This window comes from Sceloporus undulatus, chromosome 1, assembly GCF_019175285.1.
Source record: "Sceloporus undulatus isolate JIND9_A2432 ecotype Alabama chromosome 1, SceUnd_v1.1, whole genome shotgun sequence".
Taxonomy (NCBI): Eukaryota; Metazoa; Chordata; class Lepidosauria; order Squamata; family Phrynosomatidae; genus Sceloporus; species Sceloporus undulatus.
This window is the reverse complement of record NC_056522.1, coordinates 182,977,916-183,050,004: the sequence shown is the minus strand read 5'-3', so window position 1 is coordinate 183,050,004 and position 72,089 is coordinate 182,977,916. Positions and strand designations below refer to the sequence as shown.

The 72,089-nt window shown below is 39.9% G+C and overlaps 2 protein-coding genes across 3 annotated transcripts; one reads left to right on the top strand and one right to left on the bottom strand.

The window, feature by feature from the left end:
* Positions 1 to 40,868: 40,868 nt before the first annotated feature.
* Positions 40,869 to 51,894, bottom strand: DNAJB9 (DnaJ heat shock protein family (Hsp40) member B9). 2 transcript variants are annotated; one of them, XM_042445124.1, is made up of 3 exons: positions 51,774 to 51,894; positions 42,883 to 43,109; positions 40,869 to 41,676 (listed from the first exon to the last, which is right to left on the bottom strand). In XM_042445124.1, exons 2-3 carry the CDS (start codon positions 43,097 to 43,099, stop codon positions 41,243 to 41,245), a joined length of 651 nt encoding a protein of 216 aa, XP_042301058.1. In that variant the 5' UTR covers positions 43,100 to 43,109; positions 51,774 to 51,894; the 3' UTR covers positions 40,869 to 41,242. The 2 variants fall into 2 exon arrangements, with proteins under 2 accessions (XP_042301058.1, XP_042301057.1); XM_042445123.1 differs by lacking the exon at positions 51,774 to 51,894 and adding an exon at positions 49,732 to 49,885.
* THAP5 (THAP domain containing 5) lies at positions 49,958 to 59,640 on the top strand. Its single transcript, XM_042445122.1, has 3 exons — positions 49,958 to 50,149; positions 53,246 to 53,435; positions 58,641 to 59,640. The coding sequence occupies exons 1-3, from the start codon at positions 50,067 to 50,069 to the stop codon at positions 59,625 to 59,627; spliced, it is 1,260 nt and encodes a 419-aa protein (XP_042301056.1). The 5' UTR covers positions 49,958 to 50,066; the 3' UTR covers positions 59,628 to 59,640.
* Positions 59,641 to 72,089: the final 12,449 nt, after the last annotated feature.

Genomic DNA, 72,089 nt, shown 5'->3' with positions numbered 1-72,089 from the left:
ATTGTAACGGTTCATTGAATAAATTTCAACTTCTCCTAGGACAGAATTTTGATTCTCAGAAGAGAAATTGTTAAACCAAATTCTATCAGATTAGCAATACCTTTATATCTTGCTTCTTTATTGTAACCATTTGTTGGATGGTTTGGTATGGGCACTCTGTGTTTTAAATTAATAGAATGAGACTATAACTGGCAGAAGTATTAGACAGAACTTCTGGGAGCCCATTCACACTACGAATTATAGCACTATTATTCCACTTTAACTATTGTGGCTCCATCCTGTGGAATCCAGTAATTGGCAGTGGAAGGAGGAGCCATTTAGCATCTGTAGCCAGAAAATTTTCCTCTGGTACCTCTGACCAAACTACAAACCCCAGGATTCCATAGGATGGAACCATGCAATTTAAAGTGGAACTATAATGCTAGTATTGTGTAGTGTGAGAAGGCCCCTGGTTGCCAGGTTCCACTGATTCAGCCCCTTCAGGGAAAGCTAGTAGCTTCCATCCCAGAAGTGTGGTGAACCCACTTTGGAAATTGATACAAATGCCCCCTTGTTTCCCTCCACAAAATTGGTAATACAGTCACCCCTCCATAGCCACAGATTCTTTACCCATGGATTTAACCATCCATGGCTTGAAAATATTCCAAAAAGATATAACTTTTCAAAAGCAAACCTTTTATATATAGAACACCATCTCACTACACCATAATATATTTAGTGAGACTTGAGCATCCAAGGTTTTTGGTATCCACAGAGCATCCTGGAAACATACCCCAGTGGATATAAAAGGTCCCATTATATTGGAGAGATGCTTGTGAGTTCTTTGAGCCTTAAAATGGCCTTGAGATCCATATGTGGCCTTTAAAGGAACTGTCCAAAGTTCTGATCCTATTCTGGGTAATGTGTTCAGTGTCTTGGATAGTTCCTTCAACCCTGGAATAAAGCCCAGAGTGGAATCAATGTACTCTCTACATGGAAAGTACCTTCACATTAGTACTAGCACTTGCATTAGCTCAGTAGGACCTTCTCCTTCTCTTCTTCCCCCATGCTTACTTGAACATCTGCTCTGGAGGGTTTCACAGCATTCAGAAGCATATTTTGAGGTAATGATGTGGTCTGAAGGAGAAGAGTGAATCACATGCAGAGAAACACCAGTTCTGCAGCTGAAATTGCTTCCTTTAGCAGAACAACTCTGTTAAATCACATTGAGAAGAATTTGGAGATACAAACATCTTCTCTCTCTCTCTCTCTCTCTCTCTCTCTCCCTTTTAGATGTGTGTTGATTTTACTCTTGCTTTTCCACAGAGTCTTTGTTGTTCAATAAATTCACCTCCTAATCCCTTGGTGAGAGTATGGCCTTTTTGAAGCCTGCCACTTCAAGGTGCTATTGCTAAATATATGCTTCTAATTTAACTTCCCATGCCATGTTATGGTACCCTAAGGCAAGTGCTGGTGTTGGGTTTGTGAGAAAAGCCCAGTGCTAGTGATTATCTGATGACCTTTTTGAAAAGCGTAGTGTGGGAGGTTATACACACTCACAGAAAAGATTGAGACCACATGTATGCCCAGCTTCCTAATTCTTCCACACAGCTGAAGGGCCCAAAGACTTGCTTTCATTCAAATACTTGAGCCAACCAAGGCTGATCAAAAGTGGATTTTGCTCTGGAACCTGTAACACAAGGAAAGAATTCTGCTGTTTATTAATGGCATTCTAGAATTCTGGACTAAGTGAAATGGCTGAAAGCAAAGAAACATTGTTTTCTGACCTGATGAAGACCCAAATTAGACAAGTTAAATATGTATTTGCATTGGATGGTTGATTTATTTGTTACATTCATATCCCTCATTTCATTCAACATAGTGTACATGGCTCTTTACCTCCTACTCTTATGTATATCAAGCTGAGAATGAGTGACTGGCCCAAATTTATCCAGTAAATTCCATATTTTAGACTACAATCTGAATTTTCTCATCCCAAGCCCAACATTTTTAACAGAAATAGCACCAATGGGAGATGGGGGGGGGCATAGTAATTCTTTTCCTTTTTCTACATTGCTGCAATCTCAGGGAATGACAATTTTTTGCAAGCGATTTGCATTTGTGTTGGTTTTGTACTGTGGGTTTTCCAGGCTATGTGGCTATTGTCTTCTGGAAGAATTTATTTCTGACATTTCACCTGCATCTGTGGCTGGCATCCTCAGAGGGGTGGCATGGAAGCATGTGGGATACACACACACACATACACACACACACACACACACACACACACACACACAGTAGCAACCTAGGCATAGAATGCTATTTCAAAACAATGAAATTCTGGATCATGGCAACAACTACCAAATCAGAATGCACAGGGAGGCCATTTGAATCCACAGACACCTGGACCACTTCAACAGGAAAGAAGAAACACTGAAAGTGAACAAAGTTTGGCTACCGATCCTGAAGAACACCAAAATTAAGACTCAACACATGCAAACGAACACCACCCATGGGGTTTCCCAACAGACAATGGATTGCTAGTTAAATAAACACACATATTCTCCCACACATCCTCCCACCCTGAAGCCTTGCCATTCAACAACAGAACAACACACAGATTAACATGTAAATCACTTTGTCCAACCAAGGGTCACACAAGTATATATACCCCACATACTTCCATGCCAACACCCTCTGTGGATGCCAGTCACAGAGGCAGGCAAAACGTCAGGAATAAATTGTTCCAGAACATGGCCACATAGCCTGGAAAACCCACAAAAATCTATGGATGCTGGCCGTGAAAGCCTTTGACTTCACATGTTTGTTTGTTTTTTGCTAGGGCAGTTGCTTGAATAAGAAATTGAGGTGAATGATACAGCTCAATCAAGCCATAACCAGAAGTATGTCATTTCAGAAAGAGGAATAAGATGATGCTCTAATTTCATTGCAGCACCAAAGAATACAAGCTTCAAAGAGACTCAAGTGTGGACCCTAAGGATAGCATGAATGTTTGGTGATATTGCGCTTGTTTCCAGTGAACTGCGTGCAGGAGTGTTGTATGGGTAAAAAGGGAAGAGGTTTGTGGCATCTTTAAGACTAACCAGTTTGTCTTAGCATAGCCCACTTTTTCAAATGCATTTGAAAGAGTAGTTGTAGAAAGATGATACTGAAATAATTGTTTGGATTTAAAGGTGCCAGATCATTTCTTTTCCCCTTCCCATTTTATATTGAAACAGATAAACACTGCTACCTCTTTGAAAATTGCTACACTGGGAATATATCAGGGAAGGCAGCTCCTTGAAAAACAGTTATAAACATTTTTCCTTGACATATCACCTTCCAATATTACATATCTCATCAAGTAAATTTATCAAATGCACTAATATATTGATCTGTTTCTCACAGTTTCTTTTCTCTTAAGTAATTTTTTTCTGCAAAAACTCCTGAGATTTTACTTTTTCTTTTGCCACCTAGAATAAGAAAAATACAATTTTTCTATAGCAAACATCTTCCTCACCCGCCATACCCTGGAACAACACTTAGATTAAGGACGTTGTCTGGTTCTGATCAGAATGCAATGGCCTATTCACATCCTTTCAATTTCTCTTCCCTGTAACTGAACAAAGTTGAAGAAACCATTTGCATACAAGTCGAGACAGGCCACCCTTCTATGAAATGTTTCTCCTTTAAAATACACAGTTTTAAACAGAAATGAGCTCAAAGAATAACAGTAACCAATCTGATGTGAGAAAGAAGCTGATACTTGGAGGGAGGAGGAATCTCCACTGTGCAAGTTCCTTTCTTAGATGTCATTGCTTCATGGAAGGGACTATACCACAAAACCTTGTTTGAAAAAAGGGGTCATCATTATAAATGACAGTCCTCTTCCTTGGAAGGCTAGGAGGCCCATAAGAACTTATCCTACAGCCATAGCTGACCATGCATACTCCACATGCTTAACCCAATAAGATTGACCAAGAACTAGATGTTCAGGGTCCCTCTGCATCTACAAGGTTATTATCTGGCACAAAAAATACTGGCGGGGGACGAACAGTATCTGGGACTCAGCATGGAGATGCATAGTCAGTTGAACATTATTCCATGTGGCAGCCTAGTTTAACTTCAACAATGCCTCTTGATGTAAGAACAACATTTTGATTATATACATGAAGGAAGTCAACAGTGAAATCACAGAACTTCAAAACATTCTAAATTTATCCCAAGCATTCAGTCTTGATGTGCTAAGAGGATTATCCCGTAAGATTGCCACAATTTATTTTCAACATGCCTGGTAATACCAGGACAAATGTTCAAAGGGAGGAACTAATGGCAAATCGTGTTCTATGAGGCTGCCTTGCCTGCTGCTTTTCTGCTTTTATCCATTGAGAAATGACTTTCAAACACCATAATATGAGATGATATGGGGAATATTCAGAGTAACTCAGTGTGTACTTTGATAAGTTCCCCTGACCCGTTTTAAAAAGAGGGTCTGTCTCTAAAACTGTAATATCCTTGAAGAGTCTCTTTTTCCCTACCAAAGCATTTTATGCTTAGTTTAATCTAATCACTCCTGGTTGCTTTCCCATTATGTTATGCTGATGTGCTTCAGGGATGGGGGAGATCAAACCATGGTCTAAGCTCAAGAGGAAATAGGGATATGTCAAGGCAAGCTCTCACTAGAAGTGGAAGCAAAAAATGCTTGTGCACTAAAAATGTTCAAAGTAGTTCAAAGACACCGTGTGTAATTAGATAGGTTACAAAACAAATTCCCAAGTAGTTAATTAAAGAATCGCTACCTAGTGTTGTGGCTTGGCAAATATTAACACCTTGCAAAGTGTTCAAAAATACAAAACACATTTTTGGTTTGGCAGTTTCTGAAATGGCTGCTAAAGATTTTTGTTTATTTGTGTGGTTTTTTAATGAACAGTCTGGCACCAAAAAATACAGCTTCATACAGTAGTGCAATTACATATTACATATCAAATTAATACTATATACACACACAAGAAAACTGAGGATATAGCATGTTAAACATTCTATTATATCATTTCCTAAGCATGTGACACCACATACACATACACACACCCCACTACAGAGCTTTTTACTAAAACTGGAACAACCCCACAGCCAACATGACGGCTGACCAAGACATTCTGGGAGTTGTATTACAAAAAATCAACTTGTCCAAGCGCTGCCTTTTTCAAGGTTTCCATACCTATCTGAATTGCTGGGGAAATGTCCGTGAAACATCCCTGAAACATGGAGGAAACGCACGTGTCTGGAAGCCATGCTCACTTCCTCAGTCGTCATGCAATTGTAGCTCCCTCTTACCATCCCTGAATCATTCCAGGGGAGCGGATTTCCTATGAATGCAAACTTTGCGTTCATAGTAAATCCATTCCCCTTAAGATGAATTAGGTATGCTAGAGGGAGTGACAATTGCAAGATGATTGAGGAAGTGAGCATGGCTTCCAGACATGAATCCACTTTGACATGGATACTATAATCGATATAGATCCAGTGGATTTAACTCTGGCCCTTCTGTGTCCAGTGAAAATAGATACTTTTCCATTTGTACAACACAAGGATGTGGACAGGATTCTTGAGGAAGCATCTGCCATAGAATACGGTGCTGCTTTCTGGAAAAGGCCTTCTCAGAGAAGATCAGAAAGCAACTGGTCAGTGATAAGTTATGGCTGGTCTTTGTTAGTCCACATATTTTGGGAGGACAGGAGGATTCAAGGAATCATAATGAGGTACTAAATAGGCCTTATACCATGTGTACTATGAATACAAAGAACCCAATATAAATTTGACAATTGATGTTGTGTCTGCATAATTCAGGCACAGGGCAGCCATTTTGTGGCAGTTGACATCCACTCACCAAATGGGATGTGGGTTGGCTGAAACCACTACCACCAACTCAGGTACTGGGGCAGGGGAACGGTGGCTGAGTTTGGTCACTATCCAGTCTCAGTAAGTATATTTTGCCCCTTACTATCCCAATATTCTAATAGGGGACTTTTTGAAGGACTTCTGGATCTCTTTTATGGGCCCCAGGGTCCGTATGGATCCAAAAAATCTGAAATTTTCATGAGACAAGCCCAAGGTTGGCATGACTAAAATAGCCAAAGAATGACAAGCAGGCTTAGTGACTGGTCTATTTAGTATTCTTTCCCTCCCAAATCTCTGTGTCACCCCAGAAGTAGTGGCTAGGAGGTTGGGTTGATTGAATGCTGTTGGATTATTTGATCAAGGGATTGGTCACTGGATCTATGCCTCATGCAACACCAATCTCCTCAGCTGCAACTTGCTTAAAATTGTGGCCTTATTTATTTCCAAACAATGGCTACTGTGTGTTTTATTAGCTTCTCCTCCTTGAGCTATCTCCTCAATGCTAGTTTAGCAAGTGCCATTTTCTGTGCAAAAAAAAAAATCCACATGTGGAATCTGTCACAAACTGCAAGAGTTCTGTAAAGGATTAACTTCATCAGAGTTTCCTAACACTTTGTTTCTAATATTTTCAAATAGTCTATCACTGCTCCTTAGACAAGTCAAAATAGGGATGGATATTTTTTCTAGTTTCTCATTTTTCTGATCTTCAGTTCATTCTGTCTGGTTTCTGCCACAGTTTGCTTCTTGAAAAATGGGGTCTGAATAAAAACATTTTCATGTAGATTTTTCTAATAGACATTTTTTGTATGCAGTTTCTTTGACACTGTGCTATTTGTATATTTCTTTCCTCGATAAATGCATACCATGCACATTTTTCCCTATCATACATATTTTGTATATGTTTGTTGTTCAATGATTTCCTTCACAATATTCTGAATAATGCAAATAAGGTACCAAAGTATAACAGCATTCTGGTTCACATACTGATTCAGGAAACAGGAATTGGGGAATTTCTTATTGAAAAATAAACCCAACCAAACAGAAACGTTCACATTAGATTTGCCAACACTAATATTATAGAAGGTTCACTGTTCAAAATTTATATTCAAAACAATGAATGGGTCTACACTAACCAGAATGTTCTGGGAGAAGCCTAAAGTATTCTGTACCCAAAGTTGCCCTGAATTCCCTGTTACTTGGGCACTCCGGAGTGACGTCGGGTGACTGTGCACATATTCATCCCACTATGCTGCCCATAGGGACTGCCATCAGCATGAATTACTCCATCTAGGGTAAAAAATGAGGCACCCAGCATTGATCACATGGCTGGGCACCACATTGTGACTGCAGAGGAAGTGACCTGTGCTACAGTGGCAGTGGCAGTGGCAGTGACAATGGCAGGTAGCACAGCAGGACACATTGTAAAAAGACACTCAGCGTCACTCCGGAGTGCTTCAGGTTTTCTGAGAAGATCCAGAGCAAATGGTGAGGTTTTGTAAAACAGATTAAAGAAGGGATGCTTTGGATTCACCATCAAAGTGCCCTTCTCATGTGAAGACAGTCCACAGTCAAATTGGGCCTTTGGTCCTGTTTCATGAAGTCAAGCTGATGGAAGAACAGAGGTAAACCAGACCAGATCAGGTAGCAGAAGCAATAAAACTGCTAATGAGATATATCTTGTTATTACTAGCATCACAATGAGTGATGGATTCCCTGAAGTACATCCATGTGTCCTCTCAAATAAGAAGGCTCAGTAGTTGAATTGTATTGGGGAGAACCTATGCACTGTTTTCAACCTCTGAGATGGGAAGGAAACTCTAATATCCTCAGATAAACCCGTTCAGGGATTTCATAAAATCCTGGGATTTGAAGTTTGGTGAGTTATTAAGAATTCACTGGTGCATCTCCCCCTACTGAATCACAGCACTAGAGCTTTCTAGCAAAGAGTTCTAAGTACTTCATGAAACTACAAATCTGAGAATCCCATAGAAGGGCTTCAATATATTTAAAGTGGTATGGTGCAGATATAACTGAGTAGCATGCATACATCTCAGATTTCAACCTATTTTGGTTCTTTAAAAATATATATACAATATATAAGATGCTATCTTTTTAATGGAAAGGAAGTCTGGAGGATGCTGGAATTTCATATCTATTCAAAGAGTTTGGAAGCAATGTTTAGGCCCTCCAAACTGAAATTCAACTTTTGAGCCATCTTATATGAGACAGTGGAGTGACTGTAGCTGCTGATAACTTGAAGTACGTGCCAAAATGGAAAGAGACTAAAGGCATTCTGTTTTGATCTGTTAAAACAGCTTTTCACAAGTTCTTAAGAGCTTTTAAAATGAAACAGAACTGAAATTCTGGATTGTGGCAATCATTCTGCCTGTCCTGTGAAGTGATGGCTTTTTTCATCTTTATGGTTTTTCTGGGAGGCACTAATTTGACATGTAAATGAATGGGAAAAATGGTCTAGAAAGGGTGTTCAAGCCACAGAACAGGGGAATATAGGAGCTAATCTGCTAGGAGTCTCATAGAAAATTGATCTGCTGTTGCCCTCTACTGGATACCTCAATTTACTTTGAAACGACCTACAAATAGACCATTTTCCAGCTTCCATTAATACCTTACCATAAAACAGGATATTTTCAATTCTGCTGTATAGGGGGCACACTACATGCAGCTGAATCCAACTGCAGGGCATAGGCCAATTATATGAAATTCAATAATTCACTGAGGCTAGCAATATTTCAGCTTCTGGCAAAACACCATTAAAGGAATCATGGAATTAGTCTCTGCCCTATTCCATGCTCCAAGAAAAGTATGGCTAAAGCACATCTGGATAATACATGCAAACAGTGCTTGAAATAAGTCTGTTTTATTTGTTGTTTAGACACAGTTTTTAGTTGTTCATTAGTAGTGTTTGTACTTTTTCACTGTTATTATAAGCTGCCCCAACAACAGATTTGGTTGAAAGGTTGTCTAGACATTCAATTGATAAATATTCCAGAAGACATCTTCTGAGTTCTTCTGAGTTCTTAGCCCAGCCATCTTACAAAAATTTTAGACAAAACGTTCAAGTAACTAGTTACAAGTAATGTTATCATTTTTAGTAACAAGGGCATAATAAAGTTATATTGCTAGTAAGAGTGAGGTTCATGTGGCTTTCATGAATGGTCTTGTGTTCTTTCAGCACAAATGGAAAGAACCTTTCTCGTTTTTAGGTCTCCACATAACTGAACACCATAACCATCATTGTAATTTCTCTTCAACCCTCTACCATTGTGGTTTTACCATTCAATTTTTTCCTCCACATTTACCTTCTGGGAAAGGAGCTGGTTTGGGGACATCTACAGAGTTCTTTCCTTACAGAGGTCTATGAACAACTCCACCTGTCTGTACTCCATAAAATACCAGTGGTTTATGGTATGTGCTGATTGTGACAATAAGCAAGTCAAACATTTTCACAGATGCCTCTGTTTACAATGTCTGGATTATGACCACGTTTTCCTGGTTGCTTTGGTCTAGCTGACATTGGGGGCACCGGGAATCTATTGTATCCCTTTTTTTTTTTTTTTTTTTGGGGGGGGGGGGGGGGAATTGCATGAAGATGTGTATATGTCCATTTTGTTTCTTCATATTCTGTTTCTCCATCTTCAGTTTCTCCATATTCTGGTCAGATGGTGGTCTCTTGCCCAGAGTACAAGATCCAGTTTTTGCATACCCACTTCTATTAGAGCGATCCTTGGTTTTTCCATGACCAACACCAACAAAAGCTTTGCTATAATCTATAATACGCAAGCTGATTTTCTTCTGAAATTTTCTGATGTGGTGGCCAAATATTTGAAGGGCTATCCCATTGGAAATGGGATTTGCTTGTTCTCTGTTGCTCTAGAGGTTAAAGCCTAAGCCAATTCATTTAAATTACAAAACACCCACATTTTGGGGGAGCAGGATAGATTCCATTGGAAGCTGGAGGAATCGTTTTGTTTGAGGTTTTTAAGCAGGTCCAATAGTGGCCATCTGCCAGGGATGCTTTACCCATGGATTCTTGCACTGGCAAGGGGATGGACTAGATTGGAAGAGGGCAACTGTTGGGGGTTAATAGGCTACAAGATCAGAAGGCCTTGGAGGGCTGCAGGGGGGAGAGGCAAAATTCCCTTCATGCTCTTTAGACATACTCTTTAGGATGTGTGCAAAAAAGGAAGGGAGGGAGGGAGGTTTTTGCACCCAAATGCCCCTGAATACTGTCTAAGGGGCCTAGAGATCATTTTTGCCTCTACCCCCCCCCCCCCCCCCCCCCAGGGCCAGGTCCTTTAATTTAAAACAACAGCGTTTTCTGTCTTTTTTTACAGCATTTTTACAGTACTTCTGTAAAAACATGACAAAACTGCCTCCTATGCACCTATAGCATGTTGGGGCAATTTGGGGGCAAATATTCTGGAAAACGTTGAACCCTAGGGACCCTGGGAAGGCACAACAATTACCATGGGATCATATGCTGAACGTGATTCTCATTTTGCCCACCTTTGGTGTAGATGACACCTGCTAACTTCCAAGTCTGTGATTCTCCAGATCTGTTTTCCACATCCCATCCATAGTGTCTGCAAGCTTGCTTTCATGCCTGTCCTTGTTTTTCTATAGGCTATATGTGTTTACTTCCAGTTTCATCACCCCCAGTCAGCATGACCACTGGCAGTGCTGCCTAAGGATAATAATTGTTGTAAAGAAGATGTGCAAAGTGTTTACTTCTTCTCAGTTGGCTACTCTTACTTGTGAATGAACACAATAAGTATAGTTTCTTGGAATATTTCCAAGGCAAGGTGCAGTGGGAGCAGAAAGAAGGGCTTCAACTATCCCTTGGTCATAATGATCCAGTTTTTAAAGTGTTAGTGACTATCTCATGTTGCTCTGTTCTGTATTTGCCTATGTTTAAGTTTGTAGGAGCCCCTAAGGAATACTTGAAGGTGGTTCTGAAGCCTAGCAATTATTGTGTTGAACATGCTGCAGGCTATTATGCACTTTAGTATGTTCTTTGCAATTATGCACGCATAATGAAAATACATGAAACAATCTGAAAATCCATAACTGGGGGGGAAATGGTCCGAAGGTTGGTGGCACCAAGTGATGAGTTTTGCAGAAGTGATTTACTAACTGTAAAACTCTAGCCTTACTAAGAGTTTTCAGAAGGTTAAATAATAACATATCTATGTATCTACAAAGAAGAAGATCTCTAGCATGTGAAGGAGGTTGGTAACAACTCAAAGTGATTTATTACTGAGATTTTTTTCACTGAGAGAGAATTCCCTATCTTATCTTTACTGAAAACAAAGCCATAAAATAGCATCTGGATTACAAACAGCATCTGCTAAACATTAAACAATGTCTAATAGAGTTCAAGATGAAGAAATTCCCATTAATAAAAAGGAGTTAGCACAGTATTTTTATACCCTCAAAGGAGAATTGATGGCAGTCTGGGAAAATTTATTGGATTCAAATTTTTCAGAGCATTGTATTCAACTTGATGTTATTTTAAAAATCCAATGTCTGCTGCAAATTAAAACTGGAGGAGATTAAAAAATCTAATCTCAGAATATTTGAAATCAAGGAATTTCAAATGATGCAGGATAAGGCAAGATGGAAGAGTTTATATCACAGTGGTTTACAGCTTTAATGCCTGAGTTCCCAATTAGGATGGGATTTCACTCTTTTATTCTAACACCTTAGGAGACAGGGATCCAATATATATTGGTCTCCCCCTTTTGCTTATTTGCAATGGCAGAACTGATTAAACTGGAGTTGTACTTGCCAAAAATATGCTGACCTAAGGATAACACCATAGAAACTGGAAATCCAGGATAACTGCTAAAGACTGACAACAGTAACTAAACCAAAGTCTGCAGTCTGAAGCAGAAATGAATTCTGAGCTAAATAGATCTCTCTGCCTCTTAACAAGGTGAACAAGTTGAAGTCTAGCTAGGAAGATTTTCCCCATTATTATTATTTACTTTATTAATACAGGCTGAGATTAAGCATGTTTATCTACAAGATGCAAAGCTTCTTTATCATGTTTTGTGAACACATTCCCCTCACAGTTGGAGTGGAAATGCAGAGCTGGAGTTAACTAGGGCGGGGTACAGACCGCCCAGAAGAGGTGCCTCCTTGGTGCCTCTCTCTGTTGCACAGCTGCACCGCAGCATACAAATTGTGCGGCACAGCCGCTCAGCAGAAAAGGAGCTTTAAAAAGCAGCTCCTTTTTGCTGTGCCACAAAGCGTCAAAGATGGCGCATATACATCGCAGCTGCTCAGCTCCGAATGGAAGGTGCACTGCTGCGACGTAACGGTTACATGCGCCATGTGTAGGGCGCTGTGTAATGGCAACCCTAGCACATCATGGACGCGCTGCAAAGGGCCCGTCTGGAGGGCCAAGGTTCTTAGGCTTTGGAACTTGGGGAGAACTCTTCCATAGGAAGACTTATTGTTGTTGTCCTATGGGAGGAATTGGTAGGTCCAAGACTGTAGCCCCTGCTGCTAGGGTAGAGGAGGGGAGATAAGGGGGTTGAGAATGACAGTGGTCATTTCTATTTCACTGTTTGAAGCATTACATATGAAGCTTTTGTAATGTGCGTTATTTAGATATCATCAAAATGAAAGTAGTTAGATATCTTCAAACTGAAAAGTCTCCTGAATGTCAAGGGAGTCTACTATCCATTTAAGAGGGCTCACTCACAGATTACAGTTCTTTATCTTAAGCCCATAGTTCTCACCTTGCAGAAAAGTACTGTACGTATAGCAACAGTACTATAAAATAATTCCAGGCAGAAAATGAAATTAAAATAAATATGTGGCCTGTGATTTTGATAAATCACATGGGGTTGCTATATTCTTCCATTCATGCTTAAATTTTGAAATAAATACAATCTAGAGAGACTCTAGAGGGCATATCTAGTTGTAGAAGGGCTCCTAAATAATAAATAAATAAATTGCAATGGCTTTTGCCATAATATATGCAGAAAGATGGGCCAAATGCAATTTTCCCAAAAATTTTCAAAAAATTAAATAATTTTGCCTCTGCGACCTAGTTCTGGGAGTATCTCAACTGGAAAATTCAAGGGATGGATACCAAAAAAAAAAAAAAAAAAGTCCTGAAGAAGCATCCAGTAGATACTGATATGACAAAAATGTTTCCATTATTTCAGGTGTACAGTCTGAGAAACGTAAAGGCATAATTACATCTGGATGATTGTTCCACTTTTTACTTTGCATTTCATAAAGGTTTCACCAGAATGGACATGATCTTTATTATGGAGGATGTAATACATAAGAGGTGGATGTGGTGGCTTAGTGGTTAAGATGCTGACTTTGATGGTTGGAAGGTCAACAGTTCGAGGCCCAAGCACCACATGACAGAGTGAGCTCCCATCACTAGTCCCAGCTTCTGCCAACCTAACAGTTCGTAAGTATGTAAAAGTGCAAGTAGATAAATAGGTACCACTTTGGTGGGAAGGTAATAGTGTTCTGTGCAGTCATGCTGGCCACATGACTACAGGTTATCTTTTTAAAAAATATATTTTTATTGATTAAAGACATAAAATACACATAGCTTAAATGTAAGACAAAACACACACACATAAATAAAAAACATTAAAAAGAAAAAAATCATACAAACAACAACATTCAACAATTAACTTCCTGAGCTAGTAGAGCTCCCTGTTTCTACTATATTGTTCTAATCAAATTGTCCTTATCTTCACATTGATAAAGTTACCTTCCAATTCTGCTATAACTTCAGATATGTCTTTATCATCCAAATATATTTGCTTCTTTACTTGTATATTTCCAGATCAGTAATCCTACACATCCGATTTTGTAAATGTAAACTACGGGTCATTTTTGACAACGCTGGCTCCCTCGTCTTAGTAATAGAGATGAACACCACCCTCAAGAACAACACCAATCTTATCAAAGGGAAAACCTTTACCTTTTAAATCATAAGTCTGTAGAAACAGATATAGTGACAGATCATGGCTCTGACTCTGGGAGTATAACATTTTCTCCACAAGTTACTTCTACACCAATAGGGAGGTTTAGTTCATTGTTGTTATCTACTCAACTGTGTGAGCAAAGACTGCATTCAGGATTAGAACATTATAAAGATCAGAATGCCTCCAGTGCTGTCAATGGGCGTTTTTGATGGGAGGCTATGAAGGCTGTTGTCTGTGGATTACTCATCAAAGAACTGAGCATTCTCAAAGGCAAAATCAGAGATCAGGTGGCAGCCCGGAAACAAGAAATTTTGGATTTGTCGAGCAAATCTCATGAGACTCGCTCTGACAGAATTTGGAGACATATGGATAAGAAACATGCAAATAAAATTTACTTCATAACAATAGGATCACTATGGGGATGTTACTTTTGCAGCACATATACAAATACACATAGTGCATGCATAACCACACACAAACACACACACATATAATATTTGTTAGTATGTGAAAGGTCCAGTTTATTGTCTACGTGTTGGATAGATTAATGAAAAGACAGGTGAAAAATAAAATAGGAGTCATAATGGATGAAGATGGAACTAGACTTTATGTTCCTAGAAAAATTCTAGGTAAATTCAACTCTTATTTACAGAGCCTCTACAGAAAATGCAAAAATACTAAAGATTGTCAAATTGGGGGGGGGGATTACCTTCCTTTCTGCTGAAGCCAGAACAAATGGAGAGGGATCACCCCAAAGAAAATTCAAGAGGGAATTAAAAAAACTTAAATCAAATGATTCTGCTATTCTCAGAGTAATTTTACAAACATTTTAGAGGGAGGTTGCTCCTGCATTTACAAATTATTTTAATTATATTCTAGAGGCTGCCTGACTTCCTGAAACTTGGATACATTCCAGAGTCATTCTCATATTAAAACTGCATAAAGACTCATTGAAAATGAACTCTTAATTTCCAGTAACTTTATTAAATAATAATTATAAGATGCTTGTATCTATTGTAATTGCCTAGCTTAACATATATATATCTAATCAAAAATGGGCAAAATCCTGTTGGGCAGCTACAAATGACACACACATCTTAAGAGGCCAGAAGCTGCACCAAAGCTGCGCTCCAGTCCTTAGGTCTGGAGTGTGGCTTTGGCATGGCTTCTGGCCTCTTAGGATACATGCAGCATTTAAACAGTATATCTCCAAAGTGACCCAAAGCAGCTTTATTTTGGCCTGTCTGTTTGGGCCCTCAGTCCCAAATTTAAATCAGTTCTTTCCACAATTTAATTCACCATCAGTTCCTGAAGCATAGATCAATGATCTCGATTCTAGATCCTCTGTAATAACAAACAGTACTCAACATAGGTGCCGGTTATCCCCTCTTCTATTCACTTTAGTAATCAAACTTCTGACTAATTACATGACATCTGTTGCAGATATCAATGGGATTGAAGTCCTGAAATCAAACCATATCATTAATCTTTATACTGATATTATGATTTTGATATCCAATAAATCTATGGAGGTCATTTGTTACCTTCCACTGAAGCACTTTACAAAATTATCTGGACTTGCTTAGGCCACATCCACACTGCAGAAATAATCTGGTTTGACTCCATTTTAACTGACATGGCTCAGTGCTATGAAATTCTGGAAACTGTAGTTAAGGTACCAGAGCTCTGCTTAAAACACTTAAAATTTGGGTAATAGGTAATAAAGAAATAAAGAAAAGGTAATAAAGAAGCCTTTATTTTCAGCAACCATAAACCCAGAATGCTAATGTTCTCAGATACATACCAGCTTTAAGGGAGTGGATGAGGGATTCCCCTTTTAAAAAATTATTATTAAGCATATCAGTTTTGCCATTTATTTACTTAGGTCAATAACAAGCAAAATCAACACAAAATAAGCTGGAAAATCCTTACTTAATTCACAAATAGTTGACCAAATTTCATTTGTGAGAAAGAAGTTGTTTAAATTTGTAAATTGCCCTTATTCAACATTAAAAGCAGCATTCCAACCATGTATAGAGAAGGTGCTTTGATGCCTGGTATTTCAACATTTAAACCACTATACTGTCATCTAGGGTTTCATTTAGTGGGGGGGGGGGAGAGAAATCAATGTAAAACACTTTGATAAAGTAGGATTAAGTGATGTCTGTGATTTTTATACTGATGTCCAACTTCTTACATGAGATTTATGAGAAAAACCACTTAAGGATTCAAACATAAGTAGGCTTGCACAATGTCAGGTTGGTAATTTTATTCACCAAATGCATATTAAAACTGAAGCTTTATGGAGGTTATCCCATTTGAAATGTTAGATACAATGGATGTTTATGTTAAGTGATTTGTCCTTTTGTATGTAGCCTGATTAATTTTGATATGGATCCTCCAGATAGTCTCAGAAAAGTGTGGGAAGCTGACTGAGTTATTGGTCTAGATAAGGAAAATAGTATGTTATGTTAGGTAAATTCCCTTTTAAAAGTGTATCTGCTTCAATAAGGAGAAATATATCAGCAATTTTATATAAATAGTATTTGTCCCTGGTGCAACTGTCATATTTTTGATGGTGAGGCTGAAAAATTAAAGGTTCTTTCTAACATTTATGATTGTACCGTAGTACAGTGTCTAATCTCTGAGATGCAGATTTCCTTGAAATAAATAATACTAGCAACCAACACCATTCAAGACTCCTGAATGGCCCTCCTGGGAATTTTTTGAGGAGGTAATGCAAAGCTGTCTCATAAACTCTTAATTGGTCATTAGCTACCAGGTGGGTTATTCCCCGGTTGTGGAAAGATTTAATGGGGATATCTATAAAGGCCCGGAATAATAAGGTGTGGCAATTAGCTTTGATTGAAATTAACCTTTAAACTCCAAATGGCTAAAGGAAAGAAATAATTTTACTTATGATCTGAAATTGTTTTATTGAATTGGGTGGAGAGATAGTGCTGGATTTTCAAAGGTATTCAAGTCTTTCTTTTTAACTGTGCGAGAAAACACTTTTGGCATTCTTAACTGTTACAGTAGGACCTCCATATCCACAGATTCTTTATCCATGTATTCAAGCATCAATGGCCTGAAAGTATTTTTTAAAAATTATAAAGAAACTTGATTTTGCCCTTATATATAAGGGACACCATTTTACTATCCATTGCATTTAAAGGGATTTGAATATCCATGGATTTTGGTATTCGTGAGGGTTCCTAGAACCAAACCCTGGTGGATACCAAGGGTCAGTTGTATACTGAGGTTCTGTGCATTTTAATACGAGTTGAAGATCATCTGTGAGTGAAGGAGAGGGAGTTTGCCAGCTTGCTGCTTAAAGCAATTGCCACCTCTTTTGCTCTGGGACTCCTTCAACACACCTGAGAGAGTTCATTTTTGAAGGAATGAAGCCCAGATAGCTATCGCCAGCAGGTTCCCCAGCTATATTAGATAAGTTACTTGGGCTAAAGGATTTTAGGGTGATAAGGCTTGCTATGTTTTCTGACCCCAATATGGGAGATAACTATCTGTTGACTAGCCAGCTCTGGCTGGTACACATGAGGCACTACAAATCTCATATGAACCTGGAAATCTCATGTGAGAACATGTAATGAGAAGTCTTCCTCTTATTTGACTACCAGTGGTCTTTATGTGCTCCTGTAGTCACCTGTAGAGCAAAGAGCAGAGATGGCACCAGCTGCATTTGCAAAAGAGTGATCCATCGGAGATCATTTTGCTGCATACTGAATACTCCAAGGGCAATATTTTTGAGATTATCACACACAGCTTCTGCAGTGCAGCATTCATGTTTTTGAATAAATGTACTGGTGTTGAAATAATCGTTATTGCACCTCCACTTCAGTATCACTATGGTACTACACTGCAGTGGTGCCACTGGTGGCGAGGGTGGGCAGGGGATGCAGCCCACAGTGGGTTACACCCTAGAAGGCGGGATGTATCTAGTCAGCCTCCCCTGCACCATCCCCCATGCTCCGTCCCCTGCACAAACTCCTTCATCTGTGCACATGCACCATTCTATCCTTGCTTGCACCACTCCTCCCCCCACATGTGGTGCTCTGTCCCTGCATGCAGCACTCTGTCTGCTGAGCACATGCGTGAGCTGCTCCATCCCTCATCCATGTATGCTGCCCCCATGGACACTCTGTGCCTATGTATCATCCTATCATTTTCCTCATCAGGAAAAGGACAGGCCACCATGGGGAGAGGTAGTACATGCCAACTTCCAGGTCCAGAAATCCCACCTCCCAGAAGGCCCACAGATAGCCCCGCTTGCCAGAAGCTTCACCCTTCACTCTGGGTGACACCACTGCTGCACTGTATGGTGCCTCAGTATCCGCACTGCCTGATTTCTACCTTCTCCTGATTGCTGCCCTACTTAGGGTATGCAGATCAGTCTTTGAGAGAGAAAGAGAAATAGGGCAGAAGAAGGGTGGGGGGGGGAAGAGAGATCAGGTGGCAGGGGTTATCAAATTGGGTGGGAGGAGTGAGGGGAAGAGAGATAAGACAGCAGCAGTGGGCTGGCGGAAAGATAGCTAGGTTTAGACTCACAGGAACACAGAATCTTGTAAGGGTGGCATACTGGTTACTATGATCTGCTACAGGAAGCTGATGGAACTGTATAGATTCTGGATCACTTTGGGGGATTTTCCTGTCACTATGACAGGTGATAATAATAATAATAATAATAATAATTTTTATTTATAGACCGCTATTCCGCAATGATCATAGCGGTGTACAGTAAAATTGAAACACAATACAAAAAAATTGCAAGGCCTCTCTCCCCCTCAAGATGGTGGTTGGAGGAGGGCTCCTTGTCTTCCAGGCCAGGCCTCTCTCCCCCTCAAGATGGTGGTTGGAGGAGGCGTTATGTTTTAATAAAATTAGGTCAAAGTCTTGACTGACATCTAAAATGAGGAAATGGCTAGGGCAGTGGACATGATTGCCCCCAAGCATTCCTTCCATGGAGTGGAGCTAAGCAAGGCCCTGCTGTACTGGGGAGTTGCCAGCAATGAAACAAATGGGACAGAAACTAGAGGATCAATGGCAGAAAATATGGTGCAGATCTGACTGAACTCATGGACTGGAGCCAAACCAACCTTCTTGCTTTCCAGGTAGTTGGAAGTGATGAAGCAAGTGAGACAAAGACTAGAGTGATGTTGGCAGAAGACTCTGTGCAAACACAGCCGAAAACCTACCTGAAGGCTTACTCCATGGCAGTGCAGGCAGTAAAGATTTTTTTTTCCTGCTTACATTGCACCTTTGAAGAGTTGTCTAGTGAAGATGGTTTGAGTAGTCTTGGATGCTTTACATATTGCTCCCCTCCCCACCCACCCCGCGAGAATATAACACAGATGACTTGACAGTTCCTGTGAAAAATACGCATGGCATTTTACAGATAAGACCACTCAGATCCATTCCAAATTGGATGCCATAGTTGATACAGTCCAGATGGCTATAATTTTGGCTTTTGCTTGCTCAATAATAATGGATTCATCATGAACATGAGGACACGATCCTTTGTGAAGATGAGAGCCACCACTTATTTGCTAGACCCTTGCCATACTTGGCTCATCAAAAGGACTAAAGAGGGAGTAGCCAAGGGTGAAAGGAATAGTTAATACCTCCTTGCAACAAGGTAGGATCTCAATGAACCTAAAGGAAGCAGTTTTAAGGTCTCTAAAGGGAACGTCTTTAAAGCCTTCCCTGGATCTCTCTGGGAGCCTTTAGAGCTGAAGGGCAGGGTATAAATACCATAAATAATAAATAATACATAACTGTCAAACAGTCAGTATTACACTTTTCAGCAAAGAAATAGAACATATAGTGGCCACTGATTCATGGAAGAAACAGGTTATTTTTAATTTCAATCTATTTCAGATCTGGTTATGGAACAGAGAGAGCTTTGGTCACCTTGGACAACCTTTGCAAGAAATTAGACAGGGAGTATATGTCCCTATTTCTTCTGCTGGACCTATGGGTAGTTTTTGACACCATCAACCATGGTATCCTTCTGAGATTCCTTACAGGAATAGGCAACATTATTTTATAATGGCTCCCTTCTTTTCTGGAGGGACAAACCTAGAAGGTGGTAGGGGGAGATTCCTGTTGCCTTCCCTAGTCATTGGTCTGTGAAATCCCGCAAGGCCCTTTCTGCCCCTCACATTATTCATTATGACCACTAGGAGAGGCCTTATGGAGGTTTGAGATTCAGTGCCTCAAGTATGTTGATGACATTCAACTCTATTTCCCTTTTCTGTCTAACTCGAAAGAAGCTGTTTCTGTTCTAAACCAGTGTTTGGTCCCAGTCGTGGACTGGAACAAAGGAGAGTGAACAAAATAAAGTTCAAGTCCTGGTAAGCCAGAACTACTCCTGGTCACTCAAAAGGCAGATCAGGAAATAGAGATCAGGAAATAGAGACCAGGGAATATGCGCTACCCCTGAAAACCCAGGTTCACAGACTCAATACTGAACCCAGAGGTCAAGATTTCTGTAGTGGCCAGGAGCGTTTTTCTAAATTTAAAGTTAAGGCCTCAAGTATACCTATTTCTGGAAATGCCTGATCTAACCATAGTGGTGCACACCTTACTTGCATCCCAACTGGATTATTGTAATGCACTCTATGTGGGCCTTCCTTTGAAGAGTATTAGAAGACTTCAGCTGGCACAAAGAACTGCTGCCAGAGTGTTAGCTGGGGCTTGCTGCTACTTCTTTGATATAACTACTCCGTGGGCTGCTGGTCCATTTCTGGGCACAATTCAAAATGCTGGTTATATTCAAAGACCTATACTGATTTGGTCCAGGCTATCTGAAGAACCATCTGAAGATCTCCTTCTCTCAGCCCCAGTACCCGCCCAGGCATGTTTGGTGGAAACAATGCAGATGGCCTTCTTGATTACAACTCCAAGACTTTGGTACTCCCTTCCTAGGAAAACTAGGATGCCTCCCTCCTAGCTCATCTTCTGCTAGCAATTGAAAACTTTCCCATTCTTTCAAGTTCTTAGGAACTGACGGTAATGGGCTTTTAATACTGGGTTGTTTTTGTTGATTTTTATATTGTCTTTCAATGAATTTTAAACGGTTAATGGTTTTTAAAATAACTTTTATATACATGCCTCACTGGTGTTTTTATATGTTTTTTTTAAATATGTACTGAGTTTAATAAGCCATCTTGAGTTCCATTATTGGGGCTGGGAAGACGGTATATAAATCAATAAAATAATAATGGTGGTGAGGTTATGATGATAGTGATGATGGTGACCAATAATGATGATATAACTTTGTCTACCACTGTTTTGTGGGCAGGAAAGCTTGGAATGATGTTATAGTGTAAAATCAATTTCAAAATTAAAAAAATCAAAAAGAGACTCTGGAGAGTCAGTCCAATAAATGGAGAAACAGACTAGCACATACATTCTAGGCCTAAGACCCATGAGATATATCCCCCTGGTGTTTTGCATAGCCCTATCTGGGACACACTTTAATAGCCAGAAGTGAGTAATCCACAAGATTGACAAGCAAATTTTCTGTTTCTGAGTAACTGCTTCTGGAAGACGAGAAGAAGAAACCAAATCTTGATGAAATTACTCAGTCGGGCAAGGCTTGATAGTTACTGGCAAAAAATCCTGTTTAATAATTACATTTCAGTCCCTTTATGACACAGTTTTCAGAAGAGGTGTTAAATCAATGTGAAAATGAACGACATTTATAAGAAAAACAAGCATCTGTATACTAGTCCTTACAAATGAAAAGCAATCTGGAACTAGTTCATTGAACTGGAGGAGAGAGAAAAAAGCAAGAGACTTCTAAACAGAGGTAACTTGCTCAGAGATGAAAGGGAAAGATCAAAGATTCAAAAGCAGTTGTTAAAGCTGGAAGAAGAATTGAAGACAAGCATTGAAAACTGGGAAAAGGGGGGAAAGGCTCATTTTTTTTTATTAATAATCAGTAGTTTCTTGGTTCTATGGCCCAACAAATATAACTTCAGAAACTTTGAAAAAAGCATCTATATCTTTGAAGTGAACATACTGTATCAGTGAAGAAGGATGACTCTGCAGCTCCTGCACACAAAAAGCTTTCAAAAGACTTGCAGATGTGAATACTCCAAATCCGAACAAGATGCATAAGGTAGCCTTTAACCTAACTATAATTAAGGTAGCCATCTTCAGAGGTTATATATTGACCAATACAGTAGTTGGCAAAGAGTAATTTCAAACCAACATACCATACAAAAGCATACATTAAGATTTCCTCTATCAACCACTGTTACAGAACTGTAAGGAAAACAAATCCATCAAACGATTCTTTCTGATTTCATGGAAGAAAGCTGTAAATCAAACAGCAATGGCTGGGTTCTCAATTCTATGCTGAGGGAAAATTTAGATGAATGAACCTGTCAATGTCAGCTGACACAAAGGTTCATAGAATAAAGGGGGGCAATATATACTGTAAATGCATTGTTAAGATAACTAATTCACATAAGTGGGAATCATGCCTGCCTTGGCTTGTACAGCACCCCTGTAGAGAGGCGAAAGACTTTCAAGACCATCTGGGGATGATGGAGGGGGGGGCATCGGCTTTCTGCTTGTTTTTCCATTTATTACCTTTTTCTCCACTGTGGAGAATTTGTACCTATTTTCAACTAGGTACAAATGAGTAGTGCTTCTTTGCATGATTGAAGCCCAAGTCAGTAGACTCCTCCTGCTGGATAGTGTCAGCTACCAGGGCTGAAAGATACAAATTCTATTGTTTTATAGAAGGGAGAATTACCTTCTTATTGACTTCTCCATATCATATAAGTTGCTAACCATTTGGAGAGGGATGTCTTGTCAACAGAGGGTGAGAGAGAGAAGATGGGACTCACAGATCAGGTAGTCCTGTCCTACTGGATAGATGGAACTATGGAAATGTTGTGCTACCTTCAGGAAAGGATTGACATTAGCATGTTAGTTGCCCCAAACCTGTCTCCCAGTTCAAATAGCCTGGTAGCCTTTAGTGACCATTCCCACAGGTTGAAAATGCTCCTGCTCAATTCCAGGTTTGTGAAGTATGCAGTCTGCAAAATTTGAATGTTTATATCTGATGGAGGTTGGACAAAATAGAGTTTCTGTTGGTACAATAAAATCTCTTGCACACCATACTCTTGATTTACATTCTAGGGTGGAATTTTTGGAAAACAAACAGAGGAGATGCAACCTAAGAGAGGGTTGGAGGACCAAGAGAGGCAACATAGGCAGTGTTCAGACTGCCCATTTGGGGCGGCCTGCACCCGTCCCTTTCTCCGACGGATCGGGTCCTGAGCTGCCACAGCGGCAGCCCCAGAAGCCCCGATCCACCACTTTTCCTGACCTCGGGGAAGCGGCAAAAGGCCACTTCCCCATGGCCTGGAAAGGGGTGTCTTTGAGCCTTCATGCCTGAAGGACACCCCAACAGCAGCGGGGAGAGAGAGAAAGGGGCTGCTTGGCCATTTCTCTCTGTATCGCTGGTGTGGCCATTTAAAGGCTGTGCCAGTGATACACACAGTAGAAGGAGCTCCAAAACGGAACTCCTTCTGGCGCCACTGAAAGGGTGCCAAGACGTAACGGCCGCACTGCGGCCGTTACGTCAAAATGGCAGCACCCATGTGAACAGGTGAAAGAGACACCCCCAGGCAACCCTAGTACGTACAGAGTATATACAAAATGGCCCATCTGGACAGGGCCATTATTGCCTTGATTCCTGAAGTGTTCTCAGAGGTTTGCAAAACACTGAAAGCCAAGCCAGTGACATGGTTCAGTCGCAAGGTTTACTACTATTAGGGCTGCATCTGCACTGCATAAATAATGCAGTTTGACACCGCTTTGACTGCCATGGTTCAGTGCTATGGAATTCTGGGATCTGTAGCTTTGTGAAATATTTAGCCTTCTCTCTGGTGCCCCAGTATACTACAGATTCCAGGATTCCATAGCATTGAGCCATTGCAGTTAAAGCAGTGTCTATTTGCATTATTTCAGCAGTGCAAATGAAGCCTCAGTGTCTCAGTGAGGGAGACCAGATTTATTAATGAAGTGAAAAGAGACACCATTGTGGCAGGAGCTAGAAACAAGGGATTCCTCTCTTACTAAGACAATTTGATATAGGTTTTACAATATTTATGCCTGTAGAACCTGCAAAATAGAAAAATAAAAATAAATAAAAATATTTCCATCAATACCAACACAAGCAAAAATTGAAAGAAGAATTTAAAGTATCCCAGTTATCCCATGAAATTAATAGCTGTTGGGAGATGCTATAAATTTCTTAGTTAATCCCAAAGGTGCTACTGGATACTTTTGAGTCTTTTTATTCTGAAACAGACTAACATGGCTATCTCTTTGAATACTTTGCAGATTTGGCAGGTAGATTTGCCACCCTACAGTTCCCACCATGCACCACCATTGGCTATGTTGAGTGGGGATCATAGGCGCACACGATCCCCAACCTATTCCCTGCCCTAGAAATAAACACTTCAGAACACAGAAAATTTGAGCAGTTTCCATTGTATTTTGAAATTAATCTGTCCCACTTTCTCTTAATATATATGCGCACTCTGCACACTGAAGAAACTACAAAGATGCTCCGAACAGACACATTCACTTCTTGGGTTGGCTTGGCTTGAAACATGCATAGTACTGTAATCCAGGGACGTAAAGAATACTTGCAAAGTCTTTCAATCTTGATATTTAAAAAGCTGGTTCAATTCATCAAGACATCTTATCAAGGAAATAGTTAAATAAAAGAGAGAGAGAGAAAGAGAGAGATCATATTTTTGGGCTTATTTTTCTTTAAAAATGTTCACAAAAAGACATAAGTGCACAAAAGAAACAAAATGATTCTTTTTTCAGAAAAAAAATCAAAATGTGAAAAACTGTCAAAGGCGCACACAAACTCTCATAATATTGGCCAGTGAGGCAAAAACTTTTGAAATTATCCATTCTTGCATACAAGACTGAACTAAGCAATGACTTTCATCACTACAGTTGTCACTGTCCCATTGAGAAGGCACACATGTTCAGGAGAGACACAGATTCTCCTTCAAAGGCCCAAAATTATCCAATGAGTTTCATGGCCTAGTAGGGGCCAGAATTCGGATTTCCCAAACTCCATTCCTGTATTCCAGTCACTATGCAATGTGGCCTTAGCAATTCAATGGGAAGGATGGTGGGCCATTTTCCCCCCTGACCATTCCCTCACTCTGTGGCCCTGTGTGTTCCCAGAACAGTTGCTCTGTTTTTGGAAGAATGGAGGAAGCCTTTCAAACAGTGTGGGAAGTGGCACTGAGGGTAATAGAGAGAAGTGGGAATGGTAAAAATCACCACTGCCTCACTTTTCATTTCTTGGAGCATCCTGAATGTAACTGTCCTTGGGAATGTCTCTGCTGGTGGGAGAGAAGTCTGGATCTAGCCCAGTGGGGATGAGTTGACAGAGAAATAATCCCATCATAATGAAAGAAAAAGCAAGAACCGGAATAGAAGACAGCTGCCAAAGCGTTGCAGTTTTAATGACCCGCCACAAGATGGAGAGTGGATTCTTTTCTTTTATAAACTCAGCATTATTTGGTAGTAAAGTCTCCCTTGAATTGAACACTTTAATTTTAAATTACCACATAAATTCAAGAATTAAACAGCAGGACCATTTTACTATGAGCCAGAAAAGAAGCATTTCAGAAGAAGACTTTGGTCTGTGGCTTTATCATACCTTTAAAGGATCTGACAAGAAGCAAACACACAACCAACTCTACTCTTCCACAGTTTGTATGGGATTGATATTTCTACTGGCATGATGATCAGGCAGTAACACAAATCTTTAGTGTGCACTGTATATAGAAATCCCAAATGTGCAAAACCATCCATCATTTGGTGTGAGAGGGAATAGGAGTCACAAAGAGAGAGAAAATGACAATTTATGCAAGTATGTGAATGTCTCTGGAATTCCAGATGTAGGGTAGGTTGATCAACTCTACTACATTCCAGGAAAGGATAACAACCATCTCCTACATGTTCCCAAGGAAAACGGTGTAGGGTAGAAAAATCATTTCCATAGACTTCCACAATAAATTATGCTGTAGTTGAGTATCCTAACTTGAATGGTTGAGCAGCATGACCCTTTTCGCCACTGGATTTGGATGGCTGGATGTAATGCCTCCACAATGAAGAAAAAGATTGAGCTTGTCATCTGGAAACTGCACAGCCATTGCTTGCCCTCTCAAATTAACAGTATGAAAACCTCCCATCATTGTTCGCTGGATGGGTAAACCCAAAAGTGGTGAAAAACCACTTGACTATATCACAAACACACAGGTCACCACAAAGACAAGATTGGTATGCATACAGCTGTCGGAGGTGTGTTGCCTGGGCCCTTACCGCCCCACATTGGATAGTGCTCAACCTATTATACTCCATTAGAGCATTTTGGAGTGAAGTGAAAAGTTGCAGGACCAACTCCTGTGAAATTTCTGTTTTCACAAGATGCTATTGCAGTGAGGGATTAAAGCTGGGTTGTGAAATCATTGGAAGAACAGATGGAATCTACATAGAAAAAAATAAAATAAAGCTACAGCTGCAAATGTGATGCAGGAAGGCAACACACATGATGGCTGAGGTAAGCTCTCAGGTAGGGGTGGAGCAACCCATCCAATGAGAGTGTAGGTGGGGATCTAGCACTGTGTGCATGCACCCTGGAAGAATGAAGACAAGAAAGGGTAGCATTTGAATATTTTAATATGCACATGCATAGGGGAGTAGCACAAGAAGGGACACAATAGTCTGTGTAGACACAATCTGATACAACCTGTGGATATTCTGGTTTGGCAACATCCTTGTAAACAGCTTTGAGTCCCAACCTGGGAGAAAGGTAAGATAGAAATGTTGTTGTTGTTGTTATCTCCTCCTGATTTCCTGTTGGATTAAAGGGGGGGTGCATGGCTCCAAAGCAGCCAAAGTGGCTCAAGAATACTCCACATTGGAGTTGGAAAACAGCCCTCAAATAGATTCAGCCAAGGCAAATCTTCAACACCCCCAGGTGCCTACTTTTGTATTTGGTGAATGTGAATTCAACATCTCTTTAAGAGTGCTGTGAGGTTTGATTAACAACTGCTGTTGTGCAAATTTCACCTAAGAGAAAATGATTGGCATGATGCCTGCAACACAGACTGGGAACCAGAATGCATGGAACAGGGAGGATATTTATAAATAAGGTGGATTTCAATTACTATTTGCTGTATTAAACAGCAGAGCTGGAGAATAACTTTGCTTATCCTTGGTTTTATTGAACTGATTTGTGCAGATATTTGATCACATCTCACTCCCTTTCTGTGAAAGCATTTTGGTTTGGGTGGCATAAGGCATGGGAATAAACGCAAGCCAACATAAACAGTTGCATTTTGTGCATGATCCATGATATGCAGGATATGCATATTCAACAGTATTCCAGCACACTAAAATCAAAGCCATACCACCATTCTCAGAGAATGAGGTCCTGTTGCCGCTTGCTGTGGCCATCTGCTGTTTCTACATCTTGCTGCCTCTCTCCTTAGTGGACTGCTGCATATTGATATCTATCCCTTCCAGGACTGGAACACTTCAGATACTAAGCCAGGTGCTAGCTAAGTACCTGCCAGGCTAACACTTGTCCCCATCTTGCAAGAAGACATTGCTGGCTGCCTGAGTCTATCTGGAAGGGTGATAACAGGGCAGCACATTGTCAGTGAATGGATTTCCTGTTGTATTTCATTGGCTCGGAAGAGAAGAACTTTTGGGAGTTGGGAAACATTCTGCCTGACACAGCAAAGTAATATGGGTGACTGTTGGCCACTTGACTCGTGGGAGATGGCACCATTTGCAGCTCTGCTTCACACAGTAAAGAGCATCAATCAATTTTTAATTGTGATTCCCCCACCTTCATTAAATTGGGCAAAAAAGAAACCCAAAGGTAAATTTTTGTGTGGAAGGACATCTGAATTTGGTTTTAATGATATAGTGGGCCCTCAGTATCCATTAGGGTTTGGTTCCATGGATACCAAAATCCATGGATGCTCAAGTCCTATTATATACAGTGGCAAAGTAACATGGCAAAATTGGAGTTTACTTTTTTGGAGTGTGTGTGAATATTTTCAGACCATGGTTTGTTGAATCTATGGGTGCAGAAACTGTAGATATGGAGGGACAAAAGTAATCACAAACTCCTGGACTGGTGATGTATGTAGAGGAACCGTTTTCTTAATTCTTCAGTTAGATTTATGCACATTGCTACTTTGCACCTGGTTGTCTTCTGGTGGAATTCGTGCCTCTGAAGGATTGGGAGGAGGAGTTGCCACAATCATGAAATCTTCCCTTCCCTTCTCTAGAGGACATTGCTTCTAAATCAGCATGGTTTCTTGCAAATGCTAAAAAAATCAAAAAGTATGGTTAACAGGGTTTAAGTCATGGGCAATTATTCCTGTGCTAGCATCCCAAGGGGGTAGCCATGCTAGTCTGTTGTGGTGAGTCTGATTGGATTTGAAAGATGAAAACATTTAAGATGAACTCCATCAGAAACATGCCACAATATCTAAGCTGTAATAAATCTTAAGGTTTCTCGGGGCTTTTACATTGATCGGTTAAGGAGGCTTACATCAGTCATCTAGTCCCTCAAGCTGGCATGAAGCAGAGCGAGCTCAGGCAGCAGGCTTTGAGTGTCAAGAGACAGTGGGGAAATTATTACTGTTTAATTATTGTATTTTTGCTGCCAGGAATAGGAAGAGGTGCTTGTCAACTCGTCAGCCTCATGCTCCAAAATAACTTTGCTAGTTTATAGTACTACAGACCTTGAATTAGGATGAGGATGGAGATTTGCTGCTCTGCCTCAAGCCATCTTGGGCTGGTTCCGCAGGCTAATGAGAGTTCTGTGATAGCAACAGCAACATGAAAGTGACTTTCTTTCAGAACAGTGCTACCTCTGGTTATTGGCCGCTCAAGTAGGACAAAAAAGTAAATGCTAATTTGCCTTTTCCTCTTAGCGGAGAGGTGTTGAACATTCTGCTCAATTGTTAACGATCTGTATTTTAACAGAGAGTCAAGGCGCTGTTACATAAAGCAGCCTTCTTGTTCTTTGCCTGATCTATTAGTCAGAACAAATGTTCTCTTCCTCTCAACCACTCTGTCAGCTTAGAACAAAATGTCTTTTTATCTGCTTCTGATGGAATAAGGATCTGAAATTGCCCCAGCACAAGACTACCAGGAGAAATACATTAACACAGGGTTTTTTAAAATACATATATATAAAACGCAGAAATTAATGGAACCCTACATGCTTTAGTGGCAAAGTCAAGATCAACTCTACCCCATGAACAGGGTGGCCAGATGTCCTCACCTCCAAGGAGGACAAGACACCATAAAATAGAGGACATGACAAAATAAAACGCTCAAAAGACACATATAAAAATAAATTCATGCTTCGTAGTTATGCTCAAAATGGAGGGAATTTTGTAATTTCTCCTGAACATAATATTGAAATGTAGGGCATGCCCTGGTCATTCTGCCCATGAATAATGTTCAAAAGAGTAGAGTGCTCCAAAAGAGAAGTGCTGGTTGTGATGGCAGACTAGCTTTCCTTTCATCAAGGATAGACAACTCCAGTGAGAGTGGGGCCATTTTGTGGAGTGATCACATTTGTTTCTAAATATCCTTTATTAAATGTTGTTTTGTTTAAACTTCCTTTAATCAGAAGTGGATTTAATCCATTTTGATGAGTAATGTAAGTTTTTGTTAGATTAATTAATATCAATATTATTAACAATAAATACAGTATCATGACAGCCTTCAGATGTGGGGAAGAGCAATTTCCACTGTCCATGTTAAAGTTCATCTGCGTATGCAATCTGCTTCTGAACGGATGGGGGGGGGGGCAGCATTTTGACCTTTGCTTAGGCAGAAAAAGGTTTTGGACTAGCTCTGATTCTACACAAGATGCATTTTGATGTGCACCATTGCTGCTTGAAAGTAATGGATGAACCAAGAATAACATAAAACAAGATACCTTCATCTTGGATTTAAGTTTCTCTTTAATGTAACATTTGTAACACTGTTGTTTTACACCTGTTTGTCTAAAAGCAGATTCTCTGGACATTTTTTTAAAAAGATACAGCCATAAAAAGATTTTTGTTGGATTGGAAAAGCATTAAGTCTTTGGAACATCAAGTGCATGTCTAGCAGACTGCTAAAACAAATGCTCAATGTAATGCCAGAGAGGCTCTAGCTTCAAACTGGCAAATCCTCAGAGAGTCCACAGTGATATAGAAGGATGGCCTCCATCTTAGCCAGTCATCTTTTATTTCTAGCTCAGTAGTTAAGCCCCAAAGGAGGTAAATAGTACTACAAACCAACAGTGAAGGCCTCCCACTCAAAGGATAAACCATCTTACATACACACATCTTATATTGTCATATCATGACTTTTACCTTTGAATGAAGGGAAAGAGGCCAATAATGAAACATCTCAGAACGTACAGCATGTTCACTAACAACCAGTCTAAAAAAGTCGGCCCTCCATACCTGGATTCTTTATTCACAGGTGCAAGCATCCATGGTTTGAATGTATTCAAAAAATATAAATTTCAAAAAGCAAACCTTGATTTTTGCCTGTTTATATATGGAATATCATTTTAGTACAGTATCTTATTGGCAATTTTTATCTCTCACAGGGAATAGTACTTCACACAACACATATGATTTGATGCTGAAGATATAGGATTTCCAAGAAGGGTCATCTTAACATCCAGAATTGTGTAAAATTCAAAGAGACTATTTATTTGAATTATTTCATAAGACACTATGGGCGAAACAGATGGGCAGGATGGAGCAGCCAGAGGCCACTCCATCCCCACCTGCCTTGGGACCATGGCAACCACATGCCACAGTCCGAAATGGACCGTGCGAAGGAGAAGATATTTTCCACTCTCTTAAGGCTGGTTTTGGATCACCTTAGGCTGCCCTAGTGCAATCCCGGCCCAACTTCTGGCTGCTCCGGGGGCATGCATTATCTAAACATCATGCCACCGGAGCAGCTAGAAGCCGCTTCCATGTGACCATCTGTTTCACTCCTATGATGGTTCTGGTTCTGGTTATAATCATTTAGTCATTGACAATTCTGCAATGTGATACAAGTTATATCAGAGTATAATAGGACTTCCTATGGTGGGCTTTTTCAGATAAACTGGTACATAATGATTTTCCCCCCGTCCAATATGTAGATCTTTTGTCAACAAAGTTTCCTTCTGAATGCATTTTTAAAGAAGTGTTTGTTTCTTAAATCCAGCATGGTGTAGTGGTTTGAGTGTTGGATTATGATTCTGGAGACCAAGATTTGAATCCCTGCCATTAAACCCACTGTGTGATCCTGGGCAAGTCACACTCTCTCAGCCTCAGAGGATGGCAATGGCAAACCCCTCTTAACAAATTATGCCAAGAAAACTCTGTGACAGGTTCAACAGGTTCACCTTAGGATTCTCATAAGTTGGAAATGACTTGAAGCCACATAACAAGGTAGCTTCTTGCAGCATATGGAGAAGGGGATGGGGGAAAGCAGATGTATCAGCACCATGAATACTAACTGTTTTTTATTTTTGCATGAGTTTTTGTTGATATAAACTCACTTCTTCGGATGCTTACAGAGTGATAATAAATGCTCAGGCATAAAGCATATATACAGTTATGGGAGTGGAATCTAATGTAATGTAATAGGATCCAGAGGGATGCAAATTATGATCCTTGCCTTAAATTTTCAAATGACTGGGTATGAAGATACAGATCTTTACAGTGGTCATCACTGAAGTGTGAAAGCAATAAATTGGCTTACCCAAAGTCAGTACCTTCTTTGAGAAGATTATTTTTTGTTACAGAAACAAGAACCCTTGTATTAATGTATGTAGTGTGCCATGAAGCCATTGCCTTTGTTCATACTTCTGTTAATGGATTAGAATATGTAAATAAAATTCAATTCAGATGTTTCTCCTTCTGGTCTTCCTTCTTCAAGAACTGCAAACTTTAAATCCTGTATTGTATGTAATAATATTTTTAAATATTTATTAATAATAATAAATAATAATATTTATTTGTATCCCGCTTCTTCCTGTATTGGATCGAGGCGGGTAACAACAAACATAAGAACAATAAAAATGGAACACAACAAACCACAAGTAAAAACATAGCACAGAATATAAAATCCAATTCCATATCTCCCTCCCACCTTAAAATAGCATTAAAAACAATAATTCCCAACTGGAGAGTGAACATTCCGAGGAGGTCAGTTTGGGAAGGCCTGCCGGAAGAGATCCGTTTTTATTGCCTTCTTAAAGGCCTCCCAAGATGTTATATGGCGGATCTCCTCCAGCAGGTCATTCCAGACTTTTGGAGCAGCAACAGAAAACGTCCTCTGGGAAGTTGATACCAGTCTGGTTTTCTTGGACTGCAAGAGATTCTTCCCAGAGGACCTGAGAATGCAGGAAGGATTGTATGGGAGAAGGCGTTCCCTCAAGTAAGGTGGACCCAAGCCATGTAGGGCTTTATAGGTAATGACCAACACCTTATACTGTGTCCAGAAGCTAATAGGCAACCAGTGTAGGGATTTTAAGATAGGTGTAATAGGTTCAGATTTCAAACTCCCTGTAACCAATCTGGCTGCCATATTTTGGACCAGTTGCGGCTTACAAACGAGGCATGAGGGTTACCCTATGTAGAGTGCATTGCAGAAATCGAGACGAAAGGTTACCAGTGAATGTACAACTGTTTCTAGGTTTTCCCATTCCAGGAAGGGTCGTAGCTGGCGTATCGGCCGAAGCTGATAATAGGCATTCCTGGCTGTCGCATCCACCTGAGATGACAGCTGAAGCGACAAGTCCAAGAGCACCCCCAAGCTATGAACACAGTCCTTTAAGTGAAGTGTGACCCCATCCAGAACTGGAGAGTTTATTACCATTCCCAGATTAGGATTGCCTATAGCAAGTACCTCTGTTTTATTTTGATTCAGTTTAAATCTATTTTCCCTCATCCAATCCATTCCTGTTATTCACTGAGTTTGCAATCAACTATTAGGTTTGTGATGCACAAGTTAGCAGGATTCTGAAAATCATTATTTCAAAATCCTACTACAGCTTAGTCAGGAGGTATCTGGTAGGGGTGATCAGAATTTTTTATACTTCCTCATGTGCAAGATACCATTTGCTACCAATGAAACCAAAGAAGTACAGCAGTGCTAGTGCTTATGCCTGGGTCACTAGCCCAAATGACCTTTTCAGTTGCCTAGAAGGTCTACAAAGTTTATTTGCATTTAACAAGATGTGCATAAATGGCTGTTTTTTCTCCTTCTTTCAGTCAAATCAGCATGTGGTTCTCAAGCTACTGACATCTCAGTAATTCGGGAGAGTTTTGCATTTCCATAGTGGGTCTGAATGACAACTTAATGCTTTTTTTAATTGCTTTATCTTCAAGTTTCCCACACTTCTTTCTTCCTGACCATGTGCAACACTACCAAAAAAAGATTCTCATACAAGAAATAACCTTGGCCTGATACAGACAGGCCAAAATAAAGCTGCTTCGGGTCTCTTTGGAGGTATGCTGTTTAAATGATGCATGGGTCCTAAGAGTCCGGAGGTCGCGCCAAAGCCACACTCCGTTCCTAAGCACTGGAGTGCAGCTTTGGTGCAGCTTCCGGATTCTTCGGATGCATGCATCCTTTAAACAGCATACCTCCAAAGAGACCCGAAGCAGCTTTATTTTGGCAGTCTGTAACAGGCCCTTGACTCTTCACAGCAGTGCTAAGTGCTGAAAGAGAAATTGGTGCTTCTGTTTGATATTGTCACACTGTAATCTGTTATTCCTGAACCATCTCCCTCACACTAGGTCCTCTACATGGGTACACAGAATTTAATCCTGAGAGTCATAGATTAGGGTGAACAAATTAGGGAGACACAGGAAATAATGATTTTGTAGGCCAGAGTAAGTGTGGAGGATTACTGAGCAAATACAACAAAGCCCTTTCTAAAATATTTGTATGTTTTATTTGAGGGGTCCTTGCAATGAAAGGGACCTATAAGTACAGGTCAGACAATAGGGGTAATCTGAAAGGCTCCTCCACCCCCACAAAGATGGTCAGGTACTAGACTTTGCACTTAAATTTTTCCAGGTTAAGGTTGTTTTCAGGATCCTATATATGAGGCCTAAATCTAGGGACAGGAATAGCAGGTGCCTGCCCAGCTAAATATTAGACCAAAAGAAAAATAAATAAATAAGAAAAATATTGCTTCTCCCACAGAGTATCCTGCCAATGATTTCCAAACTCTGGTCTTCCAGGTGTTTTGGCCTTCAGATCCTGGAATCCTTCACCACCGGCCAAGATAGTTTAAGCTTCTGGGAGCTTAAATCCAAGACACCTGGAAGACCAGAGTTTGGGAATCACACATTTAAACATGGAAGAAGGGCTATCCTTTGTTACCATAAAGACTGGTTTGAGATTGCTAAAATATTTTAAGAACTTTGATAGCTTTTAGGGAGACCATTTAGTTAAACCCAGCAATTTCTACTGCTGGGAGAGGGACATGTGTGCAACCATGCATTTCCAAATCTTTCAAATAAATAAGATTTTCATACCTGGCATAAACATGGCTCGAACATCACTGAAATGTCCTGAAAATATGGTGGAAGCGTGCATGTCTGAATACCAGGCACGCTTTCTTAATGGTCATGGAAATGTGGCTCCCTCTAGCATCCCCGAATTGTTGCAAGGAGAGCGGATTTCCTATGAACGCAAACTTTCCGCTCATAGGAAATCCGGTCCCCAGGAATGATTCAGGGATGCTAAGGAGGGAGCGATGATTGAATGACGATGGAGGAAGCATGCCTTTCATTTCAGTGACGTTTGAGCCATGTTCATGGCAGGTATTAAAATCTTCATATTCGTTCATCAAATGTTAACTCTTGGGACATACATTAAAATCAGAACTAGCTTCTTAGAATGGTACTCATTTAACCTTACCAGTGCTCCATTTCTCTCTTTGCTTCGCTTTTCAACTAGCTTACACTTTCAAAGCATCCCTCTGGCATGCTGTGAGGCCAGATTCTGCTAATTCACTGTTGAGTAACACCTTTGCCCTTACAACCAGGGACAAGTGAAAGAAATCCAACACTATCCATTTTATGCTGACAATTTCACCAGATCAGAATTGGAATGTTGACTGTTGGATGCATTCCTCTGACAGTTGTAAAGTGGTCATTTTTAGTTTGCTCTCCTTTAAAATTAGAAAATTGTCTCACACCCAGAAAACCGCCTCAGTACAGTATTTAGACTACATTCATTACAGTCATAATTTACACTAGGTATTCTGGATTTTACAATTTTCCTTTGCTATTCAGCCTCCCCACCTCATTTGATATAAGGATATTAGCGTTTTTGACATAAAATTTATACTTTTTGATTTGTTGTATTTGACCCAAGGTTATACAATACATTTTCTTAGATTCTCTGAAGCCTGCGAGTACTTTGATTTAATGCTCAGCCTTCCTCTGCTTTTGTTAATCCATACCTCATGCTACTGAGCTTTAGAACAGAGGTCAAACCAGGATTCACTAGACTTCCAACAATATTCCTTGCAAATTTTTCCTAAACTCTCCTCTGCATTTCCAGTACCAAAATCCTCCTTCACTTTCACTAGCACCACCTTGTTTGCCCACTTAAGTTGCCATGTATACCCAGAAAGAAAGGTTTATCCTCATAAAAAGGATGTAAGTATGAAATTATTTCATATTATTGCATGGAAGGCTGAATGAATTTGCAGTTCTCCTCGACTGCCAAAGGAAATGAATATATCTGCATAGCTGTCCCATAGTGTTTGCAATTTCCTAAGTATTTCTGGAAATTGTTCTGCACAGAAATTAACACAGATTTTAAAAATGTGATGAATGTAAATCTTTTGCAGACACAGACACAAATACGTTTTGGTGAAGAAAGTAGGTTTCTGGAAACCCACATGAGATTAGGGCAAAGAATGCTTTTCTGCATAAAACATGTTTTTGTGCCCATACCACCACCAATTTTTGCACAAAATTAGCTTTCAGAAATACACTTTTTTGTGGAAAATTGCTTTTGTTTTGCACAAAATAAATGTATTTGCAGCAATAGTCTTTTTTCATGGAAAATTCCACAAATTTTGTCCAAAACCCTCATATAGATTGTGCAGAGTAATTTTCCAAAACACTTGAGGATGTGTGCAAACCAGGCAAAATCACCACAAATTGTCACCTGTGATTCTTTCAGACTGGGACCGCCACACCATGAGAAACCCATTTTTAAAAGATTTATAAGTAAACAACTATATACAAAATCCCAACAATAAAGAAAAACAAAACAATTCATCTCACAACTTAGAATTGTGTTGTGGGTCTCCTTCTTGGTTTCTGTTCTGGTCATTTTAAAGTCCAGTGCTGTCTTTGTGTCAATCTAGTCCAGAATGTCCAACCAAAGTTTCAAATGAAACAGAGGTTGTCTTCTCTTGTTTCTGTCTTTGTTTTGGGAACAATTTATCTATTAAAGCTCCTGACTTTTGTTGTCCTGCATAACTTGCCATTCTGACAGTTTTTCAAGTAACAACAGGTCCTATACCTTTTCCCACCATTTATCTAAGGATACCTCCCGTTTTCCAGCATCGGGCAATTTCTACATGGGCTGCTGTAATGAAGAAATCTATGAGGTTTTTATGTTTCAAATTTGAGTTTGTGTCTACATGTATTGATAACAGTAGCATTTCTGAACATAATTTTACTTCTTGGTTGGTGACCAATGAAATTTGTTTAAGTTCCAATTGCCAAAATGTGTTTATTTTGGGGCAGTCTAGCCACATGTTTAGAAATGTGCCATTATCATTACAACCATGCCAACATTTAGAGGAAACATTTTTAACTATGCTGGCTAGCTTCACTGGAGTCAAGTACCACTTGTGTATAATTTTCAAGGTGTTTTCTCTAATCAACGCTGATCTAGATTTAAAAGGGGTGGAAAACCAAACTATAGTCCATTTTGAAATGGGAATTGAAAGATTCAAATCCAATGGGAAACCCATTTTAAAAAAATAGGAAATACTACTAATAATTAATATTTATCCGATCGCATCACTACCTGTTTGTAAAAAGTTGAGTCTAAAACATGGCTCTATCCACAATGCAGTTAGCCTATTTTCCTTTCTGCTATTTCAAAGGTATATGTGTCCTAACATATGTTGCTGTCTCTGAATACAAGAATGGTTAAGCAGAGCACTATGAGGACACTACTACTGTATAAAAGTTTTACGTCAGCCACAACCATCTGATCATTTTTTAAATGTTTTGGGTAAAATTTGACTTCTCTCCATGTTTATTCTTTTCACCATTGTAGTCTGGGTCTATGCAGAAGTCCTATTTTAATGATCTTCGTTTTGAATTGTACCCTTAAAACTGAGGTGGCTCTAAAGCCCCCCGTTATGGCTAAGCCTCTGTCCAGTCTCCCCCTTACTGTCATGAGTGCCTAGGTATGTCACAATCAACTTTTAATACATCATCTATTGGGTGTCTCTGAGCAACCTGGTTCTCAAGACTAAACAGCCTGAGACCTTGGCCCTATTTTGAATCCATGATCAAAATCTGGGTAACTCAACAGCAGCCTGTGACTCCTGTACTTTTGTGTAACGTGTGGGTGTGCGCGCGCACACACACAAAACACTATAATTGTTTAATGTAATTTATCCTAATTGAATATGGTTATGTGGAGGGTCCAATCTGTATATGAATTCAGCAGCGTGGCAATACATGAACGCCAGATACGAAAGGAAAACACCACTCAGGAGCTGAAGGGATTTCTCTTCAGCACACAACCACATATCCTTCTTGCTTCTCCTCAATGCATATTCTCTGAGTGTAAACCATTTACCAAGCAACTGCTCATTCCCATCAACCTATTAAATAATGTTCCTAGCCGGCTTTTATTTAATACATGAATATTCAGAGGCTATAAGTTCAGCAAGACATTAAAAATGTGTGCCAATCAAACATTTATTTCCTTAAATGCTTTTGGGAAAAACAACCAAGCCATTAGGTCAACCAGAAGCTTCTTAATGAAATAGACTTGTGAACACTTGGGACCCATAAGCTACTACAGTGGACTCTTGATTTACATGGGGATCAACTCTGAGATACTTTTAGTCAAAGACCATAAATAAAGATTAATTGATACATGGGGGATCCGTTCTGGACCCCCCCCCCCCCATGTAAAAGAAATACTGCAGGAACTCGTCCTGTTGTTTTCAATGGTGGCGCACTCCAGCATGCCATGCCATGCCATGCGTGCACCACAGGCATGAGTACTATTCATTTAACAGGGGCTCGCTGTCCTTGTGACATCAAGTCCATGTATGACAAGCCCGCATATGGCGCGGGCACACTTTACAAAACCAATTCCCCCTGTAATGAATTAGTTTGGATAGAAAGATCACTACATTATTTTCAAAGTCAGACCTAGCACTGCAACACTCAGTTATGCAACGAAAAATGCATTACAAGCAGTTAAATAACTTATTTTGTCTTTGGTTGGACTTCAGCATTTTAATTTCCTATCACAAGACGAATGTTTATAATTCTGTAATTAGTTGCAGAAACCCATAATTATAATTATGTTTAGTGCAGCTAAGTGCTACAGAGGTATTTTCACAGGTTTACAGTTGTGAAAGGGAATTGGTTTCGTCACGTATGCCAAAATAAAGACTATATGTCAGACTATTCCAATCTGTGACTCTGTAAATCATTGGAATTACATTTTTATTTGCCCAGCCAACATGGCAAATTGTCCAAAGTGATGCAAGTTATAGCCTAAAAGGATTTAGAGGGGTCCACTTGAGTGAATATTGCTTTCCACTGATGTTAATCCATTTCAGCATGATCCAAAATCACACAGCATGTTGTTTTGCATCAAATGACATGCTGTAGACAACTTTTTCTTCCTTCTTAACAAACTGGGCTTCACCAAGGGAAGAAAGAGGATCCCAACAATTATTGCCCAGTTAGTCTGACATCAATTCCAAGAAAGATTCTAGAGCAGATAATTAAACAGAGAATCTGTGAACATTTAGATGGGAATGCCATAATCACAAAAAGTCAATATGGATTTCTGAGAAACAAGTCATGCCAGACTACTCTGATCTCTTTACCAGCTTGGTAAGTGCCGTAGACATAGGAGTGCCGTAGACATAGCATATCTTGACTTCATTAAGGCCTTTGACAAAGTCCCCCATGAAAGTTTTGCAAACAAGCTAGTAAAATGTGGGCTAGAAATGCAACTGGTAAAAAGATTTGTAATTGGCTGACTGGCTGAACCCAAAGGGTGCTCAGCAGTGGCTTCTCTTCATCCTGGAAAGCAGTGACCAGTGCGATGCCACAGAGTTCTGTCCTGGGATTGGTGCTATTCACCATCTTTATCAATAGAAGAATAGAGGGTATGCTTTTCAAATGACACGAAATTAGAGTAGCAGCTAATACCCCACAGGACAGGATCAAAACTCAAAATTACCTGTATAGATTATAAAGCTGGGCCAAAACTAACAAAATGAACTTCAACACAGAGAATTGTAAGGTACTGCACTTATGGCTAAAAATGAAATGCATAGATATAGGATGGGGAACACCTGGCTTAACAAGACTACGTGTGAAAGGGATCTAGGAGTCTTAGTTGAACATAAGTCAACAGTGTGGTGCAGCAACTAAAGCAACTAAAGAGGCCAATGCAATCCTAGGCTGCATTAATAGATGTATAGTGCCTAGATCAAAGAAAGTAACAGTGCCACTCTATTGTACTTTGGCCAGGCCTCACCTGGAATACTGTGTCCAGTTCTGGGCACCACATTTCAAAAAAGATGTTGAGAACCTGGAGTGTGTCCAAAGAAGGGCAACTAAAATGGTGAAAAGTCTGTAATCCATGCCCTATGAGGAACAACTTAGGGAGCTGGGGATGTTTAGCCTGGAGAAGGTTAACAGGTGATATGATAGCCGTGTTTAAATATTTGAAGGGATGTCATATTGAGGAGGGATCAAGCTTGTTTTCTGCTGCTCCAGAAAACAGAACCTGGAACTATGGATGCAAGCTACAGGAAAAGAGATTCCACCTCAACATAAGGAAAAACTCCCTGAGAGTAAGAGCTGTAAGAGTGGAACACACTCCTTTAGAAAGTGGTGGAGTTTCCTCTTTGGAAGTTTTTAAACAGAGGCTGTATGGCCATCTGTCGGGGGTGCTAACAACAAAAAGCAGAATGCATACAGGGAATCACTACTCCTTACTTGGAATCTACGGTATGTCACACATTATTATATGTTTGCTATCCCTCTGAAAGGTAAGTACCTCAGCTCACCATGTGTCACATGGCATACACACAAGGCAGAATGTCCTAAACTGAAGTAACTGTACTTGAACTGAAAGGAAAAACAGTTTACACATATTTGCAACACTGAAGATATAAACTCAGAGGGGGCTTAATGAAACATGAAAAAAACCGTATACTTCAAATTCTAAACTGCCTGAGCTGAGCTGCTATACTGGAAATGTACTTCAGATTTAAGTATTCAACTTGGTTAAAAAGGTATATTAAAATTATGAGCTGTTTGTTTCTTATCCCTGACTTACATGGTGCAGCTGTGGCTGTGTTTTTGTTTCCATTCTCACTGATGCAATTAAAGGAAACTTGCAATAAGTGAGCGAGAATTGAAAAGCAACCTGAAATGTTGGCCAGGTGTAATAGTATACTTCTATGTTTTCTACTCAGGGCCTAACAACAAGATTTGTGTGTTCACTTTTCCAAACTGAATCACACAAAATATGTCATTTTTTAATTTTTTTCTGCATTTTTTAAAAGTTACTATGCACAACTTACACTTCAGTTTACAGTAGGTAAACACTGTACTAATTAAAAATCAGACCACACAAGCATTCAACAGATTAACACTTTATAGAAATGGGAGCCTGGTAATATTTCTAATCTACCAACAACTCAGCACTTCACCAAATGTGAAATATAAACATAGTAAGTGAGGTAATCTGGCAGCCTATATTATTAAAAACACACCCTAACATTGTCACATGGAGATTTTTACACCAAGTGCAGTGGAATAAATTAATGTCATCCCATCTTTGCTTTGTTGCACTTCTCGTACTACATATCAGTTTAGCTACAGCTTATTTCCAGCAGTTAAAGTGATTAAGCTATAAATCTCACAAAGTTCACAGAAGAACTTCTGTGCTTCTGCAGCAATAGACAGGAAGAAAAAGTAGTTAAGGGCAGACAGTAGAATACAGATTGCGAAATATTACTGCCCAGAACAGTCTGTAAATGTAGTAACCATGTTTCCTCGGCGTTGAGTGACAGTTCTGCAATGCTTACTAGATCCATGGAATTTGCTCCCAGTCCGCATTGTCTGCCGGTGTGTATTGTCAAAGCCACCAAATGAAAACATTTTTTCCATGTCCTCAAATACATCGTCAAACAGTCCTGCTCCAAATGAAAAGTCTGGAAAAGAACGTCTTTGCCTGCTGTGAGCCTGTTGATGACTTCGAAAGTGATTTTCAAAATGTTTCCTTGACTGCATGTTGTGGTTTTGGCCAAAGAAGTCAAAGTCTTTAAACAAGTCATCAAAATTGAAGTTGAAGTCTTGGAACGCGTTGCTGTTGCTTTTTCTTCCTTCGGCATGGCCGAACTGGTCGTACTCTCTACGTTTATTTTCATCAGATAATGTTTCATATGCTGTAAAAGCAAGGAGAAAAGCATTTTTAAAAATCTCATGTTCACAAATATGTACATCCTAGCAGATGGAATCAGCTCAGAGAAGGGTCATGTCTTTGCATGTATATCAACTTTCAGTTAAAGGCCCTCATATAAGAAGAGTGAAGCAGACCTGTGCATTAAAGAGACTGCAGAATGACTATGAAACCAATATTAGGGTACATAGGCAGAAACAGGGGGCAGCTTACATGTAGTCATACCATAAGTCCAATCAGTGCCCCACTACTGAGCTATAGCCAAATAAGTGACATTATTTTTAACAAAATTATTAACATTCAAATTGAAAGTATCTCAGTTATAAGGCTGCCTCAGGTTGCAATTTTATAGCTCACCTTCTGAATGCAATATGGCTTAGTTCTCACAGGAATGTACAATACCACAAAGCTAGAAACTATCTAGCTTTGATAAAAAAAATCCATGCCAAGGACACAACAGAAAGGATTGAATCTGAAAATGCTAGTGAGTGGAATAAAGAATGCAGCCCAATATTGTACTCAAGCACATCCACAGCTATTCTTTTCCTGATCACTTCATTGGTACTTGCAAATTCAGTTTTAAAGATGCCCACAATGAACTCTTAGGTTTTGTTCTAAAAAATATGTTTAAGAGATCTCTCTAGATCTTTACTATTACCTCTTCTTGCCCATATCATTCTTATGCTGGGCTTACATCATCATCTCATGAATTAATAGGGTAAATAACTAAATAATCAGGTGCCTATTTATAGCAGCTTCCAAAGATCACTCAAAGAATAATTCAGGTAGATTACTTTTTTTCTGCCTTCATTACAAAGTAAGGATCTATATTTGTCTCTCACTAGCTGCCTTGCACCATGTACTTATCAGATCCATATGTAAGAGATGAGCATCACTACTATCCAAAAAAGAGCATGCTTTTTTATAAAGAGGGATTAGTATTTTCTTGTGTATCTTCAAAACTGTTTTCTTATTTATGATCACCCTAACATAGGGTTTTATAGGCGGAGAGTGCATGACCTAGGCTTCCATAGCTGAACTGAGATTCGAACCCTGGTCTCCAGAGTCATAGTCCAGTGCACACAACACTACACCACACTGGCTCTCATTTAGCCCCATTTCTCTGTTAACAATCTGGAAATGCCTATCATAACAATGTATCCTGAATAAAACCCAGTTGGATTCTACTTACCTTCTGCAATTTCTCGGAATTTTGCTTCTGCTCCAGGACTTTTGTTTTTATCTGGATGGTATTTCATCGCTAGTTTGTGAAATGCCTTCTTGATTTGTCTATCAGATGCACTTTTGGGGACACCAAGAATGTCATAATAACTCTTTGCGGCCAGTATTAATTCTGTTATCATTAAAATACAAAGTGCAAATATGAAGATAGAGTGTGTAGTAGCCATGGTAAGATGCCTAAGGAGAAAAAAAATCCAGTTATTATTTTGCAACAGAGATGTCCAATTATCCAAGTATTTGCTTAATTTAATATCTGCATATAGTTAAAAGAACAGATCTTACTTTTCTACTACCTTCTTAGGCAGCAAGAATTCACATGATCTGACACGCATTCCTTGAAATTCTTGTGGTTACATTTACATTTTTGTACAACCATCTGCAAGATTTTTTTTCAAACTAATTCTCTTTGCGTCTAACTCACAAACTCTTATCTTCACGAAACAAGCCCTTTCAGAACCAACAATTTGAACCAATAATTTTAACAGTATAATTAAAAAAACAACCTGCAACATAAATTTGTAAATCTACATTACAAATGCATATCAATGCTATTTCTTGAATTAATAGGAGTCGTGTTTCATTTTGGCAAGACTATGAGAACTTTTCTAACATACGTATTATTTTCAAGCCAAATACTATATTGTGATTAGAAAGCTTATATTAACTGATAACAATCAGGGACAGGTTAAAAATGGAGGATACCTTCAAATTAGCCCATAATGGGAGTATTTTTACATTCCCATATAAGAAGTCTTTATTCAGAAATACCACATTTTTAAACATCACAGAAACTGAACCTAGGAAGTATCAGCTGACCTTATTTATAAAGCTTATAACGCCACTTTATGCATATGATAACAATTCATTTCATATCTATGCACACACACTTTTAAAGAGGCATGCTAACCTACACTGATATGGCTTGAAATGATTTCAAAAGAGACAAATGTGCATCTTTTAAACTAGAATTAATCTGAAGTTTGTTTGATGCTGCTTTTCCGTTTTTTGAAAAAGTAAATAAAAGTCTAGCCCAATAGTCCTCAAACTGTGACCTTTATGAGATTTTGGACTTCAGTTCCCAGATGCCTCAGCTATGTTGGTCAATAGTCTGGGGTTCTGGGAACTGAAGTCCAAAATCTCTTAAAGAACACAGTTTGGGGACCATTGGTCTAGCCTATACTACTAGAGTTAGCAAATGTTATTTGCCTATGTTGTGATAAATATTTCTCAAACCTTCACATAAATACATACATACATAAATGCAACTGTGAGCTGCCATGAATACTATGTCCATCTATTATGACAACTATCAACCAATATTGTTCAGCTATTTATAGCAGCTAGTTACAACTACTACTTTTTTTACAGAAGGTGTGAGAAAACTGGTTCAAGGGCAAACCTATGAAAAAAGCATAGCTCTCTAGACCTTGTTGGACTACATTCCAGCATTCCTCAGCACTGACTATGATGCTAAGGCTATTGGAAGATGCTGTCCAACCACATCGGAAGAGCTATACCATATCCTACTCTTGTTCTCAAGATTGGTTTAAATGCAATTTAACATTCTCTTTTTCGTTGTGATGTTCTGGTCTGACTCCATGAAAAGGGGGATGACAGAATGCAATATATGTGAGGAAACATGTTTCTTAAATTATGGAAAACATCAGCAAGTTGAGTTGCTCTACTTTAAAAAAAATGTCTTCATGTTCTTATACCATCAAAACATAGCAGTTATTATGAACCCTCTGAGGACAGAGAGATACTGATGACTGCTATAAGTCAGCTAGAACCCATGGGACAGGGCAGGCTAGAAGATCATTTGTTCACAGCTGTCAACGCCTGTTAAGATACTCATCTCAGAACATATTCAGAATCTATACAGGAGCCCATCTCTACCAGTACCACTTTCACAGACCACATATGCAAATTACAACACAAGCCTAAACATGCGTGTTTTGAATCTTGTTCCAAAGAGACCACAGCAGAAATGAATTGGAAGCAAACAAACTTTCTTTATCAACACACACCACTTTTCTTTTCTCTTTCCCCACAATTTTCTGTTCTACCCCAACCCTTTTTTTCCCTGTCAATGCTCTCTAAAGATAGATTTGAACAGAAGTTTGCTATGTGAGAAAGTTTTCCATGGAAGCAAAATTCCTGACATTCCAGGATTCCTACTTATGCATAGAGCCTCCAGGGAACAGGAAACTATCTTCACATCAGAAAAGCAACGACACATGAGGAAAGCAGTGGGGACAAGTCTAGGCACTCCCCTGTGTTCAAAAGATAGTAGTAAATTAAAACTAAACAGTACTCCATAGAGAAAGAAAACTAGAATGGGGTTGGCAACTTTGATGGACCCTGGGACACATGCTTTTTCTATCTCTTTTAAAAATGTGTTCTTTGGTTTCAAATTTAGACTTCACCACTGTTTAAGACAGAAATGAAGACAGCATGTCTAATACTGCAGACATACATTTTGGCAAGAGACCCTCTTATGGCCAGTCTCTAATTTACATTTTAAAAAGTAATTACAAATGCAACAGCAGTAAAGTGTTAAGAGTGAACAGGGCAGTAGAAATTTTATGCTTCCAAGTCTGAGTCTGGTTTTAGGACTGCAAAGGTCCTGGGTTGATAGGCTTGGATGTACTATTAATAGCGTCTCCAATCCCATCTAGCTGGACATTCTCAGATGGTGGCGCTATGGCATACTCTTTAACCTACAGGCCTTTAGGGTTTTCAAGGTGCTCTTTTCTCTTTCATATGATATCATACATCCATGAAGCCACTTGAAAAAGTCACTGGAGTTCAATGCCATCAACATGTTGACAGCCAGCACTTAATCTCCTTTACAGCTGATGCCAAGGAGACTGAGGTGACTGAATTGGGATCTGCAGTGACAGACTGGATGTGGGCCAGCAAGTGAGGTTTAACTCAGACAAGGAGTACTACTACTACTAATTTGCAACAATGCACCAGCAGCATCAGTGCTTTGGACAGATGTGCAAATTCACTGCCTCAGAAAAAGTTTAGAAAATGTTGCAGCCAGAAAAATATCTGGGGACCACTTTTCTGACCATGTTAAACTGATCTTGGTTAAACTGCACCAGTTCTTCAATTCATTTCCAGGCCTATTTCAAGGTGCTGACTATTACTCATAAAGGTTTACTCAGCATGGAATCAGGAAAACAAATCCCAAACGCAGACACAACATATGAACCTACGTAACAGCTCTGGGTGTGTTTGTGGAGGTTTGTTTTTTTTGGTGGGGGGGAATTTGCATCTTCCAAGGAGCATGTTCAAAAGGCTGTCCCCACCACCCTGAATGTGGAACTCTTTTAAAGGAGACAACATGTCACTTCAATGTCATGTCATGGGATGAGGATGATTATGACTCTAAGATACATTTATTTTCCAGATTTTTTATAAACTAAGTCTTGCTAGTTTCAGTTTGTGCTTTAACCCATTCATTCTAGCTCTCTGTATAAGTGTCTGGTATTTTGGTATAGTAAATAATTCCAGGTAGGCTTTGTGAGGTGAAGAGGAACTATGAAAATGTTCACAAATAAAAATAAAATACAGCACATCGAGTTACAAAGTTGTCAGACAATAAGCCCCACTAAAATATCAATGCTAACATACAAAAAGTCTGGTTGTAAGCATAGTACAGTGGTACCCCGGGATACGAAATACCCAGGTTACGAAATTTCCGGGATACGAAAAAATCCCATAGGAAATAATTGTTCCGGGTTACGAATGTTTTTTCGGGTTACAAAAAATTTTTTTGGTGCTTTTCAGCGCTTTTTCGCACGAAACGCGGCTTTTCCCCATTAGCGCCTATGGGTTTTCGGCTTGCGAAGGCTTTTCGGGTTACGAAAGCGGCGGCGGAACGAATTAATTTCGTAACCCGAGGGAGCACTGTAGTACTGATCATTTAGTAAGACACAGTCTATACTTGTTTGAGGTAACTGAGCACAGAGTTTATATGTTTATCTAGGGAAGGACATGTAACTAACAGAAAAAAGAAAAAAGACTACTTTCCTAATGTTTGCTGAAAACTTTTGAATCATCACACAGACTATTTTGCAGAAACACTTTTCCTATACAAATTATGTGTTTACACAGTAGGATCCAAACTTACAGGCAAAACAGATCTCCCCTTTGCTCTGGCTTCGGGGCAGCGTTAGAGCGTGGTATTTAGACACTGCATGCTCTGATGCTGCCCCGAAGTCACTATCATGCTGCCACCTGACCACACATGCGCCGGCTTTGCAGCGCTCTGGTGATGTGGAGTTTATACACTGCACATCACAGGAACACTGCAAAGCTGTGGCTGTGCCAGAAAGCTAGCTTTTTGCCAGCTCAAATAGGAGTGACAATTGCCACTTCTTTTTGCACCAGCAAAAAGCTGGGTTGGGGCCACAGCGTACGATTGCCACAGCTCCCACCTGGCTTGCTTAGGGGTGGCATCATGCCAGCCCTTTGGGGCAGTCTATTTCGTCCCTTAGTCATACTTGGAGTCCCACAGGATCACTGACATAAGAGCATATTCAGTTCAGTAAAAGTAAACTAATTGTGCATAGATGTTGTCTCCCGTCCTAGTACCAACCAGGCCCAAACCTACTTAGCTCCTATAATCAGGGAAGTTAAATGTATTCAGGTGATATAGATATATACAGATTTCATCATAATTAAAAAAAACTTGACAAGTGACAAGCTAAATGCCAGAGTAAGTACAATTTCAGAAATGGCTCCTAGCTTCTTTCTCTTTCTATTCCACTACGGAACTGGTGGTTAAACATACACAGCTACACCAGACAAATGGTTGCAGTTGTCTGTACATGCCATAACCTTTATACTTCCTGTGGGTGAGTGCTAGGGCAGGGCTGGCAAGAAGGAATGGGTACTCAGACAGGCCTATCAATCCACAATGCAAAGTGTTATCCTACAAAAGAAAACCCAAGACTGGGCAAACGATATCATGAATCCAATAAGGGTTGAATATGTATACACAATAATATTCCATGTTGAAAATAATCTAGATTCGAAGCTAGTTACCCCACTTTACAGTCTGGGAAAACTGGGCCTGAGAAGCATAAACCCAAATCTGACAAGGATGGGAGCGCCAGAAAAGTGGTTTTGAAATATCTTCATCACCTTTCAAGACCCAAACCTCCTCAGAAGTAAAGAGTCTAAGCAATTTACTAATAACCTATTAACTTTATAATGGGTTGGGTGAAGTGAATGTAGGGACAATTCATGGTGGGACCAAACTTTTTTGTTGCTAACTGCCCTTGAGCTGATCTTGACCCATGGCGAACCTGTGGATGAGACATCTCCTTCATTGCTCTGCCTAGTTCTTGCAAATGCATCCCCATTACCTCCCTAATGGAGTCCATCCGTCTGGCATGCAGCCTTCCTCTCTTTCTACTCCCCTCTACCTTTCCTAGCATTATTGTCTCTTTTCCAAGGAGTCCACCCTTCTCATGATGAAGTACAACAGCCTCAGTTTTGACATCTTGTCTTCCAAGGAGATTTCCGGCTTCATCTGCTCCAGGACCCCTTTGTTTGTCTTTTTGGCTGTCCATGGGATCCTCAGTACTCTTCTCCAGCTCCATATCTCAAATGAACTGATTTTCTTCCTATCTTCTTTCTTAACTGCCCAGCTCTCACATCCACACATGGTAATAGGGAATGCGATGGCTTGTACGATTCTATACACCAACTGTCTTCCATGCCAACATTCTCTGAAGATGCTGGTGAAATGTCAGGAACAAACTCTTCCAGAACATGGCCACATAGCCCCACCCCCCCCCCCCCCCCAAAAAAAAAACTATGGATGCCGGCCGTGAAAGCCTTCGACTTCACATAATAACGATATATGGCTCATCTTCTCCTCGTTGTTGTGTGCCCTCAAGTCAATCCTGGTTAACAGCAACCCTAAGGTGAATCTGTCACAGGGTTTTCTTGGCAAGATTTGTTCAGAGGGGGTTTGCCATTGCCTCCCTCTGAGGATGAGAGAGTGTGACTTGACCAAGGTTACCCAATGGATATCCATAGCCGGGCTGGGAATTGATCCCTGGCCTTCGGGGTCATAGAAATGACTCCTGGGAGATTATTGCACTGCACTCTTATAGCGCTGCTATTCCATTTTTACTGCTCTGGCTGCCTCCTGATGCATTCTGGGATTTGTAGTCCAGTGAGGCCTAAGAGCTCTCTGGCTGAGAATTCCAAATGTCGCTCCTTAAACTACAAATCCCAGAATGCAACAGGAGGCAGCCAGGGCAGTTAAAGTGGAATATCAGCGCTATAAGAGTGCAATGTAGTAATCTAGTGCAACTCTAGAGCCATAGTCCAGCACCAAAATTGTTATGCCACAGCGGCTATACATTGCAGCACAACACTGCTTTAACTGTCATGGCTCAATGGCTACAGGGTGCCTGGGATTTGTAGTTCTGGGAGACATGTCATAAAATAAAATGAAAACTTTCTTTATATCTCACCTCTCCACCAAAGACAACCAAGGCACTTTACACATTAAAATCTACATATTAATCCCACATCCCAATATCCCACCCTCCCCTAAAAAAATAAAATCAATTAAACTGTTAATAACAAATTCAAGAGACTAAGCTATAGCAAATTCAGAGGGGTGGCAATTCATAAAGCTTAATAATTATAATGATAATGATAATAATGGTGGTGCTGGAGGTATGGCACTGTGTAACCTCTCTCCTTCTACTGAAAAAGAGAGCCAGTCCCTTCTTATTGGGAGTCCTTTCTTATTCTTCCAACTCACCACAGAGTCCCTCTCCAACCTCCTTCTCTCAAGGGTTCCTCCTTCCTTTTGCTTCCTTCGCCCTTCCCTCCCCTCCTTTTATAACCTCGCCTCGGGCGCTGCTCCTCCACGAAGCGCTCTCTGATTGGTCGCCGGGCGTCACGTGCCGCGCGCGTGGAAGTCGGTTGTTTGAGGGGGCGTGGCCCTTCGCGAGTGACGCGCGCCGCAGCCTCTTCCGGCTCTCCTCTAGGAACGGAATAGGGGGGATTCATGCCTCTCACCGGAAGCGGAAGTGATGGAGGAGCTTGTTGTTGTTGTCGCCGCTAGCATTGGTGGCGTTAGGAAACCAGCCAGCCATGCCTCGCTACTGCGCAGCCACCTGTTGCCGGAACCGGGCCGGGCAGAGCGCCCGCGACCAGCGCAGGCTCAGCTTCTACCCGTGAGTGCAGCCGGGCCAAAGGGCTGGGATTGTCTAATGGAGCTTCTCTTACTAGATCCCCGCACTACCCTCTTTATTAGCCCTGCTCTTCCACTTTAACTGCTCAAGATGCCTCCTCCCGTTGCATGCTGGGATTTGTAGTCCAAGGAGGGGGCGCTTAGAATGCTCAGCCACAGAGCTCTGTGCATTCTGAGACTACAAGACTCAGAATGCAACAGGAGGCAGGCAGAGCTGTCAAAGTGGAAGAGTAGCATTGTAAGGATATTAACTGCTCTGACTGCTTCCTGGTGCATTCTGGTTATTGTAGTTCAAGGGGAGGCATGTGGAATTCTAAGCCAGAGAGCTCTTAAGCCTCACTGGACTACAAATTCAAGAATGCAACAGGAGGCAGCTAGAGCTGTCAAAGTGGAATAGCAGCACTACAACAGCGTAGTGCAATAATGCCCTTATAGTGCTGCTGTTCCACTTGTACTGCTCTGGCTGTCTCCTGTTGCATTCTGGGATTTTTAGTTCAGTGAGGCTTAAGAGCTCTTTAGCTGAGGATTCTAAATGCCTCCCCTTAAACTACAAAGACCAGAATGCAACAGGAGGCAGCCAAAGTGGAAGAGTAGCACTATAAGGCTATTAACTGCTCTGGCTGCCTCCTGGGGCATGCTGGGATTTGTAGTTCAAGGGAAGGCATTTGGAATTCTCAGCCAGAGAGCTCTTAGGCCTCACTGGACTACAAACCCCAGAATGAAACAGGAGGCAGCCAGGGCAGTACAAGTGGAAGAGGAGCACTATAAGAGGGTAGTATGGTCAGTCAGGGTGGCCTCCTCCTTTCCCAGGACACGTCCTCCATTCCTACCTTCTCTTTTCCACAGTGGTCCTCCATTTTTTGAGCATGACCGAGAAGCATGTGTTTATGCACAACAACTACTGCTTGGGAGTCAAGGCTGACCAGAGGCCCTCCTAGTCCAGAGGAGTGGATTTTATATTTCTATATACAGTATATATATATAATATTATTATATAATATTATATTGTATGGTGGGTTTTTCATGCTAAGAGGCCATGTTCTAGAAGAGTTTACTCCTGACATTTCGCTATGACTTTCTAGGACTGTTTTCAGCTCTGTTTTTTGGGTCCTATCATCCTCCATTTTTCTCTTCAGTGTCCTCCATTTCATGAAAGGAGGCAAAGAAGGAGTCAGGCGCTGCGTAGTGAGGAGGCACTTTCCTCAACCACGACACACAGTTATTAATATTTTAATTTATGTTTACTTTTTTCAATTTTTTATGCCATCTTTCCCACAGAAAGGGGCCCAAGGTGGCTCAAAAGAGAGGAAAAAACATTTTAAAGGCTTTGAAAACAGTTAAAAATCATCCATGTGTAAAATTTACATGGATAAACATACCAGAAGTTACAAACATAACTAAAATAGTCATGCTTTGTCACAGAAAGGGGCCCAAAGCGGACCACAAGAGGCAAAAACAACATTTATAAGGCTTTAAAAACAGTTTACAATCATCTAAGTATAAAATTAACATGGAAAAACATACTGGAAGTTACAAACATAACTAAAGCACACACACACACAAAAGCCACTCTGGCATTATTATTATTACTATGTTAAAAAGCCTACCTTAATAAAATTGGGCATCCATAATAAATAAATGAATGCTAAAAAGGCATCCTTAGCCAGAGAGGTGTCCTTTGGTGACTCTGGCAAAAGTACAGACCCACAGGATTTTGTAGCATGTCGCCATGGCAGTTAAAATGGCCTCATAATGCTATAATACAGTGAGGTGTGAAAGGGGCCTGGCTCTGTGGTCTGAGGGCTGGACCAGGACTTTGGCGACCAGGGTTTCAATTCCATGAATGTCATTGGGTGACCTCTTGGGTAAGTCACACTTTCTCAGCCTCAGAGGAAGGCGATGTCAAACATCCAAATTCTGCCAAGAAAAGCCCATGTTAGGGTCATCATAAGTCAGAAATAATGTGATGGCACACAACAGCAACAACAATCATTCATTCTTTATGCATACATACGTTCACACACCTAATGTCATAAACCTTAGTTCTTCATCTTTGCCTATTTCAGGGGATGCAATTAGTTTCATCCTAGCAGAATGAAAACAGACAGCCAAGAATAGGAGCAGAATGCATTTATTGCTTCTCTTCTCCCTCCCAAGGCATGAGTGCATTCAGCTCTTTGCTTTTTAAATAGCAGACAGTCTCTAAAGGGCCAAATAATACATTGGATAGACTCTGGGTCAAATTCTTACCCAGCTAACCACTGTTTCAGCTTAAGGTACTAAGTTGCTTGGTTGCTGCGAGGATAAAATGGCTGGAGAGAGAACCTTGGGTGCTGCGTTGGACTCCCTGAATAAAGGGTGGCATGAAAGCATAATAAAGCAAGATATTACTATCAGGGAATGTGACTGTATAAATCCCCTCCACCAATAAATACGTCCATATACAGTAAAACACTCACGCACAAAATATTTAATTCATATTGCCAATTTATAGCATATTGCTCAGTTGCTAAGCCTTAGCAGTACATTCCACTTGACAGAAACAGTGTGGATTTACACTCCATCAGGGCGGTCTTGCAAGTGGTAATTTATTGTTGTCAAAGCATACATATGCATAGCTGGGTTCATATGATTCTGATACAAAAACAGTTGTACACAAGATTCTGCAAAGTTCAGCCCTGGAATGAATGTAACAGGACTAAACCCAGGGAGATAAGAAGAGCACTGGATTATATAAGAAAAGCATTTTGTTGTTGTTGTTGTTATTTTTGGACCTGTCTCCTCCACAGTTCTCCACCCTGCTAAAGGATAAAATGTTCCTTAGATAGCCAAGTCATTCCTAAGCCACTTAAATCGGTACAGCATTTTTGTGCCCTCCTGCCACTTGGCTAATCAGTTATCTAAAACATATAATTCCCCCCCCCCCATTTTAATCTTTCCAAATTTCAATATTGCTAAGAGTACGTTTTGCTTCTGAATAACACACACACCCCCCCGGCGCATAGGAAAGCTATAATGTTGCAGACAGTGCTTCACCTGAAACATAATATACTGTTTTTGTACAACTCTTTTGAAGCAGATTTCCTCTTCACGATAAAGAAAGGTTAGAGAAATGGTTACGGAATATGAAACGTGATTCTTGGACTCCCAGTAAGCATCAGGTACTCTGCAGCGACCATTTCACACCAGATTCCCTTGATGTGCGGTGGGGGATTCGTTATTTGAAAACAACTGCTGTGCCAACTATCTTTTCATCGTCTGATAATCAGGTAAGATAATACATTGCATGTCGGAAATAAGTCACATGACAAAGATACAGTGGTATTTGGAGTATTTGTGTGTTTTTTTAAAAAATAATATTCCTGTTAACAGTTTTCAGATACACTAAATTTCTACAAATACATAAAATAAAGAGAGAAAAAATGCGATGAAAAATAAAACATGAAAGAGAGAGATTCAAGAATAAAAAGGAGTGACTTCCATTCTTCCTTTAAATGGTGTATAACATTATATACCCCTCTCAAAAGCTTGTCCTCATGGACCAAAGACCCATGTTCCCCCCAGACTCATGCCAGGCGCCCTGTTCCCACATCAAACAAAGCAATGGGGGGTTGTTGTCAGTCAGAGAGACGGTGCAACAAGGTAAGGAGCATGTGCTGTTTCCTGGTCCTAGGTTGCCATGGGAAAAGGTGTGTAAACACCTGTCCCTCTCCACGCTGATCTGGGAACCAACCCGGATGACCACCAGGGCCAAGGTTGCACAGGCTCGGCCTATGCTATCCTGGTCCATCTGATCAGCCCCAAAGTAAATATCGGACAGTTCTCTTCTTTCCATTCCCTATTTCATTATTTCACATCAAACAAAAATATTTTCTTCCATCCTAAGGTGAACATATCTAACATTAAGATGTCAATCATTATTGTATTCCTGTCAGATATACAATCCCTTACATCATGTTACACTGTAGTAAGTAATACAGTCGGCCCTCCACATTTGCAGCTTTGACTTTTGCGGATTTGATTATTTGCGGTTTTGATTAATATCTCTCTCTAGGAATCTCTAGTTCCTCGAGTGCAACTCTGCCAGAAGTTGACCATAGAGTTTTGCTGGAGAACCTAGAACTTCCTAGAGAGAATACTTCTCTAGGAATTTGTAGGTCTTCTAGCATGATTCTGTGATCAGCGTCTGGCAGATTTTGACCATAGAGTTACCCTGGAGGAACTGGAGATTCCTAGTCAGGTCTTCTCTCAGGTAAAAGGTTTTTGTGGTTTTCCCCACATTACAGGGGTCTTTTATCTCAGCAGATGTAAAGGGACCACTGTATTCCATTTTCCTCATTTTAAGTACTAAATGCTGCTTACTAACATGATTATATACTTTTAATCCTTACTGTCTAAAACTATTTGAAATCATAACTTTTATATAGCATCACTAAATCCATTCTGTCTTTATATTCCATTATTACCCCCCAAATACCTCCAATATTTCTATCATGTTATATTTTTTTAAAAAAAATTCAAAATCATATACACATTCTCATAGTTTTATATTAATAACCAAATCTCATAAGTCTTATTTCCACCAAACTTTATTTCTGTTTCATGTTGAATCTAACTCTTGCTTTCTTCTTCATCCATCCTAACCTTAGCCTACCCCACCACAATCTTGTTAGGTTGCCTTCTTTACCTTTTATTATTATTTCCATCTCTTTCCAGTTTGCTGTTTTGAGATCCTTATCCTGAGGCAAAGTATCTTCCATTTTCATTTTATTTTTTCCACCCCACTCCCATGTCTTACAAGCTAATTTTTTCATTGAATCAGCTTGACTTTATAGTACCATCTTAGATTACCTGTACATCAATTTCAGATTAGCCTCTCTCTTCCCTGCTTGCTCTATAATTCTCATTTACCCTCTAAAACGTCTTGAATCCTGTTATCCTCAATTTAAAGATAATCCCTCCATTACTCAATTTAAATTTGTTTCCTCATAAGGTTTTCAATCCCAATCATTTCCAGAGTAGTCCCACATTTCTCCCCACTTGTCTTTCATCCCTCACAGTTCTGCTTTAAATCCAGTTTTGGGAATTCTTCATCTCTTAATGAAGATATCTCCTGCAACAACTGTTGTAAAACAATCCTGGGAAAGCTCAGTCTTTCTTAATCCAGCAGTTAAACAATTAACAGTCAGACATCGCTTGCTGCTGCCTAGTTACAATCAGTTTTATCAGCTTCAAAGAAATAATGGTTTCATTTTCTCCCAATGGAATTTTTCCTTACTATAATTCAGTTCACTCACATAAGAAATGGGAAAATGCAGTTCATCCACAAAAATAAACACTCTTAAATTCATAATTTTATTCCTTTAAACATTTCAAGCAGCAGTCTTTTGTCAGGCTCCCAACATTACTCAGCTCTTAGTGTTTTGTAAATGGTTTCCCTCCATTTTAATCAAGAATTCTTCATTTACATAATTCCAAGATTTTATTTGAGTTTTAAGAAAGCAGGTTGCCAACTTAAGTCTGTCAGATGATCCACAGATCAGAGCAGCAGCATTTCATGGCTAGGCTTGGGAAAAATGTAGCTCCCTTGATCTCTCTCTGTTCCTTCTGCATTTACTCAAGATGAAACACAAGTAACAAGGATCCCAGACCCACAGGGGCAATCCCCTCGCTCCCCCTTTAGTCCAGGGCAAGTTTCATCAGCCATTTGTCCCTCTGGTCAATGTTTTCATTGTGAAAGCTCTCCTTGCTGCAGGATGCTAGGGAGAAATGTCACTTTATCATTTTTCCTGCCTGGAAGTCAGTAGGTGTATTTGTTGAATTAGATAATATCAGAGTTAGAGCTCTTTCTAAATTATTCAGGATAGCAGACAAGTATCCTGAATGATTTAGGAAGAGTTTTGTGACCGGCTCAGGTGATTTTCTTAAGCTGTGCAGTAGCTAAGCCGGGATTTCACAGGAGTCATATTTGCACTAACCACTAAACAGAGTTTTCTAGAAAACTTTGCATTGTTCTACATCAGTCAGTTCCAATTTAGCACACTTGATTTCCACTTGATAAACAAAACAGAAAAAGAATATTAATGTTAACAGTTTGTGTAAATACAATGGGCTTTCCACGTTTACAGGTTTACCTTTCACAATTTTGTTTATTCACAAGTTTGCGCACTAGCTATTGCTGAAACAGGTCAGTCTCCTCACCATCCCTTCCTCTTTAACAGCCCCAGCATCAACCCCCTGGTTTTATAGACATAAGCAGCAGTAGCAGCCACTGCAACCAACAGATCATTGTCCATACCCCTTCTTTCTCCTTCCTCTCTCTTCCTGCCAACAGCCCCAGGACCCCTTCTTTCATAGATCTGAGATGTGGAGAAGAAATATTTGTATTACTAATAGGCAACAATGTGTATGGTTTAGGAACTGAAATTTCTATAATTAATAGTTCCTGTGTGGCGCCTAGTTTATAGGTAGTATTACATGGAAGGCCTGGATAGTCTGTTTACCTGGATAGTGGTGTTATAATTTGTGCAATTGTACATATATTATTTAATAATATATATAATACAGTATAGTGTTATATACATATATATTTAGTTAATTCTTACTCGGGCTTCTTGAACTGAAGACTGCCATCAGGAAAAAAAGTTAGTACAGATATATATAAATAAAATGGTTGATTTTCCATGGAAAATGTACCCTTATAAATGTCCTAATTGATATCACTGGCATGAACAATAGTTTTACATCTCCTATATTTAGGTGGGAAAGCTGCAACACATTTTAAGTTAAATAAACATGGCTAGGCAGCACTGGCTGTATGTTCCTATCCCCAACCATTTCTTTAAATGCACACAGCTGCCTCTGGGCTCTTCCTCTGCTGCTGAATTTTCTAGCACAGTGATGCTTTATAGTTGCCATAAATCGGAAACGACTTGAGGGCACACAACGACAACAACAACAATGAATGTAAGAATATGGATTGCTTTGAGAAAAAGAATATGCAGCAAACCAGGGGAGGGGGGTATCTAATGTTTCTATATTGAAAGAAGGTACCAGTCCTGCAGCTAAAGCAGCCTAAAAAAGAACAAAGAAATAACCAGCAGTCTGCTCCCCCATACTTTGTTTTTTGCAACATCCCACAATTTCTTTATATATCTTCATTGGGTATTGGTTTCTCTAAATAAAACTAACTCTGTAACAGTAATTACTGTACCAAAACTTTAGCAAATTCTTTGAAGGTTCTGTTTTAAACTGTGATATATATGTTAGTTTTGTATTATTGAAACCTAAAATTTGACATACTTCGTTGTACTCAAAGATTACCTTGGATATCATTCCAGCCATGTTGCCATAAATCTGTCATTCAACTATAAATTGAACTAAAGCCCACAAATGCCTAGCTTTAGAAACAAGGGTTGAGGTATTCTTCAGAATGACATGCAATATATGTTACATGGTAAAATATAAAGTTACAGGTTTTTAAACCCAAAACATCCTAAAATCATGTCTTGAATGCTGTGCTTGTTTAAAATATAACTCCAAGGTAGCATTTGACCAACAGTAGACTTGGCACATGGTATTCTCTGATGAAGCATCAGTCCTTTTGCAGAATTACATTAGGTATGCAACAGTGTTATTTTTAAGCTTTTCTTAAACGAAAAAACAAACAAGCTTAAACAATATCAGACTAACCTATTTAATATTTTTTGTTTTTACAGAACTATATAGTTATCATAGTTAGTTAATATTCAGTGATTTTCATGTCAAAACTAAAATTTACCTAAAATTATTTGTTGTTGTGTGCCTTCAAGTTCTTTCCAACTTATGGTGACCCTAAAGTGAACCTATCTAGGGTTTTCTTGACAGGATTTGTTCAAGATTTGTCTTCCTCTGAGGCTGTGACTTGTCCAACGTCACCTATAATAAATTGATAATAATAATAATAATAATAATAATAATAATAATAATAATAAATGATTTATTTAATGCCTGCCCAATCACAAGGAATCCAGGTGGGTTACATCATTATAAATACATAAATATAAAATACATAAAAATAAAAAATATACTCATCTTCTTGATAGAGATGGGCCAGCCTTTTCACTCCCTCCCAGGCCAGAAGATGACAGTTGCCATGGATGGAGGGCTCTTCTTCTTGAACCTAGTGGGTTTCCATGGGTGAACATGCATTCGTTCAAAACTGTAGTTTAGCTATCAAACTACTACACCACACTGACTATGTATAGATAATCTGTCACAGAGGAAAGGCTGGTTATGGGCACAGTTTAAATTCACTTTGAGCAGAAAGTTAATTACTTCCTGTGTCACTCATTGGATAAGTATTACTGATCAAAGCAGGACTTATTTCTCAGAAAATATACATAAAATGTACTGTTAGATAGAGTCGGTAAAAGATTCACTCTGTAGTGTGTTATACTTGGTCTCTTCTTAATCAAAAGACATATTTCTTCTAGGAAAAGGGACTTTTCAAGAAGAAAATGGAAGATATACAAGATGCCAACACAAGTCTAACAAATGTATCTTGTAAGCTTTGCTCACCAAAGAGAAATACTATAACAGAAGAAAGCCTGTATAAAAAGTCACCTTGTATAATCTCAGCCATGTCATCAGGTCAAGAAAGACTACTTCAAAATACAATCAAAGTTGAAAGTGATGTTACAGATCCATATAATTCTGTTAGGCAGAAGGTGAAACAAGAAGACTCTGTGCTGATTGCAGCTGATTTTCACGATTCCAGGTCCCCAGAAAACAGTAACTGTGTAGAGAAACTTGTCAATGGTGCCACCACAATTTTGCAATCTTCAGTTCATGCTCTTCACTCATGTCTGGAACCTGATTCGGATTCTAAAGCCACTGTTTTGCAAGCTACACATCTTGAACACTTGGATGCCTTTCTGGAATTTAATAACATGGCTGTACCAGTCAATGAGCTTTCATCTGATCAACTGGACTGTCACCTTGCAGGCTGTTCGGTGGAGGTGCAAGAAATGAATGAGAACTCATTGTTGCTCCACACTGTGTCAAAAGCTTTAGAACAGTTTGGTGGAAGTAAAGAGTCTGTCATCACCATTATAGTTCCTTCTGAAGCTTCAAGTGCTCCCTTGTTGTTAGAGGGATCATTAATACCAGCAGAACACGAATTTGTCAATATACAGGCTGAACAATCTGCGTGCATCACCAGTTGCAGCAGCACTGATGTGTTACAAACAGAGCATTCATACTGTAGGCAAGACACAGACCAGGAACAACTCTGGCAAAAAATTGCAAAGCTGCACTCCAAAATAGCACTTCTGGAAGTACAGGAGAGGAAAACACTGAATAGACTCAAATCTCTAGAAGTACTGATTGGAAAACTGAAGCAGGAGAATCTTCTTTCAGAAGAGAAGCTCAAAATTGTAGAAAACTGTTTCACAACATTTGAAGTTACTATGATACAATAAAAGCTTTAAAGTAGTTGCTTTAGTGGTTTGTTGCTTCCTAGGTGACTTCTTCTTTTTCCTCATTCTGTTTAATCATCTGTTTAATGTAATTCATGGACTGGGTCCACAGATGTAGGAGTCAATCTTTCACAAAATGGACATTCCAACTGGTAGAAGGGGGAACAATTGATCTCTAAAGATTAATCCTTTTCTTGCAGCTCCATGTACCCCCTCACCCCCACATTTGCCATAGGGTGTTGAACGCTTCTCCAGATAACATGGAAGGTGACATTGGAATCTGTAGAGGCAGGGAAATCTGTGGACTGCAATTGATTTGGATCTAGCCCAACAACACTAATCAGATTCTTTCTACTTACTTTAACAGAGCACTAAGAACTTAAGAGGTACAATGCAGTTTTATGTACATTTACTCTAAAGTTAGTTTGTTAAGGCATATTCTGAAGTAGACTTATAAGGTTGTTGGAAAGCCTGGGGTTATGCAAGTTTTATTTGAAATTACTCTAGTAAATAGAGTTCAGTGAAACTTACTCCTAAGTAAGTTCGCATAGGACTTGTAGCTTGAAACCTCATAGAGGCAGGAGGGACCCCTCAGCTGAACTTGTGACAAATGTCACTACATAAAATAGCGGTGTCCTAAGCATACTGACTCAGAAGTGAATCACATTAACTTTTGTAGAATTTCCTAGTTGGTGTTCTAGAATTTATGCCCACATCTCATTAGATTTAATTGATCTTACCTTCTCACAGGTAGACCAAAATAGTCCATGGAAATTAAAAGACATTTAATTCCAAACAAAATAGATACTATCAAATGTATATAAATTTTACGTAGTCTTGAACCAATTTGGAAGAAAGGGTGGGATGTAAAAATAATAATAAATGTGTCAGTCAGATTTCATTATTGATAGCTAACTCATTATGCATGTGTAACTACTACTATTTTCTCTGGTGCATAAATTTGGGGTATGGAATGGGGGAGGGGTAAATGCAGCAACTTTTCCAAAGGAATTTGAACCATGCTTTCCTTCATTAACTTCAGATAAGTTGTCCCAGGTACACTGATAAGTAATCACCCTACCAAGTCCAGGAAAGGAAATGCACAATGGGAGTTCTGTTTCTGAACCAGAGTTGGGATCACAAGGTGCTGTTAGATTCTAGTTCCCAGTTACTTTTAATATTTATTTCATTTCTATGCTGCCTTTCTCTCAGGAAGGGACCCAGCGTGGCTTACAAAGATGAAAACATTTCAGAACGCCCCAGCTGGCATGACCCTTTTTCCAGCTGGCATGGCCTTGCATAGCCGGTAACACCATGTTCCTAGCTGCGCAGCCTTCCTGGGAAGAGGGAGGGGAGAGGGAAATATTCAAGACCCATTGCCCTATTGACTTGACTATTTATGAAATTTCATATTCGCAGGGGGTCTGGATCGGATCCCCTGCGAACCTGGAGGAACGACTGTACAGATTTCTCATCAAAACTGTCAAATGTAGTTCAACTGCCATGTCTTTTAGAGCGTTCCATAGCTTTTCATGATTGATACAGTCATAGGTTTGCTATAATCTACAAAGCACATACTTATTTTCTTTTGGAATTCCTTGGTGTGCTCCATTAGCCATTGCGTGTTTGCAGTGTGGTCCCTAGCGTATCTGCTTTTCCCAAACCCTGCTTGTACCTCTGGACTTTAGGGAACCTAAGGTGCTGGACAGACGGGCGCTATAGGGCACCCTCGTCATGTGCGAGTGGCAATGCTTCCAGATGCCCCTCGCACGTGACGAGGGCGTCAAAATGGCGGTGCCCTGTACAAATGGGCGCTACCATTTTGACAAGCTGGACACTTAGCATCTGCACGTCACAGCTCCACAAAAAGAACCCGCTTTTTGCTGCGCAAGGAAGACACACGCTTTGTCCACTGCAGCTTCCTCGGGCAGCAAAACAAGGTGCGGGCAGACCGCCCTTTTTGGGTGGTCTGTATCCTGCTAAAATTACACACCAGCAGAACGTCCTTTACAAAAGCATGGTTGGTTGTTTATTTTGACACAAGTTTGAGTGTTTTGTGCAATGCTGGTACTGGCCAATATAATATAAATCAGTGAAGATGGAGGTATGGACCCAAAATAAGTTTTTGGCTACCCTAAATCCATTCACTGAAAAAAGCAGAAAACCTGCCTTCAAAATGCTGTGGTACCAATGCAGTGTTATGTCTACATCATCTCGAAGGATGGATCTGTGCCAACATATGTTAACAGATTCATAAATTAATTAGAAGTTTGCAGTGTAATTCCCAAATACGTTTGAACAAATTCAGAGGAAACAACTTGCTGAACCAGTTTTTCATTGTACAATTGTTTCAGGAGAGCTGGTGAACAGACAGAACAGATTAGTGCACACTAATAAATAGAGTAGCATTCTCTCCAATCCAAAGGTTTAATTTTTTGCAATGCATGTAATATGTGGCACCCCAGGGCAGTGTTTAGAAATATGTAAAATGAGCCATTCACAAAATCACATTGTGGTAGCTGATTTTTTTTATGCACCTACTGATTATGTATTGCTGTGAAAAAAAGGGTGGTGGTTATGAGGGTTAAGTAATCTCACACCTATTTTTCTGAATTAAAGTACCAAGCAGCTGCACTTATCAGAACTACATAATATTATGACAAAAATGTTACCTCTGGTTATTCAAACAAATGCTTCTCTTTATATGGAGCATGTAATAATCTCAGTATCTGAAGGCTTAATTTGCCAAGTTCGCTTTCCATTTAGTGTTCAGACTCTTAATCTGCTCAGCTTTTCATCCACAGATCCTTGAGCTTGGCACCATAATAGTTACCTTTAGCACATGATGATACACTAATCACTTCAGTTCTAGCCATCTAAGATATGCTTTACTGTATTATGAAGTAGATTAACCTGGACCTCAGAAGGAAATTAGGATGAAGAAGCCAGTGTCTCTTTGTGCTGAAGTGTTATTTTATGTTTAATTTTTGTTTCATTTTGTTTCTCATTTAGAATTTTTGTATACAATCAGCCTTCCCCTTACACGGGGGATCTGTTCAGGACCCCTGCATAAGGGGAAAACCACGTATGCTCACATCCTATTGAAAACAATGGGGAGCGTGCACGCAGTGCGGTGTGGTGCATGCACGCCATTCATTTAATTGTACCATGGCTTCAACATAGGCTGAAAGCCATGTAAGGGAAGCCCGCATATGGCGCAGGCTGACTGTACTAGAGGGGAAAAAAGAGAGAGAATGCATGAGAAGTATACAGGGAATTTGCTATCTTAAGAAAGACTTCTTAAGACAGGATTGGAAACATGGGCCCAGAGCTCCATATGCTCTTTTGTGGCTCAAGTGGTCCTCTTTGAGTTCCACACTAACATCATTCCTCTACCAGTACTCCTCCAAAAAGTTTGACTAAAAATGGGGATTGAGTGTGAAAACTCCTATTTAAAAACATCTCCTGACACTTTAAAGTGTTGTATGCATGTGCATAACAATAGCATAGCAAGTACGTTTCTGTACCGCTTATCAGTGCACTTAAGCACTCCCTAAGCAGTTTGCAAAGTGTAAGCTATTTGCCCCCAACAATCTGGGTAGCCATTTTAGTGACCTTGGAAGGATGCAAGCCTGAGTCGAGCTTGAGCCCTTTTGCTGGTATTGAACTCGCAACCTTATGGTTTGTGAGTGTACCTGCATTTAACCAGGGCATGTGTATGTAGAGTATTTATACCCTACCTTTCAACCACAAAGTTTTCCAGAGCAGTTTCCAATTAATTGGTCTGATAATTCTCTTTGTGCAGGCTTACTGTATAAATAAGATATGAAGGTACAGAAGTAAAGGAGGATGGCAAGAATTAAGTTCAACACTTCTTGGCTGCTTCCATTCCCTTTCAGAGGTCACAGCAGTGGCAGTTGGAATATGAAGAGAGGAGCTTTTGCCAGCTGCTGGGACCAAGGCATAATGGAGTTTTGGAGGTCCCCATCCCCAAACAAAACAAAACAAAAGGCTCTAAAGATGGCTACCTGGGAGTGATATGTCGCTTCTGGTTATCCAAAATGGCAGCTGTGAAGATGTGCTGCAGCATCCTAGGGGAGCCTAAAATCAGGTGGTACAGCCCTCCAGACTCTGGAATGTGCCCACTCTTTCTTAAGGATTTAAGATGTTTGTCTCTCCCCTTATTGGTTTGACTGTAACAGAGTGGGAATTGTTCAACAAAATTGCCAGTGTATCTGCTGCTGCTTCACTGTTTTCTTTGCTAGTTGGTTCAAGTTAACTCTTAATGTTTCATCCATCTGACTGTGTCTGCCAGCCAGCCTTGAGTTGTTGGGGAAGGATGCATAGCTCAATACAATGAAACTCTGCTATTGTATGCAGCCTGGGCTAAGGATCACCACCATTTCTTGGAAAGTTTTTTGTTTATATTGATGAAAACTGAACAAAATGCTTCAATTGCTTTGTCTGAAGGGAGAGGCTGCCCATTCTTCAGATTTGTTGTTGCTGATAAGAGTTAGTTTATCTCCGATTATCTCCAACTGCAGCTTTACAAGTATACAACCCCAAAGTATTTTAATCTTGTGTCCACTTGGAAAACAGCAAGGGCCTATTCTCACTATGCAATTATAGCACAGTTACTTTCACTTTAACGGCCATGGTTCTGTCCTATGGAGTCATGGGATTGGGAATCTAGGGTGAGGTCTTTGGTGTTCTCAGCCATCAGCCAGAGAGTGCCAGTGCCTCTGACCAAACTACAAACCCCAGGATTCCACAGGACAGAGCCATGGCAGTTAAAGTGGAATAATAGTGCTATGATTGTGTAGGGTGAAATATGCCCCAGATCCCATTTGATGTTCAAATCTAAGCACAGCCCTTGTTAGTGCTTGGATGGGGGACTGCCAAAGAATACCAGGTGCTGTAGCCTGCATTCAAAAGAAAGCAATGCCAAACTACCACTGAGTGTTCTTTACCTAAGAAAACCATGTGAAATTCATAGAGTTGCCATAAATTGATAGGCCACTTGAAGGCACAGGCACACACATACTTGTCAGAGAAAATAAATGGGAACCTCTAGCAATGTTTAATACCTTGGAGGCTCAAAACCTTTAGTTTCTAAAAGTGAGATTTGGGGACAGTTCATAAGGGATCCTGCTTATATTTTCAGTTTCCATATTGCAATTTTCTCTTTGTAACCATATTATGAAGTGTTCAAAATATATGTAAAGGAAACTGTTTTACTGAGTGTACATACCAGAAGGGACCATGTGTTGCCCAATAAGAATCTACAATGAGGACCACTTCCAGGTCTTTAGAGAGGAGGCTGCTATTAAAAAGCAATCAAACAACAACAAAAGAACCCTATTGGGGTTTATTTGTAATCATCACTCTTATTTATTCTATATAATATTAAAGAGGCAATTACCACTTCTTGAGCCAGAGAGGACCGAGTTTTAATGATTTCATTTTAATTTCTCCTCTATTGTTCCCCATGGTCTATTGTATGGATTTATGAAAGCACAGATATCTCTCTAATGTTGGACAGTGCTGTTGCTGTATGTTACTTCAAACAGTAGAGGTGGAACAAAAGGTCCTCAGTGAATATATGTATGAAAAGAGCTTCAGATTCTTATCAGAACAGGAGATGGTATCACTTCATTGCTGGATTTCTATGGTAAGCACAAAATAGGCCCCAGGTTGACAATCCAACATCACCTCTTTTTGATAGAACAGTCTTATCAGCACTCATCATCTGGATTTGTTATTAGAAAGAATAAGGATAGCCAGTGGATCCTTCAGCTTCAGAATGAATCTGTATGTTGAATGCCAGTTGCTGATGGCGACAATGGAGCTGCTGTCTTCATGCCCTTGACGTGCCTTCATGATTTTGTGGAAGTATCTGTGTGGCAAAGCCACTCAAGGAAAAAAAGATGCTTTGACTTGATGGACCTTTAGTGTTACCAAATAGGGCCCTTCTCATGTCCTCTAAATCTGTACTATCAGGTACACATTCCCTCAGAGTGTAATGTAGTCTCCTTCTTTGGAGGTTTTTAAACGGAGACTGGATGGCCATCTGTTGGGGGGTGCTTTGATTCTCTGTTCCTGCATGGCAGGGGGTTGGGCTGAGTCTGAGTGGCCCTTGAGGTCTCTTCCAATTCCATCATTCTATCATTCTAAGTAGATTGGCCATAGTAAGGGTGCAGTGGATAAAAATATTGTATATACTCAACTATAAGTCAAGAAATGTATGCCCCAAAATGGACTCCAAAATCTTGGGTAGACTTATATACGGGGCAATAAGTTAATACTGCTTATACATTTCCTGAAAGAAGTGCCCACCTTCCTCTGTAACCAGGGATCTTGTAACAGCTCCCCATTTGAGTCCCCAGTGCACTCTCCCCTCTCTTCTCTCTCTCTCTGTGGATGTGGGTGTTATCCCTCAGCCTTCTCTCACAGCCAGAACTAACAAGCAGCTGCTGAGCCAAGGGAGAGAGAGAATATGCCCAGGCGTGGAACTTGTTTTGCAAGCCATGAGCCTGGAAATCCTGGGGTTATGCACAGAAAAAGAGAGAGAGGTCTGTCCCTCCTTTTGCAAGCCATGAGCCTTGGGAATGCTTTTGGTAAAGGGAAATGTGTGTTTGCGCGCATGCACCGAGGTTTGTTTCCCCTTTTCCATGCTGAGACTATGACCCTTAGGAGAGGTCCAGAAAAGGAGAAAGAGGGAGGGAAGTAGTGCTTTGTTTCCCCATTTAGATCTTTTGTAATATGCCCCAGTGCTTGACCCTCAATTTATCCACGTGCCATATCAAAATCCATGATTTTGGCCCCCAAACTGCCCTTGACTTATACATGAGGTCGACTTATACACGAGTATATACAGAAATGTAGCCCTCCAGATTTTATTGGACTGAAAATCCCAGTATTCCTCACCGTTGGTTGTTGGGATTTGCAGCCCAACAACTTCTAGATGATTGCATGTTTCCCATCCTTATTATAAAGGTCTAGGAAGGAGTTATAACACCCACTGTTACCTCAAAAGAACACTGTTGATATAATATTCTAATTTTGCACATATAATGATGTACATTGTGAAAGTGAAATAACACAACCCAAAATAAAAGTGGCAGTAAATCTGAAATAGTAAACTTGTGCCCCTCCCCTTTGTACCTTTGCTCTGATGTTCAGTACATATAAAACCAAAAATCAAAGTTTGACACCTCCCTAACATATTTTTTAAAGTGAGGAATTCAGTAGGAAGACCCATTTGAAGTCTAGTATAGTACTGCAGTGATGTATATTTAACATTACAGTAAGAATTAGACCTAAGTGTGGCTGGGACTATAAAAACTCTGATAACCTTACATCTAACAATGTTTTTGACACATTTGCTGTCTCACTAGTCTTGGGAAATGACACTCTTGCTTCAAGACACAAAGGAAAGATAATGGCTAATGTTCCTGTTCCTTCTCATTTCTCCCACTTATCCATTTGGGTCCATCATAGAATTTCCTTCTGAAAAAAATGGAAATGATGATAGAATTCAGTTATCATTTGGACAGTTTCTTTAGGAAATTAGACAATCTACTTTTATGTTTATTAGTGGTTTATCTCTCTTTCTCTCTCCAGGATCTTGGTCTGGATGGATTTATTTTGATTGTTGCCTTTCATGTGTAGTTACATATATACTGTTTTTTGTATGCCTTCCATTATAATTATATACATTTGATTATTTATAGCTTTGTACAGTTGGCTCTCCATATCTACAGATTTTTTTTATCCATGTATTAAGCATTCATGGCTTGAAAATATTTTAAAATTTTATAAATTACAAAAAGCAAACCTTGATTTTGTCATTTTATATAAGGACACCATTTTACTACCATAAGGGGTCTTGAACATCTACAGATTTTGATTTCCACCGTGGGTCCTTGAACCAAATCCCAGCAGATACCAAGGGTCTACTGTATTTTAATTTCTCATTTTGGTTTTTAGGTCCTTGTCTTTTGCTTTTGTGTTTCCTTCCTTTTGTGTTCTTGTAGTGAATGACTGTTGCAAAGCAAATAGTGGGGGAAATTTGTGTTGCTTTTATTCAGTATCTGAAGAAAGAGTTTATCCACAATCAAAAACATTTGTTTTTGTCCAAACATTTGTTTTTAATCAGTCGCTATACGATGTCTATCCTATCTCAAGCCTTCATAGAAATGCAATTGATTGAAAGCATATGGAAAGACTAATCCCCATATCTCATGTAAAGAGATATATAATGGCATTTAATTGTAACAAATTTCCCTGAGAGCTTTTGAAAAGTGAGCAGAGAGCTACACTACAAGTTCTTGGTATAAAGGATATTGTCTTGGAATCATTGTCACTTTTAAAAACTTCCTTGTTCAAGATAACATATCCATCACAGGTCACCTGCGGTGATGGGCCAGTGAATGAGCATGACTACCTTAATAGGGAGATGGAATAATTGCAGATAAATCTTCTTCACAGTGGAAGGTACCTGACGTAATATAATGACATTTTATTCTTTCTAATTCGTAAAGTAGAATTCCTGTCCTTAAGTCTATCGTTGCTGAATCTCAACAATGTGCAGGATTAAAAATCAGTTTTTAGAAACCATAAATGATGTGCCTTAATGCTTCTTTAAAGAGGCAAAAAAAGATTGCAAGAGTCTTCTGGACTATACCGAAGGTGTTTCTTATCAAAATGTTTGGGCATGCAAATTCCAAAAGAACCGACCCAACTAAAATGGAGGAACCACCTACCTCTAACTGAGAGGACTAATCAAAGCTGAAACTGTTGCTTCCATGCAGGACAGCAACAAGAAAATAATGGTTGTTGCAAAATGTCTGTACCTGATACCAATTACTTCCTTGTCAAATACATTCATGACACTGCAAAAATGCTTGAATGTTTACCATTGCAATCCCTGATTCTAAATTGAACTATGTGGCCTTCCAATTAAGGCTATTGATTAATCGCATCAGAAATGAGAATGATGTGGCCTGGGTGATAATGGAGCTGTTAAAGACTCCACAGTTTCAGATGATAACTCTACAATTCAACTTGGGAGAGATCTGAAAAACATTCCTGTAAAGAAATGGTTAGGATTTGGAGAGACTGGTGGAAGAATTTAGCGTGGTTCCCCCCCACCCCGTCCTCTTTTCTAACCCAGCCTATGTTTTTAAATCAAAATAAATATGTTCTGTATAGCAGTTGGAAAGGAGGGGCATTTTTCTTATTCATGACCTATTTGATAGAGGCAAACTAAATCAATAGCAAGTATAATGAAACACATTACATTTTTTCCCTAATTTATACCCCACTTCTCTCTCTCTCTCTCTCCCTGGATGGATGGATGGATGGATGGATGGATGGATAGATATTGATAATGCAAATAATGCACATTATCACTTTTGAGTAACAATAAAGAGAGATTGTGAACTTTCCCTTTATACAATTATACATGGGACCTCTGAATTAAGCAAAGCTTTTACTTTGCAAATTAGTTAACCAATGGCTAATTGAGGAAAGATTTGGAACCTCTTGTGATCTGAGAATGTTGTGCAAGAGGAATCTGAATACTTCTATAACTAACAACCAGGGTTGGATTATTCTAGTAGTTAAAAAAAATCTCTAAAGTTTTAACTTCAAAGAATACTACCGCCAAATTAAGAAAATTACCATACAATATGACAGTGTTAAAAAGTTATAGAAATGAAGTGTATGAAGAAACATGGCAACATGTTTGCTAGTGAAGATGGGGAGAGCCAGAATGGTACAGTGGTGTGAATCTTAGACTAGAACTAGGATTCCTGGAAATCAAGGTTCACATCCCCCTCAGCCTTTGAAACCTACTGGGTGACTTTGGGCAAGTCACATTCTCTCAACCTGAGAGGAAGGCAATGGCAAACTTCCTCTGAACAAATGTTGTCAAGAAAAGGGATTACCATGAATCAGAGTCAACTTGAAAGCACTTAATAACAGGAAAAATGTGGTCCATTTGGTCCTCCTGTAAACCAAGTGAAGTTAGGGAACAAAGCTTTCTAGAGACAACTTATCTTGATAGATCTGCATTAAACAATAAATTATGGTGGTGGTTCATCTGCAGAAACAGATATTTGAGCCATGCCCTGCCAGTACTCATAGTACAGAAACAGTGGAGTCATTAAGGGGGTGCGGACCACACTAGGTGACGTCCCAGGGGGACACCTGGGGGGACTGGCGTGGCTACTGGGCAAGCAAGAAAGAGCATCTCTCATTTGTCCAGCAGCCATACTGAACCTTAAATGGGCCCTCCAGCACTGCCCTCCTCCATAGTGGTGGCTGCTGGGGGGGAGGCTTCTTTCAGAGTCTGACGTGACTGCAGCTGCACTAAATCTTGAAGGCTTAGTATGGGGGGGCCTGCTTCATCAGCAACCTGGGGATTGAGTGGGTGGGAGTGTAAGGCAATTTGTCCCCCTGCACCAGGTGACACCTAGGTTAGCAGTGCCACTACATAGAACACTTCTTACATCTTTTGAAAGTATAGCAAGCTTTCAAGCTCCTGGAAAACATATTCTGAAATAAACCAATGAGTCATAGAATCATAGAGTTGGAAGAGACCGCAGTCCAACCCCATTCTGCCATGCAGGAAATCTAAATCAAAGCATCCCCGACAGATGGCCATTCAGCCTCTGTTTAAAGACCTCTAAGGAAGGAGACTCCACTACACTCCGAGGGAGTTTGTTCCACTGCTGAACAGCCCTTACTGTCAGGAAGTTCCTCCTAATGTTGAGGTGGAATCTCTCTTCCTCCAAAAGAGCTACTTTTCCTTCTTCTTTTAAACTCTAAGCAGTAGCTCTTTTGTAGGAAGAGAGACTTATTTTTTTAAAAAACCAGAACACTACTACAGGCTGTGTCTCTTTTATCCAAAATTTCAAGATCCAAAATATTCCAAAATTGTCTACATGGTGGCTGAGATAGTGACACCTTTGCTTTCTGATGGTTCTTTGTTTCATGCACAAAATTACTTAAAATATTGTGTATAAAATTACCTTAAGGCTTTCTTTATAAGCTGTATACAAAACATAAACGAATTTCATGTTTAGACTTGGGTTCCATCTCTAAGATATGCCATTATGTATATACAAATATTCCAGAATCTGCAAAATTCCAAAATTCAAAACACTTCTGGTCCCAAGCATTTCGGATAAGAGAGACTGAACCCGTACTGACCAGACAGCAGACATCTGTATGCCTGGTCTGAATGGCAAGAACATTCATCCTTCTACAGATGCAAGATGCATGGATTCTCTCATCAATATTGTTAGAGATGGAACAGAACAAGAACAGCAGTGCTAATGCTAGCACCAGCATTTTAAAAAAATTTTGCACAAATGACATTATCAGTTGCTAAAAGGCATAAAAAGGCTCTTCACTTTAAATAACAAGACATGCATGAATGGGTAGTTCCCCCCCCCCTTTTCCTTCACTCAAAACAGCATGTGGTTAGCAAGCTACTGACATTCCAGTAATTCAACAAAGAAAGTTTTTCATTCCCACAGTGGGTCTGAATGACAACCTAATGTTGTTATTAAAGAAAATGCTTATCCTCAAGTTCCCCACATGCTTTCTGACAGCCTGCAGTTCTACCCCAAAAGATGCTGGAACTTGAAATAACCTTGATTCTCTTCCCCAGTGCTGAATGCTAAAAGAAAATTTGATGCTTTCCATTTAATATTTTCACATTGTGGCATGTCAGTGACTGAACAAGTGTCTCCAGTACACTAGGTCCTATGCATAAGCAAACATATATGAAAGGCACACAGGAATTGTCAGCCAGGATGAGAGCATAGATGTTGAGAAGGCTCATTCCTGAACAAAAGATGCTATTGTACACCTATGAGTCTCCAGTGAACAAAGCACTTGCATGTGACTCCCTCAAAAGTTTTGGATAGGTATAATGAAGCTCTCCCTAACAGTGGTTTCATGAGCTAACTGCACACAAACATTTGAGAAGAAGATGGTTTAAAAGGCCTGAGAATGTTAAATGACACCGCTGCATTATTGGAGCTGGTTTTAAATAAGCACATAAGGGCTGCAGAAATAATCCAGTTTGCCACATTTTACCTGCCATGGCTCAAAGCTATGGGATTCTGGGAATCGTACTTCATTGCAGCACCAGAGGTCTTTGACAGAGAAAGCTAAATATCTCACAAAACTACAAATCCAAGAATTCCATAGCATTGAGTCCTGGCAGTTGATGGTTTCTACAGTGCAGATGCAGCCTAGGTCCCTTACAATTCCAGGGTGAAAGAAATTCTCTCCTTGCTAGAGAATGAAAGGAGGACTGGAAGCAGTAGGGCCCAATGGTATTGCTTCCTTGAATCTAAAAATATTAAATAATACTGGATCCACAGCTACACCCAAAATTTTCCACTCTGTTCATGGTTTGGGTAAACCTGTACAAACTCCAGATGCTGT

Coding starts and splice junctions, on each gene's coding strand:
- THAP5 (XM_042445122.1), top strand. CDS start 50,067: ATGCCTCGCTACTGCGCAGCCACCTGTTGCCGGAACCGGGCCGGGCAG. Junction 50,150..53,245: donor CGCAGGCTCAGCTTCTACCC/GTGAGTGCAGCC, acceptor CTTTTGAAGCAG/ATTTCCTCTTCACGATAAAG. Junction 53,436..58,640: donor TTTCATCGTCTGATAATCAG/GTAAGATAATAC, acceptor TATTTCTTCTAG/GAAAAGGGACTTTTCAAGAA.
- DNAJB9 (XM_042445124.1), bottom strand. CDS start 43,099: ATGGCTACTACACACTCTATCTTCATATTTGCACTTTGTATTTTAATG. Junction 41,677..42,882: donor ATTCCGAGAAATTGCAGAAG/GTAAGTAGAATC, acceptor TTGCTTTTACAG/CATATGAAACATTATCTGAT.